At 36.0% G+C, this 72,089-nt stretch overlaps 1 protein-coding gene, 1 non-coding gene and 1 pseudogene across 2 annotated transcripts; all 3 read left to right on the top strand.

The window, feature by feature from the left end:
* Window positions 1-6,801: 6,801 nt before the first annotated feature.
* Window positions 6,802-8,343, top strand: LOC107605194 (protein FAR1-RELATED SEQUENCE 5-like; annotated as a pseudogene).
* A 12,412-nt stretch (window positions 8,344-20,755) lies between these two features.
* Window positions 20,756-31,249, top strand: LOC107617592 (aluminum-activated malate transporter 12-like). The gene is made up of 7 exons (XM_016319389.3): window positions 20,756-21,285; window positions 23,869-24,009; window positions 25,491-25,763; window positions 26,711-26,838; window positions 28,727-28,870; window positions 29,916-30,245; window positions 30,828-31,249. Exons 1-7 carry the CDS (start codon window positions 21,042-21,044, stop codon window positions 31,122-31,124), a joined length of 1,557 nt encoding a protein of 518 aa, XP_016174875.1. The 5' UTR covers window positions 20,756-21,041; the 3' UTR covers window positions 31,125-31,249.
* A 12,853-nt stretch (window positions 31,250-44,102) lies between these two features.
* LOC148576204 (small nucleolar RNA R71) lies at window positions 44,103-44,210 on the top strand. Its single transcript, XR_015904150.1, has one exon. It is a non-coding gene; the product is annotated as a small nucleolar RNA R71 (small nucleolar RNA).
* Window positions 44,211-72,089: the final 27,879 nt, after the last annotated feature.

Here is a 72,089-nt window from a genome sequence, read left to right on the forward strand (position 1 = left end):
CGCACAACTAACCAGCAAGTGCACTGGGTCGTCCAAGTAATAAACCTTACGTGAGTAAGGGTCGATCCCACGGAGATTGTCGGCTTGAAGCAAGCTATGGTCATCTTGTAAATCTCAGTCAGGCGGATTCAATTGATTATGGAGATTTAATAATTAAAATATAAATAAAACGTAAATTAAAGATAGAGATACTTATGTAATTCATTGGTGAGAATTTCAGATAAGCATATGAAGATGCTTGTTCCTCCTGAACCTCTACTTTCCTCTTGTCTTCATCCAGTCATTCATACTCCTTTCTATGGCAAGCTGTATGTTAGGCATCACCATTGTCAATGGCTACATCCTGTCCTCTCAGTGAAAATGGTCCAATGCACTGTCACTGCATGGCTAATCATCTGTCGGTTTTCGATCATACTGGAATAGGATCCATTGATCCTTTTGCGTCTGTCACTACGCCCAGCACTCGCGAGTTTGAAACTCGTCGTAGCCATCCCTTCCCAGATCCTACTCGGAATACCACAAACAAGGTTTAGACTTTCTGGATCTCAAGAATGGCCGTCCATGGATTCTAACTTATACCACGAAGACTCTGATTAAGGAATCCCAGAGATACTCATTCAATCTTAGGTAGAACGGAAGTAGTTGTCAGGCACGCGTTCATAGGTTGGGAATGATGATGACTGTCATGATCATCACATTCATATTGAGGTGTGAATGAATATCTTAGAATCGGAATAAGCTTGAATTGAATAGAAAAACAATAGTACTTTGTATTAATTCATGAGGAACAGCAGAGCTCCACACCTTAATCTATGGTGTGTAGAAACTCTACCGTTGAAAATACATAAGAACAAGGTCCAGGCATGGCCGAATGGCCAGCCCCCAAAAAGGTCTAAGATAGCATAAAACTGATCAAAGATGATCCGAAGATGTAAATACAATAGTAAAAAGTCCTATTTATATCAGACTAGTTACTAGGGTTTACAAAAATGAGTAAATGATGCAGAAATCCACTTCTGGGGCCCACTTGGTGTGTACTTGGACTGAGCATTGAGCTTTACACGTGTAGAGGCTTCTCTTGGAGTTGAACGCCAGTTTATAACCTGTTTCTGGCGTTTAACTCCACCTTGCAACCTGTTTCTGGCGTTTAACTCCAGAATGCAACATGGAACTGGCGTTGAACGCCAGTTTGCGTCATCTAAACTCGGGCAAAGTATATACTATTATATATTGCTGGAAAGCCCTAGATGTCTACTTTCCAACGCAATTAAGAGCACGCCATTTGGAGTTCTGTAGCTCCAGAAATATCACTTTGAGTGCAGGAAGGTCAGAATCCAACAGCATCTGCAGTCCTTCTTCAACCTCTGAATCTGATTTTTGCTCAAGTCCCTCAATTTCAGCCAGAAAATACCTGAAATCACAAAAAAACACACAAACTCATAGTAAAGTCCAGAAATGTGATTTTTATTTAAAAACTAATAAATATATACTAAAAACTAACTAAATCATACTAAAAACTATGTAAAAATAATGCCAAAAAGCATATAAATTATCCGCTCATCACATATGCATCTTCTCAGGTCAAACACTACTACAACAACACAAAACACAAGCTTCTTAAATTAAATATATATAAATAGAATCAATCACTGACATTCATTCGGTGCTATATGAATTGACATGTAACATAAATATATATATTTTTAAATATTAAAGGCACTATATTTGACATCGGATTAATGAGAAGGAAGATTCGTACAAGGAGAAAAGTTAGAAAATGCAACTATATATTGGCAATGAGTAATGCAATAGTCACATAAGAAAAAGAGAAAATGAGAAAAACAAACACACACAAGCAAAGGGTACAAAAAACAGAACAACAACTGAGATCCAAAAACACTAGAGATAATAAAGAATAAACTATATACAGAGCATTTCAAAAACACTGGAGATAATGAAGCCGGAATAGCTCCTCCTTTGACAATCACGTTCACCACTTCCTCTGCAAGACATAACCACTAAAGGATTTACACCTAGATACATGTATGGCCGAATTTGCCAAAAATCGAAACAAAGGGAGTAACACGCTAGGAGATCGAGGAAGAGGAACGGAGGATTTACCGTTTTTGGCAAGATCGGCGAGCGCGTGAGTGGCGCGCTTGGCGGCGGCTCGATCTGACTCCTTCCATGAGAAAGTGGAGTTGAGGATGGAAACCTGCTCCTGGACCTCGGCAAGGATGGTGTCACGGGTATTGCTGGTTACTCTCCCTCTGATCTCAGACGCTACGGCGAGCTTGATGGTGACAATGGCGAAGAGATGAATACGCGGCGGCGAGTAGATCTAGAGTTTCATTCTTCCTCTTCTTCCTCTTCGAATTTTGTTGGATAAGTTCTTGTTTAGAGTTAAATTGGTTTGGGTTTAATCCAGAGTAGGTTAGCAACTGGCTATTGGTTTAGAAAATTGGGCTTAAAAATTTAAACTAGCTTTAATCAATGGTGGTTTTAAATTTTGCCATAAATAAAATATATTATGGAGGTTTTTTAAAACTTCCACAAAAAAATTCCCATAAACAAGCATAAATCTTGTAGTGGCAGATCCAGGTACTCAGCAGTGAGCTGTGGTTTATCTGAAAGATGGCGGAGATCATTGGATTCTCGGCTTATTTTGTTTAGATTTTTTTCCATATTCATTTTGAAAAACTTATGCTATGTATCTATTTAATTCTTTTGAAAACTTGTCTATAGACGTCTTGATGTATATTTTGGGAGAAATAGAAAACTACTGTTGTCAATTGATTTTATTTCTATACCCTAGTCGACCTAAACTTCGCAGCTCACGACTAGTGGCTATTATACTTATGTCTTTATCATTATACCTTAACGTGATTTGCTATTTGAATACGTTTTATCTTATGTTTTAGCGATACGTGAGCGTTTCGATTTGCTTATTCTTTTTAGACTTTTTCTTAATACTTCATTTCAACTCATATATAATTATATATTATAATTTACTTTAAAGTTTAAAAGTCGTATCATCTTATTATTATTAACTTATGACTTGAGTATAAAGGTTTGAATATTAAGGTGGGCTCAGGATTCGGTGGTCCCAGAATGTTTCGACCATTAAATGGTCCCATAACAAAACATGTTTTTTAAGTTTTTTTAACAATTGCTACATAGTCCTTTAACTAATTTTAATTACAAATTAATCCCATATATTTTAGTTAATTATAAAAACAATTTTTTATTTTTTAAATAATTATTTTATCATAAATCTATCATGTTCATTAACAATCAAAAACAAAAACAATAATGAATTAGATCTTCCATTGATCCTAATAAATTTTTTCATTATTCCAATCGATTAAAAGAATTAATTTGATCCGCCACGAATCATAAAATCGTGTTTCATTGAAAATCAATTGATTGGAATGTCAAAACAATCGATTGAATTACAACTCAATCGATTGGATTATAGTTTATCACAAAACAATCGATTGAAAATTGCCAAAAGCATGATGTTCGCATAATCAATCGATTGGTCATATGACCCAATCGATTGAATGATGAATAAAAATTGGATTTTTGTAATTTAATCGATTGTTTATACCCTCCAATCGATTGAATAATTGAAAACAACCTGGGGTCTCACCAAAACAATCGATTGCTTTTGTGACTCAATCGATTGTTTTCACCCAAACAATATAGATTTGCCGATTTCAATCGATTGGTTGTGTATATGAATTCCAATTCAATCGATTGGCATGAAAATTCAATCGATTGGAAGGCGATGTATTACCCCTATTTCAATCTTATTTTCGATTTTAGAAACTATCTTATCTTTAAAATTCTATCTTCCTTTTTTAAGGTTTTATTTTGATTTAGATACTATAATCTTATCTTTTCCTTAATATTAACATTATAAATTGGTGAATAATCCATCACCAATTATTCAATTCCACCATTGAAATCGTGTATCATTCTCGTTGATGATAAAAAATTCCAGCCTTTTTTCTTTCGAACATCCATCTACTCAATATCTAATTTTTTTTCATTTTTTATCCGTCTATTTAATATCCACTTTTTGTTCATCGTTAATTGACAATCACTGTTGCAGCAATCAGCAAAGGTCCAATCAATTTTTTTCATTGTAGTGTTCAGAAAACAATCCATCATTTTGATTACAAAATCGAGGTCAGTATATAGAATCTCTAATTTTCCAATTATTCGTTTCGGTACTTTATTCGTAAAATTGATTGTGTAATGAGTAAATATTTTTTTATCTTTTTTTAATTCACAAGACATTTATAAAAATCATTTGTTTTTTTATATTAATATATTTAACCTTCATATTTTTATATTAATAATAACTTAAGTAGTTATATTTTGGTAATCACATTATGTACTGTAGATATTATTTTCTTGTAAAAAATATTAATTCTTCTTCTAAATTCACATTGGTAAAAGAAAAATTTTATAAACATATCGTATATCTTGTATTCTACAAGGGTACCGTGTCTTTCAAATAATTAATAATTTATAATTTATTATCAAATTTTTTAAAACTTTTGAAAGAATGAACTTTAATTAATAAGATATGGGATAATTTTTAGCAAATTCCGTTATAAATTATATGGTATTTTATAAATTTATAATGTACAATTGATATTGTTATATTTTATTTATGTAATTATCATATTACAAATAAAATTGTTGGAAAAAATTATAATTATATGTATCTTAATAAATCTGTTAAAAACAAGGTTGCGAGAATCGGACCGGTCATTGAACCGGTCAGGTGACAGGTTTAATGGTTCAATGGTTCAATCGGGGTCCAATCGAGGTAGAATCGGTTTCATTAAATATATAATATAATTATTAAAAATTCAATATACAATTTTAAATACACAAATTTAATAAAAATTTCAATCCATCATGATCCTGTTTAATTCTAGAAAAATAAAAAAACTTAATATTGAACAACACTCTCATTCCTGTTTAATACCAGGGTATACTCTCATCATGATCCTCTGCAATATTCAATTCACAATCAAAAGAGGAAAGACAAGCAAATGGCTAAAAACAAAAACAATGAATGAGAATCAAATCCGTAAACCACATTAAAATAAAGGAAATCTGTCATATGACTTGTAAATAATGGAAATCTGTCAATAATCAAATACCAAATAATCATTTACTAGCTTACTTCTTTATGGATGAGAAACTCACTTCTCCTTTCTATTCATTGATCCTATTCAAACCTTCAAAATGTTACTCCTTATTGTCACACCAGCCATTAAATCTATCTGTTACAAACAATGACAATACTACAATAAATTACATAACTTAGTTAAAGAAACGATTTATTCCCTAACCCAGCCACAACTATTAAAAATTCCAGCCAAAACTTGCCAGCTAGTTACTGAAAACTAACCATAGAAAGATACTGAGCAGGCACAGAGGGCGTGATCGCCTACAAAAACTGCTCCAGATTGCTCAATCATTTCTTAGCATTATCTTGTGGCTGTGGGTTACTTTGTGATTGTTCTATCTGTAACAATCAAAAAATCAAAGGCCAGAAAATAACTTCAGAAAACCATGAACAAATAAATAATTCAGCAACCAAAATCATGAAGCAGTAAACAAATTCAAATAACCTCAACAAATCAAAAACCAAAACCATGAAGCAGCAAACAAATTCAAATAACCTCAGCAAATCAAAAACCACAAAACCATGAAGCAGCAAACAAATTCAAATAACCTCAGCAAATCAAAACCCAAAACCATGAAGCAGCAAACGAATTCAAATAACCTCAGCAAATCAAAAACCACAAAACCATGAAGCAGCAAACAAATTCAAATAACCTCAGCAAATCAAAAACCACAAATCATGAAGCAGCAAGGAGGAATAATAGAATAAGTGAATAACAGAGTATTACCGGCGGCGAGTAACAGCGACGACGGAAGAGGAGGCGAGCTCGGCAACGACGCAACAGGAGGCGAGCTCGGTGACGACGCAACAGGAGGCGAGCTCGGCGACGACGCAACAGGGGGCGAGTTCGGTGATGAAACAGGACGCCGTGGTGGTTGCCGTGGTCAACGTCGTCGCTGCTGTGGCTGCGGGATGCGGTGGCGATGGCGGTGGAACTGTGGGTGGTGAACTGCTTTTTCAGTGATTCTTTTTCTCTTCTGGCTTCTGGAGTTCTGGGATCTGGGTGATTTCTGTGAACATTAAGGATTTAGGGCTTCATTTACTCGTTTAGGCGTTTAGCCCTTTTTTTTCTTTTTTTTTTTAAAAAAAAACTCCTGAAACGACGCCGTTTAGCATTTTTATTTTCAAACCAAAAACCGTTAAAAAACTGGACGGTTCAATTTGGTTCACCGGTTAACTGCCGGTTCGATTGGTTTTTTGACCGATTTTTCGCCAGACGGTTTCTGACCTTACCCGGACTGGCTAGGTGACCGATTTCCGGTTAATCCGGCTGAACCGGCCGGTCCGGTTCGATTTTCAGAACCATGGTTAAAAAACTAACTCCAATAACTATATGTTAATTATTTTTATAGATTAAAAAAATTATATAAAAATTGGCACTTCCATATTAAAATCTTTGGATCCATCCCTGCTAGCAATATTAGAATCTATCTATTTTATGTAATGTTATAAGACGGAGTGTACTGATTTTTTTTTCATTGGACATTTTTAAGATGTCAGGTATATTTAAGAACACTGAGATGAATGAGAAATACCAGGAGGACGATGACTTTAACCAACAAGAAGAGCTAGTAAGTGACCAATATATGATGGATGAACAGAATGAATTCGAACAAGATTTCAGAGATGAATTTACTGAGGGAGCGTATTTTTCTGAATCTAATCAGTCAGAAGATATCCTTGAAGCTGCTTATGCGGTTGACTCCGTGCAAGACATTACAACTTTGAATTTTAGTAAAAATTTTACGGATGAAATTAGCAAATATCACTTTTCTACTTTGCAGCTTGCATTTGATTTTTATCTGAAGTACTCAAAGTCTAAGGGCTTTAGTGCAAGGAAGAGCAAGACCTTCAAGAATAGTGTTGGCGAGATTTACAAACAAAAGTTTGTATGTCATAGGCAAGGATTCAGGGAGGAGAAATATTACACGATGGAAAAAAGGAAGAAGGAGCCTAGATTGGAAACAAGAACTAGATGTGAAGCTCGAATGGATGTTAAATTTGTACCAGAAACTGGAAGGTGGCATATCTTTTATTTCTCTGACGAACACAACCATGATCTATTGGATACACAATTCAGTGCTATGTTGCCTGCCCACAGAAAAATGTTAGAGGCAGATATTATGTAAATGATGAACATGCTAAAGTCAGGGATTAGCACTTCGCAGATATTTGGTCTTCTAGCTAGTCAAGCAGGCGGGTATGAATTTGTTGGCTATGGTCCCAGAGATATGTACAATGAGATTGCTCGGCAAAGGCGTCAAATTCCTAGTGATGCAGCACGAGTGTTGAAGAAGTTGGAGGCTATGCGGTTGAAGGATCCACAATTATATTTCAAGGCATGTCATGATTCAAGAGGTTTGTTATGTAACTTGTTCTGGTCTAATGGGATTAGCCAACTAGACTACCGACTGTTCGGGGATGTTATTGCTTTTGATGCTACGTACAAGAAGAACAAGTATAGTTGTCCATTAGTCATATTCAGCGGGGTTAACCACCACAACCAAACAATTGTTTTTGCTGCTGCGTTAGTTGTGGATGAAACTACTGATACATATATTTGGCTCCTGTGTCAGCTCATGTTTGCAATGAAGGGCAAGACCCTGACCTCAATAATAACAGATGGGGCCATGGCGATTAGGAATGCAGTGAGAGTTGTATTTTTCAAAGTTAGACATAGATTATGCGCTTGGCACCTTATTCGAAATGCAACTAGCAATGTTGGAAATCTATCGTTTACATCTAAATTCAGAAAAATCATGTTGGGAGACTACGAGATTCCCGTGTTTAAGCATAAGTGGGTTCATCTTATTGAAGAATTTGGCCTTGAGGATAAGCCGTGGGTGATCAACATGTACGAAGAGAAGCATATGTGGGCTACTGCATATATAAGAGGAAAATTCTTTGCTGGCTTTAGAACTACTTCAAGATGTGAAGGTTTACACTCAGTTGTCGCAAGGTATGTGGGGTCGCGGTATGATTTGATAAGTTTTGTAGAGCATTTTCAAAGGTGTGTTGCACACTTGCGCTTTAAAGAATTTAATGCTGATTATGAATCTACACGTGGGGTGCCCGTCATGCAGACTTGTATAGAGCTGCTAGAGAGATATGCTGCTGAGTTATACACTTGATGAGCGGATATTTTATACGCTTTTTGGGGATAATTTCATATAGTTTAGAGTATGTTTTAGTTAGTTTTTAGTCTATTTCTAGTAGTTTTTAGGAAAAATTCATATTTCTGGACTTTACTATGAGTTGTGTGTTTTTCTGTAATTTCAGGTATTTTTCTGGCTGAAATTGAAGGAGCTGAGCAAAAATCTGATTCAGGCTGAAAAAGGACTGCTGATGCTGTTGGATTCTGACCTCCCTGCACTCAAGGTGGATTTTCTGGAGCTACAGAACTCGAAATGGCATGCTTCCAATTGCATTGGAAAGTAGACATCCAGGGCTTTCCAGAAATATATAATAGTCCATACTTTGCACAAGGATAGATGACGTAAACTGGCGTTCAAAGCCAGTTCTCTGCCCAATTCTGGCGTCCAGCGCCAGAAAAGGATCAAAAGCTGGAGTTGAACGCCCAAACTGGCATAAAAACTGGCGTTCAACTCCACAAATGGCCTCTGCACGTGACTCACTTAATTCTCAGCCCCAGCACACACCAAGTGGGCCCCAGAAGTGGATCTCTGCATCATCCCTCATAGTCCACTCATATTTTGTAACCCTAGGCTACTAGTTTAATATTTAAACAACTTTTAGAGACTTATTTTATATATCATGACATTTTAGATCTAAACTTTGTATTCTCTGACGGCATGAGTCTCTAAACCCCATTGTTGGGGGTGAGGAGCTCTGCTGTGTCTCAATGAATTAATGCAAGTATTCCTGTTTTCCATTCAAACACGCTTGTTCCTATCTAAGATGTTCATTCGCGCTTAACTGTGATGAAGGTGATGATCTGTGACATTAATCACCTTCCTCAAACCATGAACGTGTGCCTGACAACCACCTCCGTTCTATATCCGATTGAATGAGTATCTCTTAGATTCTTTAATCAGAATCTCCGTGGTATAAGCTAGAACTGATGGCAGCATTCATGAGAATTCGGAAAGTCTAAACCTTGTCTGTGGTATTCCGAGTAGGATTCAAGGATTGAATGACTGTGACGAGCTTCAAACTCCTGAAGGCTGGGCGTTAGTGACAGATGCAAAAGGATAGTAAATCCTATTCCAACCGGATCGAGAACCAACCGGTGATTAGCCGTGCTGTGACAGAGCGCGTGAGCGTAGTTTTCACTGGAAGGATGGAAGGTAGCCATTGACAACGGTGATCCACCAACACACAGCTTGCCATAGGAGGACGTGCGTGCGTGAATCAGAAGACAGAGGAAAGCAGAGATTCAGAAGACAAAGCATCTCCAAAACTCCAACATATTCTCCATTACTACACAACAAGTAACTTTTAATTTATGCTCTACTGGTTATTCATAATTCAACTGATAAACATAATTGACTTCCTGACTAAGATTTACAAGATAACCATAGATTGCTTCAAACCAACAATCTCTGTGGGATTCGACCCTTACTCACGTAAGGTATTACTTGGACGACCCAGTGCACTTGCTGGTTAGTGGTACGAGTTGTGAAAGGTTTGATTCACAATTCGTGCACCAACACTCATGAGATATTTCTTTTCTTTCAGCCATTTCTCTTTAGAGCTGGATCAATGCGGGTGCTAAACATAGAGAATAACGATGATTGCATAAAGTACATTATGTGTAAGCATGGGAGGCCCGATTTTATGTGGACCGTTGATTTTTATCAAGAAGAAATGATCTTCATGTGTACCTATTTAAGAATGGAGTCATTTGGAATTCCATGCGAACATATTGTGAAAGTTCTGGTTGACAGAGACATTTGTGAGATTCCCCGGTCATTGGTATTGGATAGATGGACAAAAAAGGTTAAATCAGCACTCAATGATCCAAGTGGGTTCATGAGGGATGCTGTTGTTATTAGTCGTCAAAGTGCCTTGATGGAATTTTCTAAACAATTGGCTGCTGTTGCTGCTAAAGTACCAGAGAGATATGAAGAGACACGTGACCTAATTATGGGATTGTACTCATCTTACAAGGCTGCAGACGAAGGCACTAATCAACCCCAGTCAGGTGTAGCTAAAAGTAGCAATCCGTATGTGCATCAAAGCGGTGTAGGCTCAAGACAACCATCTAGGAAGAAGCGGCAACGTTGTAGTGTTTGTCAAATGGAAGGACATAAGAAGACAACATGTCCTTGGAAAAAGGACATTGACAACAACGTTATTGAAGATGAAGCTAATGGTTCGGATGATGGCAACGTATATCCAGAACCGACAGCTGAGTTAGATAGTGATAATTAGCCACCTCCATATATAGTAAATATTTTTGCGGAATGAATCAGTTCCATATTTGTGTTTATTTATTTTTTTGCACTATATTAATGAAATTATATATATTCTTCCAATAGTCATGCGTATGCTTTTTAGATGAAATAATTGTCAACTGAATATCGGTTTGCGAAAAAGTGTAAAAAAATCGCTCAAACCGGCAATATAAACAGTCTGGTCTAGTATTTAAAATCGTCAGATTGAAAACTGTTGAAAATCGTTGAACCGGCCGATTTCACTGGATCGTGCTATCCGACCGGTTCAATAAAAGGACGCCGGTCTGATTAAAAACAACACCAAACGCGTAACGTGTCAACCCCCATTTCCCTAACTCCCTCCCCCCCCCCCTTTGTTCCTCATTCAGAATCAGAATCAGAAAAATTAATCTTCAAAATATGTAAATTAGGGTTCTACCGGTAACGTCCATTGTTGATTGCGCCTCCACGACCTCTTCCTTCTTTCTGACTAAAAGTAATTTAAATAAGAAAAAAAAAGTGCTAGAGTGTTTTTTTTTTTTTTGCGGTTTGGTTCGATTTTCGGTTTTGCCACTAAAAACATGAACCGAACCGAACCGGTCAATAGAAAACCCAAATAAACTATTAGAAAGCTTAGTCGAAAAACTGGACCGGATCAGGCGGTCGAACGGTCTGACCGTAAACCGGAGCTTAGACGGTTCGGTTTACTAGTAGAAACTGTTGTTCTAACAACCGGACACAAATTATTATGAACCGGCCAAAAACTGGCCGATTAAACCGGACCGGAACCCGACCTGTTTATTATAAATGACGCCGTATAGAAGTTGAAAGGAAAAAAGGGGATCGCTCGCGTTTAGATCCCTTCTCCAACTCCTTCTTTACTCCTTACTCATCAACAAAATGCCCTAGCCTCCACCAAGGAAATCAACCCTTTTCGTTGCGAAGCCAGCCATGGAAATCGCACCCATCGCCACCACTCCTTGCCGTCACGTAGTGTCGTCCTAAGTGATGTGAAGCCCTTGCCCTCCTCTCGAGCCCCATTCCCGATTCCTCAGTCTCATACATACTCTCAATCATTTCTCTTTGGCACCAATTTTTCTGGCACAATTCCATCTGATTTTAATGGTAGGACAAGCTTAACTTTGGCCATGTTATTGGTTCTGCTTCTTATCTTTGGATTATTTGGTGTTTGAAAGAAAAGAAACCAGAAGAACAATTTGTTGTTGATTTACTGAACTTGCTCTGATTATTGTTCTGTTGTTAACTATTCATTATTCAATGTTCCGTGTTCAAGCTCAAAGGAAGTCCCTAACATAGAAAGTTCTTCCCTAAGCCTCAGGTTTTGTTTTTTTTTTTTTTTTTGTTCTGATTCTATTTTATTTAGTTATAGTTCAGTCTTATTGATTCTAATTAGTTGTTGATTCTGATTTTATTTTTTAATTAAGAACATTTTGTTCTGTTTTGATTTAGGGTAATTTTGATTTAGAGTTGATTCTGTACTTTTTGTTTACTTAATGATAACACAGGAAAGGATAATGTGAAAGAGGAAGAATTTGTGGAATTGGTGCACCGTATGAAAATTTTTTTAAATTAGTTTGTTTATATTTTACATTCATTTTGGTTCTATTTCTGATTCAGTTCCTTTTTGCTTTTCTTATTGCTTCTTGATTTTTCTGACTCAGGTTCATTATGTAATTTATATTTCTGGTTTGCTGTTCTAATTTATTTTGTTTTAATTTTTAAAAGACAGAGTTTTAAATCACCTGATATATATACATCGTAGCGAAGTTGTGATTGATTGATAATAGTTGGTGCTTTCCACCACCGTTATTCTTATTGCTATGACCTAGTCAATTTTTTTACAGTTGTAGTTTTTCATACAATGATTCATATGTTCGTATTATGGCTTAATTTTATTACGTAAGAATGTCGAGAATTTTACATTTTCCGAATGATTGAAAAATCGAACATAACCAAACCAACCCAATTTACTGCAGCGTGTACGTATTCATTATCATTAATGCAAACTAAAGGCTTATTAATTGGGTTATGAATTTTGACCTTCTATAAACATGATTATTTAAAATATATATTATTAATCATGTTTGTATCTTTTGATTGAAGATAATGCATGAGCCACGAATTACATACAAAATATAAATATATAGTAAATTACCTAAAAATGGCTACCTCACTTTTAGAAAAGTATCTCTTTCCAAATGCAATATATAGTAATCATGATTAATTATTTTTATGTTTATCGTTATCTAGATTTTTTTATTTATTAGCAATATATATAAATTTAATTAAAATAGAGAGGTCAAATCAATTGATAAAATGAAAATTACAAAATAGAATACAAACAAATAAAAAGAAATTAATTACATAAAATAAAATATAATTCACAAGACATAATATTTGCATGTCATTGTTGTTGAAATAATAAATAAAAATAACATTACTTCATCAAAATAATATGAGTTTTTAGAACTAAAATATCTATATATTGCGTAGAAATAGAGAAAAATTGTGAAAGCCACAAAACAATAAATATCTATTTAAGAAGTCTATGAAAAATAACTAAAGAAGTACATCCATCAAACATACCAAATAAATAGGCAATAACCAAAGTATTAAATTTTATCTAGATTACTACTATAATATTTACATCTCATGGTTTGCGTACAAATTCCAAAACTCATCGACCGACGTTATTATTTGTGACTTCTTATGGTTGATCCGACTTCGGAGTATATGAATAGCGGTTATCATGCGAATATCGTGATCCTCAAGCTGCAATTTATTCACTATAAATTAGTACAAAAAATGGTAAGTAAATATTAGAGAGTTGTTTTACAAATGCGCACCTTATTGTTACCATTTGGTTTAAACTCAAAAGTCATATCCATCCAATTCATCACCCAAGTTGCAGAGTTCAAGCTTAAACTATATTGAGGTAAATCATCTGGCCTTGTAATTTTGTAGTCATGAAATTGTTTATTATACTCTTGAATGCCATCATCTTTGTAAAAGTTTGACTTAATGACTTGCTCCAGTAGGTTTGCCTAATTTCATTTAACTAGTTAGATAATAAAAACAAAATATCAGCAAATAATCTTAGTAAAAAAATTTTTAAATCCTTACTAGTGCCTTGATAACACGTTCACGGTAGTGAATTCTGTCATCATTAAGATGGGTGTCCAAGTGATAGATTGTGCGATCACAAACCGAGATTACCATTAGATACCAGTGATTACCCTCTTGAATAGGAACATATATCTAGACAATAAAATTTACCCGTGAGATATGTTTGTTAATGATAAAAACTACATCCAGCCATGAATATCCAGAAAAATAAATCTTACAAATTTTAAATCAGGAGTATGTTGCATAAATTTATAAATATAATGTTCCATCTTCTTCTCTAAATTTTTCTTGCTGAAGGCATCCACCTAATTCATTAATGCAAAACGAATATAACTGTTAGTACATGATAAAGTATGATTCTATATCAGCATTACATTTATAACTTATAATAAGTAAAATTATCTTGTTAGGGGTTATATCCACATACCACAAATCTCGGTGGAAGTTGCCACGTTGTCTTGAAACTTACATCAGATTGGTCATCAGTGCATCTCAATGCCGCTAATTCAAGAATCTGAGAAATAATCCAAATATAGTACTCGTTCGTGCGAATAATCAGATGTTGTTTAATGAATAGATTATTTGTGTACCTTATCAATAATGGTTCTGTCAGGTATGAAATGTTCAAAGTCTGATCTAATTGCTCTGATTGTATCTGTTACAACAAGTTCTTCCCTGTATCAGTTAAAAACCAAAAACACATTAGATTGGTCCTCATTCACCTACAACAAATATAATATCATATTAACTTACGATGGATCTAGCGAGGCTGAAAATGCATATGCACATGCCTTTATCTGATCTTCCAAAAGACGCATGGTTGGAGTTGGCATAAATTTACACTGCATTGACTACGAATGTTTGACAGCAAAATATTAGCAATACACAACTATATGATTAATTAGCAGTACTCACAAGAGACTAGATATTTAAAGATGTGGTGTCTAAGTGGTAATTACGTCCATAATGGAAAAGAAATAAATAGGTCTTCTATAACCACTTGTGGATTGGCTCAGTGCATAAGATGCCTTTGATTTATTGGATGATTTGGACTCAATCTTTGGCTTTCTAATTCCGCCTAGGGATATGAAGGGTAATTTTTTCTGTATCCCCATAGTGGTATTTCCCTAAAAAGAAATAGATTCTGTAAATTCTTATTATCATTTAAAGAATATAATAGTAAAAATTATGAGTTGTTGTCCATTAATGAACATGCATTACCTTTGATATATTTTTCTTTTTTGTTGCGGCTCTTATAGTTGGGGATACTGGGTTGTCCATATTGATATCAATTTTGAACGCATCATCGTGAAGAAAAGACCTCTTGTCCAGTTCGATAAGATCATCCTCATCGTCTGATATAGCAGTATGAATATCGATAGGCGAACTCTTAGCCTTCAATCTATTTGAGAATGAACGTGTATTTTGTACAGAAAGCTTGGTCGGAGTCTCGAAATCATTGTTCAGACTGAGTTGTGAAATCATTGTCTCAATGCGGCTTACAGATTCAAGAATTTTATCAATCTGTTCGTCCCGAACCATGTTTACAACTCTCATTATCTGCAAAGATTTTAGGTAAAATAATGACATATAAATGTGAAAATACAAAAAGAGCGAGAAAAAATATTTATACTATATAGATTGTATGACATAATATCAATTGCATTACTGGTTGTCAAATTAAATTACCTCCATGCTACGGAGGACCTCTTCTACTTTACTAAACAATTCTTCACTTTTGTTTAGATTCTTGCTTTGAATAACACCGTCATTGATAACTAGGTCATCCTGTAGAAAGAAAACATAAAAGATTAAATTACTCATAATACATTCTACTAAAATTTAAAAATCGATTACGTCTTACCTTAGCACTAGGAATTGTAGTTCCAATTTGATCACCAAAATTAACTGTGATAAGATCGCAGTCTGTAGCCAGTGACATATTCTGTGTATTACATGCATCATTAAGGACTGAATCTTCTTTAGGAGGGATATCCATGATTATAGACAACTGAAGAATATTGTATGAGTAATACTTAAAAGAATTTGTCAACGTATACAAAAATTATTCGGATTGAACACATATATATACACCCGAAAAAGATAACCAAATTTTAATTCTATCTTTTATAAAAAAATTTAAATTAAGTGAATAATCTTAAATGATTAAGATATCTTATCTTTTGGTTAAAATCAAATACAAATCAAATTTTATCTTGATTTTTATTTACAATTTAACAAAGTAAATTTAATTTATTCATATGATTATATCTTATCTATAATTATTTTTAAGTAGATAAATACTCAAATAACAATATTAATACTTCAAGACGCATTAATAATTAAATAAAAATAGCTTCAAAACTCGTTTGATAGTTACTAACTTACTATACGTACTCAAGCCCCCACCAATCAATTGAAATAATAATTTTTGATACTTCAATCGATTGAACTTAGAAAACAATCGATTGAATCAGTAATTAAGTGTACTTCAATCGATTACAATAACAATACAATCGATTGCTTTTGAAATTGAGGATAATTCAATCGATTGAATTTACAAAACAATCGATTGAACCAATTAAGTGTAGGTCAATCGATTACAATAACAATACAATCAATTGTTTTTGAAATTGAAGATAATTCAATCGATTGAATTTAGAAAACAATCGATTGAACCAGTAATTAAGTGTAGGTCAATCGATTACAATAACAATACAATCGATTGAAAATGAAATTGAGACAAATCCAATTGATTGAATTAAAAACCAAATTGATTGAAAATGAAATTGAGGCAAATTCAATCGATTGAATAAAAAACCAATCGATTGATACAGTAATTAAGTTCACTCTAATCGATTACATTATCAAAACAATCGATTGGAACAGTGTTGAGTTATAGAGTCCTTAAAATGCATGATAAAGGATTGAAAAAAATTCTACAAATCAACAGAACCAAGAGAGAAAAAGTCATGTATAGTAAACACCCCTGCAAACTAAAAATCATGCTAAGATGAGATATTACGATTTTGAGACAGAAAACAATAACAATACAATCAAAACGTCAATTTCAAACCACAAAACCTGCCAACTGATAGTAAAAAATACAGTAAATTTAGATCCTTCATACAATGATTTTAATAAGCCAACTTCATCAAATTTCCAAACATAAGTCTCAAACAAAAACAACCCAAATATCATATACACAATGACACATTCATAACTGATATAAGAATTTCTTCATTCTTCGACAAAATTTCTTTATGGTCCAGGCCTTGGGATGATGCCCCTTGGATTTGTGATGCCTAGATTTGTGTATAGAAGATCAATTTCTTCTCCTTGACGATTGATAGCTTCAGTTTGCCTGTCTTGACGCTGCCTCATATCAACAAATTGCTCCTCCATATATACTCTCATGCTTCGCAATTCATCCATCAAATCTCGTATTGTTGGTGAAGGAGGGGGTGGTGGGGGGGTTCCTGTGATTGTGCTTGCACCTCAGGGTCTTGTGGTTGTCCTTGGACCTAAGGTTCTTGGGCATTCGGATCTCTTCCCATCTGTCTTAGAGTGCTGTCATCAATCTTGGCTACATTACTCAAGACGACACTCTTCTCTTCTCTCAAGTCAATTCCAAGCCAGTTGAAAATCTTGGTCCAATGGCAAGCATATCCTAAACCAACACTTGATTTTCCTTTCTTCATTTCAAGCATATGATGAACCATAAAATAAGGCCAATTTATCTCCTTTCCAGTCACCATAGCTCAAAGCACTAGAATATCTTTGTTAAACAAGATTCCATGATTATGTTTTCTTAGAATCAACATGTATGAAAACAAATACATCAATATACGCTGCTCATTACCCAACCCACTGCAACTTATATTATCTCTAGCATCCATTTGTGGATTCTCATACTGTAGACTCTGCAAACCAACCAACCTATTATATTCACCCCATTCCTCATCTGTCCCAATACCTCCAGTAAATTTTTCCCCATGATAAACTAAATTCTATTGTTCAGCTAGTTCTTGCAAAGTAACTCTATAATGACTTGACCCTAAATCAAACTCAATCAGCGGCATTACCTCCTCACCCTCTTCATTAGGTTGAGGAACAACATAATTTAAAGTATTATAAACAGCCCTAACCAAGTTCGGGTAATAATCATCCTTAATTTGTACAAAATCAGTTAAGTGTTGTGTTTGCAAAGCATTCCAAACCAAGTTATAATGTCTACCTTGAATGAACTCGGCTGTTATGTACCTGGGAGGAACAATTGCCCTTGACTCGAACTTCTCCACATAGTTGTTCAGTGTCCTTGGAGACGGCAGCCACCTTGCCATGTAATGTGATGAAGGAACCAGTCTAGCGGAAGCAGAGCTTTCTCCCTCAACCCTGGCTCTTTTCGTGTTCTTGGTTCTGGCCATTTTGGGGATATTGATTTGGTGGATTTTGTAAGGAATTGGAGAAGAAGAAGAGAGAAGAAGAAGACGCTTTCTGGATTCGATAAGAGAGGAGAGAGGTGCAGAAATGGGGCACCGTGTTATTTTAAAACGTTACAGAAGAATGAATACCCATGGTTTGGGTTTAATATATATCGAATTTGAAATTTCAATCGATTGGATTACAATATCAATCGATTGAATGCCGAAAAAAACACATTTACATCACTTTCCAATCAATTGAATTCTCAAACCAATCGATTGAATTGGAAGTCACGTGCAAAGTTCAATCGATTGGGTAACATAACCAATCGATTGAATAGTGAGACCTCTAGGCTCTAGTTGCAAACACACATTTCAATCGATTGGATAGCACAAACCAATCGATTGAAATTGGCAAATTTATATTGTTTGGGTGAAAACAATCGATTGAGTCACAAAAGCAATCGATTGTTTTGGTGAGACCCTAGGTTGTTTTCAATTATTCAATCGATTGGAAGGTATAAACAATCGATTGGGTCTTACGACCAATCGATTGATTTATGCTAAAATCATGCTTTTGGCAATTTTCAATCGATTGTTTTGTGATAAACTGTAATCCAATCGATTGAGTTGTAATTCAATCGATTGTTTTGAAATTCCAATCGATTGGTTTCCAATGAAACACGATTTTATGATTCGTGACGAACGTGACAGATCAAATTAATTCTTTTAATCGATTAGAATAATGAAAAAATTTATTAAGATCAATGGAAGATCTAATTCGCTATTGTTTTTGTTTTTGATTGTTAATGAACATGATAGATTTATGATAAAATAATTATTTAAAAAATAAAAAAATCGTTTTTATAATTAAATAAAATATATGGAATTAATTTGTAATTAAAATTAGTTAAAGGACTATGTAGCAGTTGTTAAAAAAACTTAAAAAATATGTTTTGTTATGGGACCATTTAATGGTCCAAACATTTTGAGACCATCGAATCCTGTGCCTTTAAGGTGTTACAAAAACTTTTTATGGGTCACTTTGAATTGAAAAAAGGGAAAGTGAAAAAAAAAAAGCAAAGAACGGCAAGAAAGAGATTTTCTTAGAAAAAATTGAAGAGAAAATGGGTTGTGGAGTGTGACGTTCGTTGCAGAAGGAAAATTAGAGAGAGATAATTCCATCAGATGTCATACTAAACTTGACTTGGGAAAAGAAAAATGAATGGCTTACTTTTTATTGAATCTGATGTTGGCTTATATTTACAACTGGATGCACAAGTAGTTCTAACTAATCTAAAAGAATCTAGCAAAACTAACAAACTTATTTTAACATCTAACTGATCTATTAATAGTATATTTGGCATAATTTAGTAAATAAATATCTTTCTAATACTAATTATTGATTTTAATATATATTTATATATAAATATATGAATAATTTAATTTATTTTTAATATATATTTTATATTTTAATTGGTATTTTATTTATAGTAATAGTTAATTATAGTAACTATAGTGTACATTTAGCATAATTGTTAAGGATATAAACTAGTAATAATAATTTGAATAAAATGATAATTAAGTCTCTGAAAATTTATTTTTTAGACTAAATAGTTCCTAAAAAAATATCAATTTAATCCTTAATAATAACAAAGCGTGGACAACGAAAGAAAAAAAAAGGTACTAATTAAACAGTTTTTATTTATGAAAAATCATCATATAAATAATAATTTTGAAGTAAAATTTTATCTATTTTAATATGATTCGTGGTAAATAGAGAGCAGCTGATAAATGTTATATAAAAATTTAAAAGACAATAAATATTTTGTTGTCCAAAATTATACCGTTTTTATATTTATGTAACAACGACGAAATACATACCACTATAGATAATAAAATACATAATCATCTCCATTTCGTTTTACATTATTCATATTCTATTGATGAAAGAATATATATATCCACTATTCATTATCGTAAATGACATAATTAATATATTTTTTTTTAAATTAATTAGTCCAAAATCAAAATTTTTAAAAAACAGATTATGAATATACTCTAAAAATTTAAAAACCGTGAGAAAGTAATCGATGTAATGCATGTAAACGTAGAAATTAGATGATGGCATCGCCATTGAGAGAAAATCAAAATTGTTAGAGTATAATTAAAATCAATTAGGATCAATTAGTATTATTTAGTATATCTGAATATTTATTATAAGAGATTACATCTTTATTATTACGATTTTTTTAGTACCTATAAATACACTTTTATATTATATTATTTAAAACAACTTAAATATACTTAATAATATACAAATCCTTTCTCTAATTTAGTCTCTTATTTCTAACAAAAATCATTAGCATATATCTACCACATACATCGTATATGAGAGTTAGGTTTCCGCCCTTTACTAACTTAAAGTAGTTGACTTATGACAACTACACTCACCCTATAAAAAGAGCCTTCTATCTCCACACTTTAACGGAATGCATGTGATAATTACAGTAGAAATAATAACACCGCCACTAATTTTCTTCCTATAATTTCATATAAAGTTTCCCGCTTCTTGTAGAACAAACTTGAGCTTCCTCAATTCTCATCACAAATCTGGAATCCCCACTATATCTCATAAAAAAAAATATATATATATATATCAAATATCACTTACCTTATTAGCTTTGATTTGCCAATTTTTGTTAAATAATTTCCCCTCCTATGATAGGTTCAATTTCGGTGAAACTAACAAAATATCAAGCCAATTAAGCAGTTAAAAAAACCTTAAATCCTAAACTCTAATTTAATCCGATTTGGTTGAAGTCCCAAACATAATTATATAATTTGACGCGTTTGTTGGAAATGGTGAAGAATAATGGGAATGGGAATTACTTGAAGAAAGTGAAGAAGTTTCCAAGGGTGGCATGGAGAAGCATATGGAAGGTTGGGCGTGATGATCCAAGAAGGTTGATCCATGCATTCAAAGTTGGGTTGGCTCTCACCATTGTTTCGTTGCTGTATCTGTTGGAGCCACTCTTCAAAGGAATTGGCCAGAACTCTATCTGGGCTGTCATGACTGTCGTCGTCGTCTTCGAGTTCACCGCCGGTTAGTTTTCTCTATTCCCAACTTCAGTACCCTGCGTAGTGCGTACTACTAAGGCTATTTTATTTTCTATTTAGGAGAAAACTCAAGTGAAGTTTACTTCACGCGAAGTTGATATCTGAGAATCGTTAGATGAAAATTTAGTCAAATCAGTCAAATCATCTAACGGCTTTCAGATACCAACTTCACGTGAAGTCGACTGCACTTGAGTTTCCACCTTCTATTTATGCACACATCAAAATTTTAGCGTAAATTTTATCCAATTTTCTTTAAAATAATATGTATTTTATCATGTGATGTATCAACTTTTAATAACTTGACTTGTTTAAATTATTTAACTAGAATTAATATTTTAAATTTTAATAAAATTAGTTGTAATTAACTTATTATAATGGATCATTCTATAATTTTTAAAAGTATTAATAAAATACCCTTCTCTTCCAAATATCTTTTTCTTGTCAAACAAACAAAAAGAGTAGCCACAATAGATATTCAATTAATTGCAGCAGTAAAAAAGATTGAATAAAACATCAAGCTTCAAACATAAATTTCAATAATAAAAAAAGATGAAAAAAAGTAACTTATTCTTTTATGGTTTACATTATAATATTTTGTGTGGATGTTACTCTTTTAAAAATGAAATAGGTTGTTTGTGAAAATAAATAAATAAATAAATGAAAAAGAATGCAAAAAGAATGAAAAACTGATGAAAGATTTTTTTATTTTGATATTAAGAAAATAACAAACATGAAAACATTAGAAGGTTTAGTCTGTAAAAGACATGCATATTGGGTAATGATCATGCTAGTGAAAATGAGAAATCCAATCCAAGTCGAATGATAAACGCTATGTTGAGAGGGAGAGAGAAGAACACTATGAGCTTTTTTTTTTTTTTAAATTGTTGAACAAAGAAGAAGATTTGGGAGAAACTAAGAGATTGTTTGTTAATATTTTTAAAATATTAATCAATCAAAAATTAACAAGTCATAGAGTATAAATTATATGTTATATTAGAAAAGATTTGGTAAAATTCACCAATTTTAGTTACAACTTTGGTAAGCAGGGTATAGAAACTAACACAGATTGTGAGTACCAAACACATACACACAACATTTTATTTACACAGATCCTCTAAAGTTTGAATTCCACTTTAGAGAGTGAAGTGTGATCTCTCACTATTGATTTTATAGATGGGACCAAAAATAAATATAAAAGAGAAACTATTTAAAGGTAAAAGATCACACTTTACTCTTTAAAGTAAAATTCAAACTTTAGAGGATCCAAATCCAAATAGTTTAACTGTGATTATTTGGAGTAGAAATAATGACTTTGTGTAGGAAAGAATGTATTCATTTTTTTTCTTTAAGTAATAGTATGTGAAATTTATTATGAAAAAAATGTTAGATGACCAATTTTTTTTTTTTTTATCTTACATTTGAACCATCACCAGATAAGTCTTCACCTTTTATCACTAATAGTATTTGACTAGCATAAAAAATTAGACTTACTTATTCGACTTGGTTGGAATATAATATGGTACAAGGGGTATAATTCTCCAAGCGGGAATCCTTTTATTATCAAGATTCAAATTCGAAACACTAATTAAATGATTAAAGCACTTAGCTTACCACGTTAATTAATCTTACACTTCATTGATTTAGTGATTTTGCTGGTTTCTGTATGTAGCTAGGGAGGGTGAGAGTCGGTGTCAAGGCATAGACTTTAAGATTTTGATCATTTTATTTAGTCAATGATTTTTTTACCTTTAATCAGCTTTTAAATCCAAAAAACATTAATTATAATAATTTTTATATATTTACTTTCCAATTTTTTTATGAAATTAAACTGCAAGACTTCAACTCAAATAAAATTTGATTTTCATTCTAAAAACTTTTTCAATCACCAAACCTCCTAAAACTAGTATTGTTAAAATGTTTCATATATCATTAATATAACTATTATTGTTGTAAACTAATTAAAAAAATATAAAATATAAAATTTAAAGTTTAGAATTTAGAATATGGGATTTTAGATTTATGATTTTAAATTTTGTGTTTTGGATTTAAGGCTTAGGTTTAATGTTTGCTATTTTTGTTTGAATTGTGTATTCTAGATTTAGGTATACTCATTTTTAAAAAGACTGATTTTGTATTTTAAATATAAGAGAAAAAAATATAAGATATTAAACGATAATATTAAAAAATAATAAAAAATCAGCATAAACAATCTAAATATGCTTTATTTATCACACCTTATTTGCCACTATAATAGTGTGACACACTTAATAAAATTAACACAGACCCACACGTAAATAGTGTAATATTAGAGTTGCATTTATAATTTTATATGATGAAAATTCTCAAAAGAAAATTATTTTGGTACAAACACAATCTCGGCGAAATTGTTTAAGAATGAAGAAGTTCAACCATGACGAATAACATTAAATGTTTCAAGACTTTTTAATGTAAGATTCACGTGCATGAAGATGAAAGTGATAGAGCTGCATACTAATGTTGTGAGTAGGTGGTAAAGGTAAACATTTTAATTAATTTCTAACTATATTTTATGTTAATTGCTTGGTTGAAGGGGCAACTTTATGCAAAGGGCTAAACAGAGGATTGGGGACACTGTTAGCAGGATTACTCGCATTTCTTATTGAGTATGTTGCAGATGCATCTGGTCATATCCTTCGAGCTATTTTCATTGGGGCTGCAGTTTTTTTAATCGGTATTTCTTTCATTCATAAATTACTTTAATAATCCATTTAATGTACCACAAACAAGTATCTCACTGTATCATTGTACTACCCTATATCTACCTAATAATTAAGTCTCATTAGCCATTAACTCTCCTTAATTAGCAACTAGTGTATTAACATACATGTTAAAAGAAAAGGGAAAGTAAGAGTAACCAATAGAATACTTGGACAATGTGTACAATGGAAGTTTATGGAGTATTAGAGATATAACCATTAGTGTTACCTTTTTCTATTAGCTGAAGCTTTTGAGATGAGTGGTATCATGATATGGTATTAGAGTGCTAGATCCGAAAGGTCAAGAGTTCGATCCTTAGTGAACCCCAAAAAATAAAAAAAGATAGATTTTATAAAAAAATTTAGATTATTATCCCACTTACATTATTATAAAAAAAAAGATAGATTTTATATTTTCACTTGTCACTTAACCTTTTAGATAATTAAGTACAAATTTCTTAGATACCACAAAATTTTTCAAAAGAAAAACGATATTTGATTTACCTTTTCTATACCTTCTTTTAATGACATAAAAGACTTTTATTATTTTTTATAAGGATTAAGTATAATTTTGGTCTCTAATAAGATATAGGCCGAAAATTTTTTCGTCCCAAATCTTTTTTTGTGTATAAAATTGTCCAAATTTTAATTTGGTTTTAAAATCGTCCTTACCTTAAAGACAAAAATCGTATAGAAGTGGTGGCAGAAGTGAATCGTGTACAGTTTTTTCTTCTTTCCTTCTCCCTTCTTCTTCTTCCTTTTCCCTTTCACAGGAGCAGAAATATTCTGTTTCTCTTTTTTTTTTCTTTTTTTATTTTACAAGTTTTTTTTATTATGGATAATTTAGTTCAAAATTTTAATATTTAAATAAAAAAGACAATTTTAAAACTTGTTTTTTAATTATAGAGACGATTTTGTATATAAAAAAAGACTGAGAATAAAAAAATTTTCGACCTATACTTAACTATTTTTATAACTACTTAACAATAACTTTTGATTAATATTAAAGAAAATTTATACGAGACTGGGGAGTAATGTTGCATGTTCTCTTTTCTCAAGTAAGCGGAGATAATAAATTTGTCATTTATAACATAAAAGAAATATATATATATATATATATATATATATATATATATATATAAGAGATAGAAATTCGCGTTTCCAGTTTTATTTATATAAAATTAATAGTTAAAAATTAAAAATAATTTAATTAAATATATTAAATTATTTAATAATTTTTAATTATTAATTTAATATAAAACAGTTATATGTGAATTTTTATTTAATTTATGAAGAGGGATAGCCTCCAAATTAATAAATAATAAATTTTTTATTTTATAATTTGGCCTCCGTAAACTTTTTTTTCTCTCCACCGACAAGGAGTGGTTGAAATATTGTTTCTCTAACTAAAAATATTTGAAATTAATAATATATCATTCTACTGTACTGCATGCAGGAGCTGCAGCAACATATGTGAGGTTCTTTCCGTATATAAAGAAAAACTATGACTATGGTGTGGTTATATTTATGCTGACCTTCAACTTGATAACGTTGTCGAGTTTCCGAGTTGAGAATGTGTTGAAGATTGCACATGAACGGTTCTATACCATAGCCATAGGCTGCGCCGTATGCCTTTTTATGAGTCTCTTGGTGTTTCCAAACTGGTCCGGCGAAGACCTCCATAGTTCCACTGCTTTCAAGCTTGAAGGCCTTGCCGATTCTATACAAGGTACTTACTATATATGTGTAAATTTCTCATTCTCTTATCACAACTTCACAACTCTCTTTAGTCTTTTATGTAATTCAGAACGTTTCGTGCTTTAATTCTTTCATTATTTAATGAGTGGAATACTTAATTCGGCCCCGAATAATTATTTTGAAGAGACTACAAGGTCTTTAAATAAAAAAAAATATTTAATTTAGTCTCTAAAATTTTACTTTTATAGAACTGATCTCTGTAAAAAAAAAATTTAGAGGCTAGGAAGGATATTTTTTTATTAAGAATTTCTTTATCTTTCGGTATAATTATTAGGAATTATTTAAAATTTTTCTCTTATTTAATCCTACTAAGATGCATATTTGAAAAGTTTTTTTTATCGCAAAAAAAGAATTTTATTTTATTGATAAAATTGTTTTTATTTAAAATTTAATTTTATGATTTAAAATAATTTTAATATATTTGTAGAAAATTGAAATGAATTTTTTTTATTTGGAATGATTTTTAAACAATAAAATTACCTTCTTTTATAATTTTATTTTTAAAAAATTATTTTTAGTAGACACTCACTTATAAATAAAAATATTTTTGACATATCAAATATTAAATTTGAATGTTATGAAAATTAATTTAAAAATCAAACCACTTTCAATTTAATTTATGAATATTAAAAACATGAGAATTAAAATTCTCAAATAAATTAAAATAATTTATTTTTATATATTTTAAAATAAGTAAAAGAATTTTCTATTCTTATTAAATGAATTTTAATTCTTGACATTCTAAAATAACTTCAAAGGAAATAAGAAAAGTCATGTACTGTTTTTAATTTGCTATTGTATTAGTAGGCATCAATTATAATTTATCTCTATAATTAGTGATAAGTATGTGAAACAGTAATAAATATGACCTTATTGTCTGATTAACACTCACATTAGTCAAGGTATAAAATCTCGCAGCTTGTGTTGATGAATATTTTTATGGAGATACGGCGGAAGCTTCATCAGAAAATATAAAATCATCTGAGGATCCCATATACAGAGGTTATAAGGCTGTTTTGGATTCAAAATCTACGGATGAAACACTGGTAATTAATAAATCATCTATCTTTTGCTTCCTTCTAAACTTTTAATGCATGCATTCCAAATAAGAGAAATATTAATTGATTGATATTTTTCAATGTATTTATTTTATATTGAATTAATGTTAATTAATTTTTTTATTTTTTAATTAAAAATATTGACATTCTAATAATATTCCTCATGCCAATGAGTTATAGCTCAAATGGCATAGTCTCCCCATACTCAATTAAGAGGTTGCGGGTTCGAGTCTTCTATTTTTGGTAAAAAAAAAAAAAATAATATTCCTCATAAATAATTAAGTACAAATTATTTACATTCAATACAGAAACATTCAACAAAAATTCAATTTTTTTGTTGTATGCTTTTTCTTTTATATATTTTGACATAATAAGACATTTGTATTTTGAACACAAATATATCTATTATGTATGTTAAAAAAGTATGTTATTTTAAACATAAAAGTAATTGTACTTGTTTAAAAGTCTGTATTTTTTCTACGCAAATGTATGTGTATATAAAAATATTAATGTGCTTTTTTTTAATAGCTATCTATTTAGTATACACAAGTTCTCCATTTTCATTTGTATAACATAGAGAAACCTGGGTGAGTGAATGAAAGCATCATATCAAATATATGAGATTGCAGAGAAATTGAAGTATGAATGGAACAAAAGGGTAAAACCCAAATCACAGTTTTTGAGTCTCCAAAATCACCTAGAGCACTGCTAGCAATAGGATACAATAATCTGAGCTTGTGAGGCTTTCCATTCTTGTCGCCATCTGGAATCACCCCGATTGTAAGGAACCTCTCCTGAAACAATAATTACAATCAAATATTTGTTGAATTGTAAAAGGGATGAGAGCATGCGTAGTTATATAAATAAATAAATACCCTCTTTGCTGAAGACCTTGTGCCAAGTTTCACCAGGTGCATCATCCCCAGTGATCTTAGTGTTGTGACCTGAGCTCTGATGGGAACCACTCTTCCACTGATACAAACATCTCTATACTGCAATGTAACCTGGCAATTCACAAACACCACCACAGATGACCATGAATAAGTGAATGAATGTTTTGTCATTTGGAGACCACATCGGAGAAATTGCTTATGGTTCCGACACGACAACTAATATAAAGCTAGAGCATGTTATGTCTCCAAACCACGCAGCCACGCTTTGTGTATAGTGTCAACTATTCTTTCGTCGCCAATTTTTTTAAGAGCCTTCCCTAAAAGGGGTGGCTCAATAATAAAAGTTGAAAATCTTGTTCCTAAAATTTGGCTCAATAATATAAGTTGAAAATCTTGTTCCTAAAATTTGGTTTGTTTTATATTTTTATTTTTTGATTAAAATTTCGTTAATCTGTTCGTGTTGAAATGTTTTAAAAAGTTATTATTATTGATCAAAGATATTGTCCTTTTTATTTCCCATTTCCTTCTCATTGTTCGGGTATTTATTTTATGTTTAAAACTTCATATGATAACAACAAATGATTTCAAAGTTAACTGCACCATGAAGTTTGGGTGTTTACTCTTTGAAATTAATCAAAAAAGGACTTCATCAACTTTAAAATATTAAGAATTTAAGACTAATATAGCCTTACTCAATATAATAATATAAAATATAATATGACACCTACTCAAATAAAAATGACAAATATTTTTTTATAAATATACTTGTTAAATTATGTTTTTTTTTTTTGTTTACTTGCACTTTAAATAAAAATAACATTTTTATAAGATATTAAAATTAAATTCTACAATTTATTATCTGATGATAAAAAAAATATTTTTATATAAAGATAATTATAAAATTTTTATTATAATATCCAACCGTATAATAAAGCTACATATTCATAACATGCTTTCAAATTGTTGTGTTTTGAATTGGGTAGGCATTACATGCTAGTTGGGAGCCAAGGCATTCAAGGTACTGTCATAGATTTCCATGGCAGCAGTATGTGAAAGTTGGGAATGTTCTTCGTCAGTTTGGGTATACCGTTGTGGCCCTTCACGGCTGTTTGAGATCAGAAATTCAGGTACTTATACTTAAATAAATTTGACTGTTTAGAAAAATTTTGCTCTCAAGTTTATTTGTGTGATTAGGATTATAATTTGATAAACAGTAGTACACTGTAAATGATTTTGACAAACGAGAATACGTTGTTAGAGACTACTGTTTATTTTGGCATTAAGAAATGTCTAAAATAAATACATTTTAAGAAAGAGTTGAAAACTAGAACTATTATAACTATGCTTACAGTTTAACCATTATTTTAACGAACGAAAATAAGACTTTACTATTTTACTTAAAAGTTTCATAAAATTCTAATACATAATAAAACCAATTAGGAAAGAAGTGTTAATAAATGATAAAAATCTTATTTTTAAATTTGGATGAAAAAAATACGGATTAATCAAAACACTATTTGTTATTGGATTTGTGGGTGTTTACAACCTAAAGTAAATAACTAAATAAACAATTATGTTACATAATCAACACCTCTCAACCACCATCATAGCCAGCAATAGCTAAAAAAAAATCCCAATAAAACAAAATAAAAATCATATTTTCTTGAAATTATTTTTTTTATCCTTTTTACGTTTTTTCCTTCGTTCCAACATATAATTTTTTTCACCCACCAGTCCACCACTAGTCACACAAGCCACCACTTGGTCTTATTGCAAATTCAAAATTATAATTCTTAAACTATAAAAAAATTTTAAATTTTAAATTTTATGTCTTAAATTGGTTTTATATTGTTTCACTTTTAAATTTTCATCTTCATTTAAGTTTTAAATGTTTTGATTATTTTTAATTTTGGATTTATTTTTTACAAAAATATTATTTATATACTAAAATCAATTATTAAAATGAGCCACTGATATATTTATATATAAATATATATATAATTTAATTTATTTTTAATGTGTATTTGTATTCCTTTTAACGTTCAATTGTTGGCACATTTCTAGATTGATTGCCGTCGAAAAACAAACTAGAAATGTAAAAGCATTCGAATCCTCTCGAGTTCACCGTAATTCACCACTATCTCATGTTTTTTGTGTTGGAATTTTATTCAGACACCGAGATCTGTTAGAGTTCTTTTCAAGGACCCATGCATAAGAGTAGCAGGAGAGGTAACAAAGGCACTGATAGAACTGGGAAACAGCATAAGGAACCGCCGCCATTGCTCCCCAGAAATACTATCAGACCATCTCCATGAAGCCTTGCAGGACCTGAATACCGCCATAAGGTCGCAGCCTCGACTCTTCCTGGGCGCTAATGACACCCAAGCCAAGAACATGCTTGCCATGGCCGCCGCCCAAGCGGGCGAAACTAAGCCTTCCAAGTCATCGCTACCAACTGTTAAAACTGATTCTTCCGCCTTGTCCAACTGGAAATCCAAAAGGGTATACCATTATTTTTTAGAATAGAATAATAATGTAAATAATTATGATAGATATATACTAAAATCAGTTACCAAAAAAATATTAAAAATGTTATTTGTACACTAAAATCAGTCACTAAAATTAGCTACCAATGTATTTGTATATAAATACATGTGTAGTTTAATTTATTTTTAATGTGTATTTGTATTTCAATATGTATTTTATATTGGTGGCTGACTTTGGTAACTGATTTTGGTGTACATGTAACATAACTCAAAAAATATATATTAGAATACAAAGCATGCATAAAAAATGAGTTAAATAACACATATATTCATACACAAATGTATCATAGCTAATTTTAGTGTATACATAATATTTTTGTATAAATTAATATTTGTTGGCCAAACACTTTTTTTTAATGAATTTCAAATCGAAATAATAGAGGAGAATTGTGTTAGATTTCAATGTGGAATCATTATATGATCCATGCATATTGCATACATAAATACTATTGTCATATTTAAACTTCTTTAGTAATTTTTATTTGATTAAATAAAATAATGATATTTGCATATTATAATTCAATACGTGTTGTAACAGGCATGCAATGAACAAGCGGGAAACAAGGAACCAGAGAGAAAGGTGTTGAGACACCAATTAAGCAAAATTGCGATTACCAGCCTTGAATTCTCAGAGGCATTGCCTTTTGCTGCTTTTGCATCTTTACTTGTGGAGATAGTGGCCAAACTAGACCTTGTTATAGGGGAGGTTGAAGAACTTGGAAGGCTTGCAAGTTTCAAAGAGTATAAAGCTGGTGATGAGAAGATTGATGTGAAATGTGAGAAACCAAGGCTTGATGTTCTTGAGAACCATTTGCCTTCTCTTGGAGCAGAATAATAGGATACTAGACTTATTCTTTCATGGACATGGATTATTATTTTGAGGAATAATGGTGATATATTATGTGTTTTATTATATTTAACTCTACGAAGTCTATAAAATGAATATTATCTCTTTAATAACGATATGTTAATTTTATGTCACAATAATATCCACTTTATTGTTCAATGAAAAAGTTTATGTGTCAGCACTTTTATTGAAATTTGGTTAGTACTTCATTTGTGTTACGGACCCGGATCCAACCCTTAACGGCCCTGTGAATAAATATAAGGGATTAATTAGTTTCTCCGGATCCAACTCTTAACGGCCCTTGTGAATGAATATAAGGGATTAATTAGTTTCTATTAGTAACTTCACTATATATATATATATATATATATATATATATATATATATATTACAATTTCAATGAATTAGTTTCAGTTTCACCTTTTCACTTCCACTTCCACTTCCACGTTTCACCCTTTCACTACTTCCACTTCCACGTTTCAAGTCTCCTTTTTAATTCTACTTCCTGCATCAATGCATGAGAACACTCTCATGCTTCTAATTTCTTACTCTATCTCAATTGCTTTTATGGTATCCAGAGCCTGAGATCCTGCTTCTCATGAAATTCTGATTCATCTTTTATTTTTTTTGCCAATTTTTTTTGTCTGAATTTTTGCTCCAATTTTGTTTTGCCCCTTCCTTGATTTCTTCAGTTTGGTGTTCCATAATGTCAATTACTCTATCAGAATCTTCAACCAAGAGATCGTTCTCTCCAATTTCTGAGAAGTTGGATCACAACAATTATAATACATAGAGACACCAAGCTTTGCTTACAATTCAGAGTTTAAGTCTTGAAGATCACTTGTACCAAAACAAGATTCCACAACAATATAAAGAAGATGCTATCAAGAAGACTAAAATAAAAACTGAAGCCTTCAAACAATGGAAATTAGATGATCTTACTCTATCAACGTGGATTCTTGCATCAGTCACAAAACCCTTCAAGAACAAGATCCTTCATTGTCATCAATTTTATGAAATTTGGAATGCACTCAATGACTATTTTGCTGAGACCTCTGCCACAAAAATTCAAAGCTTAAAAGCTCAACTGAAATCAGTAAAAAAAACTGAATCGATACCAGATTATCTCTTACAAATCCAGGATCTTGTTGATTCTCTACAATCCATTGGATATCAAATTCAACAAGATGACCATATCTCAGCAATTCTTGATGGTTTACCTGAGAAGTATACTGTCTTCATCACTTCTGTAATGTCAAAATTATCAACCTACAACGTGCCTGAAGTCGAGTCTTTCCTTCAAGCCTATGATGATATGTTGGAAAGATACAAGAAACCACAAGGTGGCATCCCCATGGCAAATCTGGCACAAGCACCATCACCGTATACCATTCAATCTCAGAGAGGTTCTATTCTTCGAAGAGGAAGAGGGGAAAGATTTGGAAAAGAAGGTCGTTTTTTAATCAAAGTAATCGACCTCAGTGTCAACTTTGTCGTCGCCAAGGCCATGTAGTTCAAACTTGCTTCCATAGATTCGATCCTAACTTTCAAACTTATGGAAATAGCTCACAATCACCACAATCTATATTTTCCTACTCTAACACACAACCACCACCACCATCATCACAGTTCCATCAACCAAGAGTTTATTTCTCAAATCCTCAGAATTATCTAGAATCTGTATGGTACCCAGATTCAGGAGCAAGCCACCATGTTACACCAGATTCACTCAACTTACTGAATTCCAACTCTTCAACTCCAGATTCTGATCAATTATTTGTAGGTAATGGTCAAGGTATGAAAATTCTAGCTCAAGAAATCTCAATTCTTTGTGATAAAGACAGTAAAATCAAGTTTCTTTTAAATAAATTACTTTATGTCCCTGAAATCACACAGAATTTATTAAGTATATCTCAATTTGTTTTAGATAACCATGTCTATTTTGAATTTTGGCCTTATGATTATATTGTGCATGATCAAGACTCTCAAGAAATACTTCTCCAAGGCAAAGCTAAAAATGGCATATACTCCTTTCAAAATTTGTTTGTTCCCGTGCCTAATAAATCCTTAATGCATAGTTCTTTGAATAATTCTACTTCTTGTAAGCATAGCATTACAGATTCTTCTATTAAGAAAGCATTTGTAGCTCAAAGCAACAAAAATGTAACCCTTGACCTTTGGCATAAACGCTTAGGTCACAGTTCAATAAAAACTGTACTTTCTGTCTTGAAAACATGTGGAGTTCCTGCCCAATTTGATTCTAATTTTGTTCAAATATGTGAATATTGTGCTATGGGAAAAATGCATCAGTTGCCTTTTGCAAAATCTGAATCAGTCTATACAGCACCATTAGACCTTGTTTTTGTTGATATTTGGAGTCCCACTTCTATGATGTCTAGAAATGGATATAGATACTACATCTCATTTGTAGATGCTCATACAAAATACATAACTATTTTTTTACTCACTCATAAATCTCAGTCCCTACAAGCATTGAAAAATTATAAAGTGTTTATGGAAACTCAAACAGGATTGAAGATTAAGGCTTTGCAAACTGATAGAGGTATGGAATTCATGTCACACTCCTTCACTCAATTTTTAATTGAACATGGTATTATGCATAGAATCTCATGCCCCTACACATATCAACAACAAGGTAGTGTAGAGAGAAGACATAGGCATATAACTGAAGTAGGATTGTCACTTTTGGCTACTACTGCATTACCAATGTTATTTTGGGAAGACTCATTTCTATCAGCAGTATATATCATCAATAGATTACCAAGTTCTGCATTAGAAAATAAATCACCTTTTGAAACTTTATTTGAAAAATTACCAGATTATAAGAACTTTAAAATATTTGGATGTGCTTGCTTTCCTTATTTGAGATCTTCTAACAAAGTAAAGTTTGCTTTCAAATTAGAAAAGTGCTTATTTCTTAGCTATGATAGTAACTACAGGGGTTATAAGTGCATGACTAAAGATGAAAAAATTCACTATTCAAGACATTTGATATTTGATGAAACTAAATTTCCTTACAATTCTCTATTTCATAATAAAAATTTAGTAGTGAACCATGATACAGTTAAAGATCTGTCAGCTTTTACATTCAACACTTCATCCAAGACTTCTAACCCTTTCCAAACTCTACCTCTTCCAGATATCTCAGATTCTACCTCATCGACTACCTGTCCTGACACTCAAATTACTAAGCATACCTCTACTAGTACTAGCCTCGATCAGAATTCTTCCATCCCAATTTCAGGTCTTGAAATCTGTCTACCTTTTGAAAATCCTACAAAGACTAGTTCTACTACATCTTCTAATACTCACAATATGCTCACAAGATCAAAAACCAGAAATAATAGACCTCAAGCATTAGTTATAACTTCAGTAGAACCTTATGATTTGATTAACAATACCCCAAAGAATGTTAAACAAGCTCTTCAGTGTTTATATTTGAAAAATACAATGGATGCTGAAATCCAAGCTTTAGTAAGATGTAACACCTGGGATTTAGTTAAACCACCAAAGTATAAAACTGTTATTGATTCTAAATGGGTATTTTCTATAAAAGAGATCTATTAGGAAACATCATCAGGTACAAAACCAGGTTAGTTGCGAAGGGTTTTTTGCAGGTTGAAGGCATAGATTACAGCCAAATATACAGTCTAGTTGTGAGACCTACTACTGTGAGAATTGTAATTACTATAGCTCTATCACGTGGATAGACACTAAGGCAATTTGATTTTGATAATGCCTTTCTGAATGGTATTCTTGAAGAAGAGGTATACATGTCTCCACCAGCGGGTTACCAATTTGGAAATGCATCACAGGTTTGTAAGTTGAACAAAGCAATCTATGGATTGAAGCAAGCTCCAAGAGCTTGGTTCAATACATTGACTGCTACATTATTACAATTTGGTTTCACTAGAACCAAAAGTGATATTTCATTGTTTGTTAAACACACTAATACATCTACCACCTTTCCCTTAGCCTATGTAGATGATATTGTTGTCACTGGAAGTGTCCCTGGTGAAATTGACAAACTTATTTCTGATCTTAATAAAATCTTTCCGCTTAAAGATCTTGGAAAACTCAGTTATTTTCTTGGGTTAGAATTCTCCTATTTAACAGATGGATCCATTCTAGTTTCCCAACAAAAGGATGCTCGAGATCTGTTACAAAAAGCCAAAATGGACACTGCAAAATCAATGCTACCCCTATGGTCTCAGCCTTGAAGCTTACATCAAATGGTGCTGAGCATTTTCAGGATCCAAAACTATATAGAGAGATTGTTGGATCACTTTAGTATTTGACTATTTCAAGACCAGATCTTGCTTTCTCTGTGAACAAGGTCTCTCAATACTTGCACTCTCCAACAATTGAGCACTGGAAAGCTGTGAAATGCATCCTCAGATATATTGCAGGTACAGTATCAGCAGGTATTAAATTTCAAAAATGTGCTGACTCGAGACTACTTGCATTCGCAGATGCAGACTGTGCAGGGGATTTGGAGGACAGGAAATCGATTACTGGCTATTGTGTATACTTAGGAAGCAATTTGGTATCATGGAGGAGCAATAAGCAAGCCAAATTAGTCATAGTAGCACTGAGGCAGAGTATAGGAGCATGGCAACATCTCATTCAGAACTAGTGTATATACAGTATCTTCTAAAGGAGCTTCGAATTCCACAATCAATAGCACATACTATTTATTGTGATAATCAAAGTGCTTGCTCATTAGCGGCTAACCTGGTCCTTCATACTAGGTGCAAACACATGGAAATCGACCTTCACTGCCTAAGAGAGATGGTGAATCAAAAACAACTCTATGTCATCCATATAGCCTCTATAGATCAGATTGGGGATATTTTCACCAAACCCCTCTCATCGTCTCTATTTCACAAATTTCGAGACAAACTTAGAGTGGTTCTTCAACCCACTACTAAGTTTGAGGGGGCTATGAACGAATATAAGGGATTAATTAGTTTCTATTGGTAATATATATATATATATATATATATATATATATATATATATATATATATATATATATATATTGTATTACTTTATTATTCAATACTATAGTTACAATTTCAATGAATTAGTTTCAGTTTCATCCTTTCACTTTCACTTCCACTTCCACGTTTCACCCTTTCACTACTTCCACTTCCACGTTTCAAGTCTCCTTTTTCTTTTTAATTCTACTTCCTGCATCAATGCATGAGAACACTCTCATGCTTCCAATTTTTTACTCTATCTCAATTGCTTTTAGGCCCAAAATGACTTAGCTTCCAAGTCTAAATCATCTTTATGTCCTAATTGTAACACCCTAATTACCCTAAGCCTTACCTTTAGCCGTAAATCAGAGGTTAATCAGAGGTTACGACAACTCTAAGGCTTATACATATTTATATAGAAGGAAATAATATATTCTAGAAGGCTGATGAAGGATTAAGCTCAAAAATAGGATTACAAAAGCGCGAAATGTTCACACGAAGCTAACGTACAAGACACAAGGTAGAAATGCAAAAGAATAGAACATATATATATATATATACAAGAGTACAATATTCACAGAGAACTAGCCGCAGCTTACGGAGTTTAAGCCGACTAGTTACAAATAGACAGATACAGAGTTTTAGAATTAAAACAGCTTATACAACCTATCTCTCAAATAAGCCTCTAAGGCCATAAAGATAAATATACAAAAGGTGAGAGAATACTATGACGAAAGTAAAACAGAAATAAACAAGGAACGAACCATACTCCGCTCTGTCACCATATCCGCAATCTCACCGAAGTAGATTACAACCTGTATCTGAAAAACAACAACAAAGTATGGAATGAGAACCGGAGGTTCTGGTTCTCAGTATGGTAACAGTGCCCAATGATGTAAGATGTAAGGCTCCGGGACATCAAAAACAATCCTAGAACTTCACATCACATACAGATATTCAAGCTTAACGAAATAAAATAAATAGATAAGAAACTTAAACCATAAACCAGGTTATCTAAACTTAGGAAAATTCTAACTAATACTAATCACACCGCTGTATCCCACAGCCTTCACCACCCTAACCTTCGTGCGATCCCATCGCCACCGCCTACCTAACCTCCTCAACACCAGACAAACACAATTAATGCAAGCAAGTAATACATAGGTAATATTCATATATAACAAGTAATTCAAGAAGTAAGTAGGCATATTATACAATTAGTCAAACCCAAGTAATCAAAGCAAACAAGCACATACGAAATGCATATGATGAATGTCTATCCTATTGGCTCGTGATATCACCTGTCGGTCCATAAATGCTAACCCGATACATCCTCCCGGATGTAGCCTTTTCTGCCATGCCAGGGATATAGTGTCCTGTACACTCATGCAGCAACTCTTCTGCTACGCCAGGGATATAGTGCCCTGCACACTCATGCAGCAGCTCTTCTGCTACGCCAGGGATATAGTGCCCTGCACACTGGTGCACGAAATTGTGATGTCCAGGCTCGAACAATCCCTGGTAATGGCTCCAAAGCTTGGTGCTTTGATCTTAATTCATAATTGTCACAACTTCGATACAACTAACCAGCAAGTGCACTGGGTCGTCCAAGTAATACCTTACGTGAGTAAGGGTCGAATCCCACGGAGATTGTTGGTATGAAGCAAGCTATGGTCACCTTGTAAATCTCAGTCAGGCAGATATAAATTGATAATGGTGTTTTCGAATAATGAATAATAAAATAGGGATAGAGATACTTATGTAAATCATAGGAAGGAATTTCAGATAAGCGAATGGAGAGGCTTTTCGTTCCTCTGAACCTCTGCTTTCCTGCTATCTTCATCCAATCAGTCTTACTCCTTTCCATGGCTGGCTTTATGCAAGGGCATCACCGTTGTCAGTGGCTACATCCCCTCCTCTCAGTGAATAATATGCTCACGCACCCTGTCACGGCACGGCTATTCATCTGTCGGTTTTCGATCATGCTGGAATAGGATTCACCCTCCTTTTGCGTCTGTCACTAACGCCCAACAATCGCGAGTTTGAAGCTCGTCACAGTCATTCAACCATTGAATCCTACTCAGAATACCACAGACAAGGTTTATACCTTCCGGATTCTCTTGAATGCCGCCATCATTCTAGCTTACGCCACGAAGATTCTGGTTAGGAGATCTAAGAGATATTCATTCTAGCTTTATTTCATATGGAACGGAGGTGTTTGTCAGACACGTGTTCGTAGGGGAGATGGTGATGAGCGTCACACATAATCATCACCTTCATCACGTTCTTGGGTGTGAATGGATATCTTAGAAACGAAATAAGAAGAATTGAATAGAAAACAGTAGTACTTTGCATTAATCTTTGAAGAACAGCAGAGCTCCACACTTTAATCTATGGAGTGTAGAAACTCTACGTATGAAAATACATAAGTGAAGGTCTAGGCATGGCCGAGATGGCCAGCCCCCTAAGACGTGATCAATAGTCTCCTAAGATGAACAATGAATTAAAACTGAGACCAAAGATGGTCAAAAAAAGACTAGTAAAAGGTCCTATTTATAATAAACTAGTCACTAGGGTTTACATGAGTAAGTAATTGATGCATAAATCCACTTCCGCGGCCCACTTGGTGTGTGTTTGGGCTGAGCTTAAGTGTAGCACGTGCAGAGGCCATTTGTGGAGTTGAACGCCAGTTTCTGTGCCAGTTTGGGCGTTCAACTCTGGCTTTGGATCCTTTTCTGGCGCTTGACGCCAGATTTGGGTAGAAGGCTGGCGTTGAACACCAGTTTACGTCATCTATTCTTGGCCAAAGTATGGACTATTATATATTGCTGGAAAGCCCTGGATGTCTACTTTCCAACGCAATTAGAAGCGCGCCATTCCGAGTTCTGTAGCTCCAGAAAATCTACTTTGAGTGCAGGGAGGTCAGAATCCAACAGCATCAGCAGTCCTTCTTCAACCTCTGAATCTGATTTCTGCTCAAGTCCCTCAATTTCAGCCAGAAAATACCTGAAATCACAGAAAAACACACAAACTCATAGTAAAGTCCAGAAATGTGAATTTAACATAAAAACTAATGAAAACATCCCTAAAAGTAACTAGATCCTACTAAAAACATACTAAAATTAATGCCAAAAAGCGTATAAATTATCCGCTCATCACAACACCAAACTTAAATTGTTGCTTGTCCCCAAGCAACTGAAAATCAAGTAGGATAAAAAGAAGAGAATATACTATAAATTCCAAACTATCAATGAAACATAGCTTCAATCATATGAGCGGGACTTATAGCTTTTTGCCTCTTGAATAGTTTTGGCATCTCACTTTATCCATTGAGGTTCAGAATGATTGGCATCTATAGGAACTTCAGATTTCGAATAGTGTTATTGATTCTCCTAGTTCAGTATGATGATTATTGAACACAGCTTCTTTATGAGTCTTGGCCGTGGCCCTAAGCACTTTGTTTTCCAGTATTACTACCGGATACATAAATGCCACAGACACATAATTGGGTGAACCTTTTCAGATTGTGACTCAGCTTTGCTAAAGTCCCTAATTAGAGGTGTCTAGGGTTCTTAAGCACACTCTTTGTTTGCTTTGGACCTTGACTTTAACCGCTCAGTCTCAAGTTTTCACTTGACACCTACACGCCACAAGCACATGGTTAGGGACAGCTTGGTTTAGCCGCTTAGACCAGGATTTTATTCCTTTAGGCCCTCCTATCCACTGATGCTCAAAGCCTTGGGATCCTTTTTATTTGCCCTTGCCTTTTGGTTTTAAGGGTTATTGGCTTTTTCTGCTTGCTTTTTCTTTTTCTTTCTATATTTTTTTTTCTATTTTTTTTTCGCCTCTTCTTTTTTTTTTTTTTCTGCAAGCTTTGTTCTTTGCTGCTTTTTCTTGCTTCAAGAATCATTTTTATGATTTTTCAGATTATCAAATAACATGTCTCCTAGTCATCATTCTTTCAAGAGCCAACATATTTAACATTCTTAAACAACAACTTCAAAAGACATATGCACTATTCAAGCATACATTCAGAAAACAAGAAGCATTGTCACCACATCAATATAATTAAGCTAAGTTCAAGGATAAATTCAAAACTCATGTACTTCTTGTTCTTTTGAATTAAAACATTTTTCATTTAAGAGAGGTGATGGATTCATAGGACATTCATAACTTTAAGACATAGTTACTAACTACTAATGATCATGTAATGAAGACACAAACATAGATAAGCACATAACATAGAAAACGAAAAAAACAGAAGAAAGAAGAACAAGGAATGAATCCACCTTAGTGATGGTGGCGTTTCCTTCTTGAGGAACCAATGATGTCCTTGAGCTCTTCTATGTCTCTTCCTTGTCTTTGTTGCTCCTCCCTCATTGCTTTTTGATCTTCTCTTATTTCATGCAGCATGATGGAGTGCTCTTGATGTTCCACCCTTAGTTGTCCCATATTGGAACTCAATTCTTCTAGGGAGGTGTTGATGTGCTCCCAATAGTTTTGTGGAGGAAAGTGCATTTGAGGCATTTCCGGAATCTCATGGTGATGAGCTTCATACGCCTCTTGAGCTCCATGAGTGGGCTCTCTTGCTTGCTCCATCTTTTTCTTAGTGATGGGCTTGTCCTCTTTAATGAGGATATCTCCCTCTATGTCAATCCCAGCTGAATTGCATAGGTGGCAAATGAGGTGAGGGAAGGCTAACCTTGCCATAGTGGAGGACTTGTCAGCCACCTTGTAGAGTTCTTGAGGTATAATCTCATGAACTTCCACCTCTTCTCCAATCATGATGCTATGGATCATGATGGCCCGGTCTATAGTAACTTCAGACCGGTTGCTAGTGGGGATGATTGAGCATTGAATAAACTCCAACCATCCTCTAGCTATAGGCTTGAGGTCCAATCTTCTTAGTTGAACCGGCTTGCCTTTGGAGTCAATCTTCCATTGAGCTCCTTCTACACATATGTCCATAAGGACTTGGTCCAACCTTTGATCAAAGTTGACTCTCCTTGTGTAGGGGCGTGCGTTCTCTTCCATGTATGGCAAGTTGAACGCCAACCTCACATTCTCCGGACTAAAATCTAAGTATTTCCCCCGAACCATTGTAACATAGTTCTTTGGATCCGGGTTCTTACTTTGATCATGGTTCTTGGTGATCCATGCATTGGCATAGAACTCTTGAACCATTAGGATGCCGACTTGTTGGATGGGATTTGTTAGAACTTCCCAACCTCTTCTTTGAATTTCATGTCGGATCTCCGGATACTCATTTCTTTTGAGTTTAAAAGGGACCTCAGGGATCACCTTCTTCTTGGCCACAACATCATAGAAGTGGTCTTGATGGGCTTTGGAGATGAACCTTTCCATCTCCCATGACTCGGATGTGGAAGCTTTTATCTTCCCTTTCCCTCTTTTAGAGGATTCTCCGGTCTTAGGTGCCATCAATGGTAATGGAAAAACAAAAAAGCTATGCTTTTACCACACCAAACTTAGAATATTGCTCGCCCTCGAGCAATAGACAAAAGAATAGAAGAAGAAGAAGAAGAAATATGGAGAGGGAGAGGGAGATGTGGTTTCGGCCAAGGAGAGTGTAGAGGGGTGTGTTGTGTGAATTTGGTGAAGAATGGAGGTCTTTATATAGGGAACGGAGGGGGGGTTAAGGTTCGGCCATATGGGTGGGTTTGGGTGGGAAATTGGTTTTGAATTTTGAAGGTAGGTGGAGTTTATGAGGTAGGTTTATGGGGAAGAGTTGATGGATGTGAGTGGTGATAAGAAGTGAGTGGAGGTAGGTGGGGATCCTGTGGGGTCCACAGATCCTGAGTGGATCCTGTGGGGTCCACAGATCCTGAGGTGTCAAGGCATTTACATCCCTGCACCCATTAGGCATGTAAGAATGCCTTTGTTCCCAACTCTGGGCGTTCAGCGCCAGGTTGGTGGCCATTTTGGGCGTTCAACGCCCATTTGTGTGCCATTTCTGGCGTTGAACGCCAGAACCATGCCTGTTCTGGCGTTCAGCGCCCAGAAGCTGCCCATTTTGGGCGTTCAGCGCCAGAACCATGCTCTGTTCTGGCGCTGAACGCCAGACAGATGCTCCTCCAGGGTGTGATTTTTCTTCTGCTGTTTTTGATTCCGTTTTCAATTTTTATATTTATTTTGTGACTCCACATGATCATGAACCTAATAAAACATGAAAAACAATAAAAATAAGAATTAGATAAACATTGGGTCCAACAAGCGCTTCTTTAATGTCAGTAGCTTGACAGTGAGCTCTCATGGAGCCTCACAGATGTGCAGAGCTTTGTTGAGACTCTCCAACACCAAACTTAGAGTTTGGATATGGGAGTTCAACACCAAACTTAGAGTTTGGTTGTGGCCTCCCAACACCAAACTTAGAGTTTGACTGTGGGGGCTCTGGTTGACTCTGCTTGGAGAGAAGCTTTTTCTGCTTCCTCTCCATGGTTGCAGAGGGAGATCCTTGAGTTTTAAACACAAGGGAGTAATCATTCCATTGAAGGAATATTTCACCTCTGTCAACATCAATCACAGCTCTTGCTGTGGCCAGGAAAGGTCTTCCTAGGATGATGGATTCATCCTCTTCCTTTCCAGTATCCAGGACTATGAAATCAGTAGGGATGTAAAGGCCTTCAACCTTTACTAACACGTCCTCTACTTGTCCATAAGCCTGTTTTCTTGAGCTGTCTACCATCTCTAATGAGATTTTAGCAGCTTGCACCCCATAGATTCCCAGTTTCTCTATTACAGAGAGGGGCATGAGGTTTATACCTGAACCAAGGTCACACAGAGCTTTAAAGATCATGGTGCCTATGGTACAAGGTAATATGAACTTTCCAGGATCCTGTCTCTTCTGAGGCAATGTCAGTTGATCCAGATCACTTAGTTCATTGATGAACAAGGGAGGTTCAACTTCCCAAGCATCAATGCCAAACAATTTGGCATTCAGCTTCATGATTGCACCAAGAAACTTGGCAGTTTGCTCTTCAGTAACATCCTCATTCTCTTCAGAAGAGGAATAATCATCAGAGCTCATGAAGGGCATAAAGAGGTTCAATGGAATCTCTATGGTCTCTTGATGAGCCTCAGAGTCCTTTGGTTCCTCAGAGGGAAGCTCCTTATTGGTCACTGGACGTCCCGGGAGGTCTTCCTCCTTGGGATTCACGTCCTCTCCTCTCCTCACAGGTTCGGCCAGGGCACTTATGTCAATGGCCTTGCACTCTCCTTTTGGGTTCTCTTCTGTATTACTTGGGAGAGTACTAGGAGGGATTTCAGTGATCCTTTTACTCAGCTGGCCCACTTGTGCTTCCAAATTTCTAATGGAAGACCTTGTTTCATTCATGAAACTTACAGTGGCCTTAGATAGATCAGAGATTAGATTTGCTAAATTAGAAGCATTTTGTTCAGAGTTCTCTGTCTGTTGCTGAGTGGATGATGGAAAAGGTCTGCTATTGCTAAACCTGTTTCTTCCACCATTATTAAAGCCTTGTTGGGGCTTTTGATCCTTCCATGAGAAATTTGGATGATTTCTCCATGTTGAGTTATAGGTGTTTCCATAAGGTTCACCTAAGTAATTTACCTCTGCTATTGCAGGGTTCTTAGGATCATAAGCTTCTTCTTCATGAGAAGCCTCTTGAGTACTGTTGGATGCAGCTTGCATTCCATGCAGACTCTGAGAGATCATATTGACTTGTTGAGTCAATATTTTATTCTGAGCCAATATGGCATTCAGAGTATCAACCTCAAGAACTCCCTTCTTCATAGGCATCCCATTACTCACAGGATTCCTTTCAGAAGTGTACATGAACTGGTTATTAGCAACCATGTCAATGAGTTCTTGAGCTTCTGCAGGCGTTTTCTTTAGGTGAATGGATCCACCTGCAGAAGTATCCAATGACATCTTAGATAACTCAGACAGACCATCATAGAATATATCCAGGATGGTCCATTCTGAAAGCATGTCAGAAGGACACTTTTTGGTCAACTGTTTGTATCTTTCCCAAGCTTCATAGAGAGATTCACCTTCTTTCTGTCTGAAGGTTTGAACATCAGCTCTAAGCTTGCTCAGCTTTTGAGGAGGAAAGTACTTGGCTAAGAAAGCCGTGACCAGCTTATCCCAAGAGTTCAGGCTGTCTTTGGGTTGAGAATCCAACCATAATCTAGCTCTGTCTCTTACAGCAAAAGGGAAAAGCATGAGCCTGTAGACTTCAGGATTTACTCCATTAGTCTTAACAGTATCACATATCTGCAAGAATTCAGTTAAGAACTGAAAAGGATCTTCAGATGGAAGTCCATGAAACTTGCAGTTCTGCTGCATCAGAGAAACTAATTGAGGTTTCAGCTCAAAATTGTTTGCTCCAATGGCAGGAATGGAGATGCTTCTTCCATGTAAATTGGAATTAGGTGCAGTAAAGTCACCAAGCATCTTCCTTACATTATTATTATTTTCGGCTGCCATCTCCTTTTCCTGTTCGAAAATTTCTGAAAGGTTATCTCTGGATTGTTGTATTTTAGCTTCTCTTAATTTTCTCTTCAGAGTCCTTTCAGGTTCTGGATCTACTTCCACAAGAATGTTCTTATCCTTGCTCCTGCTCATATGACAAAGAAGAAGGCACAGAATAATAATAATAATAATAATAATGGAGATCCTTTATACCACAGTATAGGGATTCCTGTGTGAGTGGAAGAAAAGGGGGAGATAAAGAATGTGATGTAAAGGAAGAAACACAACTGTACTAATGGAAGAGATGTGAGATGAGATGTTAGGATATGAATGAATAAATAGAATGAGATGGGGGAGGGAATTTTCGAAAATTTTTGAAAAGGAGTTAGTGATTTTTGAAAATGGTCTTTGAAAATTGTTAGTATTTTTTTTTCGAAAATTTTTGAAATTAAAAATAAAAAATAAAAATAATTAGTTAATTAAAAAGAAATTTTTGAAAAAGAGGGGAGATATTTTCGAAAATTAGAGAGAGAGAGTTAGTTAGGTGGTTTTGAAAAAGTTAAGAAACAAACAAAAAGTTAGTTAGTTAGTTGAAACAAATTTTGAAAAGATAAGAAGTTAGGAAGTTAGAAAAGATATTTTGAAAAGATATTATAAGAAGATATTTTTGAAAAGATATGATAGAAATTAGTTTTTGAAAAAGATTTGATTTTTAAAATCTCAATTAATGACTTGATTCATAAGAAATTACAAGATATGATTCTAGAACTTAAAGTTTGAATCTTTCTTAACAAGCAAGTAACAAACTTCAAATTTTTGAATCAAAACATTAATTGATTATGTGATTTTCGAAAATTTGGTATAAAAATAAGAAAAAGATTTTTGAAAAATATTTTTGAAATTTTCGAAAATAACTAAGAATTTTGAAAAAGATTTGATTTTTGAAAAAGATTTTGAAAAAGATAAGATTTTCAAATTGAAAATTTGATTTGACTCATTGGCAACAACTTGATTTTTAAAAATTTTTGAAAAAGTCAATCCAAATTTTTGAATTTGATGAGAGAAAAAAAAGGGAAAGATATTTTTTTGAATTTTTATGATGAGAGAGAATAACAAGAAAAATATGCAATGCATGAAATTTTTAGATCAAAACAATGAATGCATGCAAGAATGCTATGAATGTCAAGATGAACACCAAGAAAACTATGAATGTCAAGATGAACATCATAGACACAATTTAAAAATTTTTAATGCAAAGAAAAACATGTAAGACACCAAACTTAGAATTCTTTAATGCTTAGACACTAAGAATTCAAGAATGCATATGATAAACATGAAAAGACACAAAACAAAAAATCATCAAGATCAAACAAGAAGACTTACCAAGAACAACTTGAAGATCATGAAGAACACTATGAATGCATGAAATTTTCGAAAAATGCAAGATGCATATACAATTGACACCAAACTTATGATATGACTCAAGACTCAAACAAGAAACAGAAAATATTTTTGACTTTTATGATTTTCAGATTTTTTTGGATTTTTATTTTATATTTTTCGAAAATTAAAAGGAAAAATAAGGATTCCAAAATTTTTAATATGAATTCCAGGAATCTTGCCATGTTAGTCTAAAGCTTCAGTCCAGGAATTAGACATGGCTCACTAGCCAGCCAAGCTTTCAAAGAAAGCTCCAGTCCAAAACACTAGACATGGCCAATGGCCAGCCAAGCTTCAGCAGGTGATCATGGATCAACAGCAGGTAGATGAGCAACAACTAAATTGCTCTTGATAACAAATTGCAAGCCTCAGTCCAAATGAATTTAGACATGGCTTTACAGCCAGCAAGGTTTCAACATGCTTCATGAAACACTAGAATTCATTCTTAAAAATTTTGAAGCCATAGAATAATTTATTTTTGAAAACATTTTTAATTAAATTTTTTTTTTCGAAAACAAAGGAGAAAATTTTGAAAGATTTTTGAAAAATTTTTGAAAACAAAACAAAAAGAAAATTACCTAATCTGAGCAACAAGATGAACCGTCAGTTGTCCAAACTCGAACAATCCCCGGCAACGGCGCCAAAAACTTGGTGCACGAAATTGTGATGTCCAGGCTCGAACAATCCCTGGTAATGGCTCCAAAGCTTGGTGCTTTGATCTTAATTCATAATTGTCACAACTTCGATACAACTAACCAGCAAGTGCACTGGGTCGTCCAAGTAATACCTTACGTGAGTAAGGGTCGAATCCCACGGAGATTGTTGGTATGAAGCAAGCTATGGTCACCTTGTAAATCTCAGTCAGGCAGATATAAATTGATAATGGTGTTTTCGAATAATGAATAATAAAATAGGGATAGAGATACTTATGTAAATCATAAGAAGGAATTTCAGATAAGCGAATGGAGATGCTTTTCGTTCCTCTGAACCTCTGCTTTCCTGCTATCTTCATCCAATCAGTCTTACTCCTTTCCATGGCTGGCTTTATGCAAGGGCATCACCGTTGTCAGTGGCTACATCCCCTCCTCTCAGTGAATAATATGCTCACGCACCCTGTCACGGCACGGCTATTCATCTGTCGGTTCTCGATCATGCTGGAATAGGATTCACCCTCCTTTTGCGTCTGTCACTAACGCCCAACAATCGCGAGTTTGAAGCTCGTCACAGTCATTCAATCATTGAATCCTACTCAGAATACTACAGACAAGGTTTAGACCTTCCGGATTCTCTTGAATGCCGCCATCATTCTAGCTTACGCCACGAAGATTCTGGTTAGGAGATCTAAGAGATATTCATTCTAGCTTTATTTCATATGGAACGGAGGTGTTTGTCAGACACGTGTTCGTAGGGGAGATGGTGATGAGCGTCACAGATAATCATCACCTTCATCACGTTCTTGGGTGCGAATGGATATCTTAGAAATGAAATAAGAAGAATTGAATAGAAAACAGTAGTATTTTGCATTAATCTTTGAAGAACAGCAGAGCTCCACACCTTAATCTATGGAGTGTAGAAACTCTACTGTATGAAAATACATAAGTGAAGGTCTAGGCATGGCCGAGATGCCCAGCCCCCTAAGACGTGATCAATAGTCTCCTAAGATGAACAATGAATTAAAACTGAGACCAAAGATGGTCAAAAAAAGACTAGTAAAAGGTCCTATTTATAATAAACTAGTCACTAGGGTTTACATGAGTAAGTAATTGATGCATAAATCCACTTCCGGGGCCCACTTGGTGTCTGTTTGGGCTGAGCTTAAGTGTAGCACGTGCAGAGGACATTTGTGGAGTTGAACGCCAGTTTCTGTGCCAGTTTGGGCGTTCAACTCTGGCTTTGGATGCTTTTCTGGCGCTGGACGCCAGATTTGGGTAGAAGGCTGGCGTTGAACGCCAGTTTACGTCATCTATTCTTGGCCAAAGTATGGACTATTATATATTGCTGGAAATCCCTGGATGTCTACTTTCCAACGCAATTGGAAGCGCGCCATTCAGAGTTCTGTAGCTCCAGAAAATCTACTTTGAGTGCAGGGAGGTCAGAATCCAACAGCATCAGCAGTCCTTCTTCAACCTCTGAATCTGATTTCTGCTCAAGTCCCTCAATTTCAGCCAGAAAATACCTGAAATCACAGAAAAACACACAAACTCATAGTAAAGTCCAGAAATGTGAATTTAACATAAAAACTAATGAAAACATCCCTAAAAGTAACTAGATCCTACTAAAAACATACTAAAATTAATGCCAAAAAGCGTATAAATTATCCGCTCATCACACACTCATGTAGTAGGGAGTCTACTACACCAGGGATATAGGCTCCGCACACTTCATGTAGCAGAGAAGGAAAATAACCATAACAAATCATGCAGCAGAATAATCTGTCACGCCGGGGATATAGGCCCGCACACTCTCAACATTACTAGTCATGCGATAGAAACATCTACCACGCCGGAGATATAGGCTCCGCACACTTTCAACAACAACTGGTCATGCAGCAGAACAATCTACCACGTCGGAGATATAGGCTCCGCAAACTATCAACAATCCAATAACTTCATCCTCAAATCATCACCAGACATCACCATTTCTCATCTCAAATCACTTTCAACGACATCTACTCATGCAGCAGAGAAACCTGCTACGCCAGGGATATAGGCCCTGCACACTTTCCTTCCATACTCATCAAGCTCATAATAACCATCATCAATTATTAATTCCTTTCCGAATTCATTAGTCCGTCACTTTTTCAATTTCACTGTCAGTACTCACCAAGTTCACTACTCTTCCTTCTCCCTCAACCAAACTCATCCTCAATACACCAGAAACCTAAGCCTCCTTTTTCTAACTTTTCATAATAAAACCCAAATAAAACCTACTAGAACATTTCCCATGTTTTGATACCCAGAAACAATCCAAAGAGTCTTAAATTAGGTGTCGCAGAAGTTCACAAGCCTAATTCTCCGTCTCTAGACTCAAAACGGAAGTATTCTATAGATTCAAATCCAGTTGAAATAGTTTAGTTGAATAAAAATAAAAAGGAAAACTATTTCTCTTGCAAAAACTGATTTTAAGTTTGAAATCTCTGCACCAAGACATCAAGCTACCCTGTTCTTAGAAAATCCACCAAAAATCATATTTTCATTTGATGAATCTTAAATTTTCCAGAAATAAACTAGACTCAAAGGGATTTAAATCAGTCAAAGTCTCATAGATAGATCATTTTTCTGGAAAGAGTTATACTGATTACAATTTTACTTTCAAAAACTAGTTTTGCTGTCAAAATAGCTAAGAGTTCTATTTTTAAAACGAGCACAACTCCTTCTACAAAATTTATAATAGTATAAAATTTTGACACAAACAAGAAAACAGTCCAAGTCTCAATGTCTTTTTTTTCCCACTCAAAATTATGGTCAGGATTAGGAGATATAGGCTTGGAAAGTTGTTGGTTTGATTATGTAGCAGCAGAAAATCAATTTTAAAGTAAAAAACTTCAAAAATTTATATCTCCTAATCCAACAGTTAAAATTTAACAAAATTTTCCAGGATTTTTCTACACATCACAAGGATTCGAGAAAAATTAATCCCATGTAATCGTGATGGTTAGATCATTCCCAAAAAGCGTCCGAAGCTGCTGCCAGAAAATAGATTATGCAGAATTTTGCCAAAGCTCAACTTTCAAAATATTTCAACCAAAAATCAAACCAAAACCATACCAACTCCAAGTTACCTCATAATTCACCCTTCAATATCCTCAACCTCAGATATCAAATATATAACACTATAATCATGCTTCCACCAATTTCCATTATCAAACCATATCCATCATTGACCAAATCCATCATAAAACTCATCAATTCCAATACTACTCAACAATCCTCAACAACCACAATAACCAACAATAAAAAATCATTATCAATATATGTCATCAAATATTATAATCATCCATACCCTTCATTCGAAACCACCATAAATATTTTACATTAACTCATCACCTTACATTCTCAAAAATTCTCATTATTCATCAATATAAATAATCATCATCAATATTCACCTCCCAATCTCAACACCCACCAACATAACTCATCAATAATCATCATCAAATAATAAATGTATCATCATATTCAAATCCATTCATACAACACCCAAATCATCATCAAGCATACATTTATGAACCATTAGCCATACAATCACACCATTCAACCTATCTTAGGGTCAACTAGCCTAAGTGTCCAGAAACATTACATATTACATAAAGGAAACCGAAATCATACCTTGGCCGGTTTCCAAATGCACCAAACACCAAAACGGAGCCACCAAGCTTGATCCAAAGCCTCAACCAACTCCAACAAACACCCAAAACTCAATCTAACATCATATATATATATATACCAAATCAAAACCTAAGATACACAAAACAACTTAACACAAAGATTTAGTAGAACCTTACCTTATCCAATGAGAGTAGGAGTAAAATCCAACAATTATCCGCTACTAGAGGTCACCTAAACAAACAAAACCACAAAATCTACTCAAAACCACAACCTCAAAAATACAGAAATCTAGGGTACAAAACTGGGATGTGAAGAGAGGGATCTTACCAGATTTTCTTAGATAAAAACGTAGAGCTCGACAACAGCTTCGCGTGGCCACAAATGGCTCGTCAATCAGAGCTCCGGATCAAAAGTTATGGCTTCCGTAAGGTGGAGGTGAATAGTAACCACTCCCTTCTTCCTGTCTTCTCTCAAAACCGCGCCCCTCTTTTTTTGGGGAAGAAATGGGATGAAAAGCTCATTAAGTGAGCTTATATATGTTGGATCTTGGGTCCCGTCCAATCCGTTAGCGTTTTTAGCCCGTTTGGCCCACTTTGGGCCAAAACCTTTAAGATTAATGCTCGATTTTCAATTCTAAATTATTTTTGTCCTTTCCAAAACGATAAATGATTTTTCAAAATCTTATTTTTCCAAAACACGCAGTACTGGACCGACTAGAGCCGGTACTGCCAGCTTAAGTGCCAGTACGCATTTTTACAAAAACTTTTCGAAAAAGATACATTTTCCAACTCAGAAAAATTCACTAAGATCGAATTTCACATTTATATTTTCAAAATAAAACTTCTAAATTTTGAATCCATCTCGGGCACTTAAGATTATTATTTTTTTTAAAATAGTTTTGCGTGAAAAACCCCGGTTCTTACATCCTCGATCCCCTCCTTAAAAATATTTTCGCCCTCGAAAATTGAATCACACGATATATCCTCCTCGAAGCGCCCTACTGTGTCGATGTCCCTTCTCGCTTTCCGCTGCGTCACTCTGATTATCATCATTAAGAATACGAAATTTTCCTTAAAACAAATACCGATCTTTGTAACAATTTTCCAAAACATTCAAAACAAGATCAATATTAAACCCTTTTCAAAAGACTCAAAAATCATTTACTCTTAAATTAATTACTTGGAAGCATTATTTTCTTAAATTCATTTAAAATCCTTAAATCCTAATTTCAGTTGAATCCCTTGTTGATAAGATAAATTATAAACCAAAATCACAAATCAAGAAAATCTTAAAACTCACTTTTTCTTTTAAATCATATCATCAAATCAAAAATTCTGACTTACTTTCAAAACTAAATCATTTAAGCCAAGTTCCAAACCAAATTTTCAAAATCATTCTAAGCTTTAAAAATTTTTCAACAAGAATCTAAACCATACAGTTTAGAAATCAAAAATCTTAATTAAAACCCGCAAAAGCATCAATCGTTACTTCTGTTGCCACTAGTGTTAAGCCGCACCCATCAGCCGATATGCCGTAACTCCACGAACTGGTCTTCTGGAACATGTTGAGCTCGTAACGCATAAGATAGGTTAGCCATCCTCACTACCTCTCCGTTAACGTGATTGACCTCATCCGTGAGTTGCCATTCGTGTTTCCTTTCCACACCAAATAGTCGATATCAAGGTGATCAGTCTCAATATCAAAAGTCTAGCGCTTCAATTATCCCAAAAAGGCACTCACAAACAAGCATGCTATGCATAGATATCCTAAATAGCATGAAAAGAAAAGACAACCCAAAGTACGCAATGAAGCACAATCGGTCCATCCCTTAGGCTCACAAGGACGAACCGCTCTGATACCACTAAATGTAACACCCTAATTACCCTAAGCCTTACCTTTAGCCGTAAAGCAGTGGTTAATCAGAGGTTACGACAACTCTAAAGCTTATACATATTTATATAGAAGAAAATAATATATTCTAGAAGCTTGATGAAGGATTAAGCTCAAAAACACGATTACAAAAGCGCAAAACGTTCACACGAAGCTAACGTACAAGACACAAGGTAGAAATGCAAAAGAATAGAACATATATATATATATATATATATATATATATATATATATAAGAGTACAATATTCATAGAGAACTAGCCACAGCTTGCGGAGTTTAAGCCAACTAGTTACAAATAGACAGATATAGAGTTTTAGAATTAAAACAACTTATACAACCTATCTCTCAAATAAGCCTCTAAGGCCATAAAGATAAATATAAAAAAGGTGAGAGAATACTATGACGAAAGTAAAACAGAAATAAACAAGGAACGAACCATACTCTGCTCTGTCACCATATCCGCAATCTCACCGAAGTAGATTACAACCTGTATCTGAAAAACAACAACAAAGTATGGAATGAGAACCGGAGGTTCTGGTTCTTAGTATGGTAACAGTGTCCAATGATGTAAGATGTAAAGCTACGGGACGCCAAAGACAATCCTAGAACTTCACATCACATACAGATATTTAAGCTTAACGAAATAAAATAAATAGATAAAAAACTTAAATCATAAACCGGGTTATCTAAACTCAGAGAAATTCTAACTAATACTAACCACACCGCTGTATCCCATAGCCTTTACCACCCTAACCTCCGTGCGATCCCATCGCCACCGCCTACCTAACCTCCTCAACACCAGACAAACACAATTAATGCAAGCAAGTAATACATAGGTAATATTCATATATAGCAAGTAATTCAAGAAGCAAGTAGGCATATTATACAATTAGTCAAATCCAAGTAATCAAAGCAAACAAGCACATACGAAATGCATATGATGAATGTCTATCCTATTGGCTCGTGATATCACTTGTCGGTCCATAAATGCCAACCCGACACATCCTCCCGGATGTTGCCTCTTCAGCTACGCCAGGGATATAGTGCCCTGCACACTCATGCAGCAGCCCTTCTGCTACGCCAGGGATATAGTGCCCTGCACACTCATGTAGTAGGGAGTCTACTACGCCAGGGATATAGGCACCGCACACTTCATGCAGTAGAGAAGGAAAATAACCATAACAAATCATGCAGCAGAACAATCTGCCATGCTGGGGATATAGGCCCCGCACACTCTCAACATTACTAGTCATGCGACAGAAACATCTGCTACACCGGAGATATAGACCCCGCACACTTTCAAAAACAACTGGTCATGCAGCAGAACAATCTGCCACGTCGGAGATAAAGGCTCCGCTCACTATCAACAATCTAATAACTTCATCCTCAAATCATCACCAGACATCACCATTTCTCATCTCAAATCACTTTCAACGACATCTACTCATGCAGCAGAGAAACCTGCTACGCCAGGGATATAGGCCCTGCACACTTTCCTTCCATACTCATCAAGCTCATAATAACCATCATCAATTATTAATTCCTTTCCGAATTCATTAGTCCGTCACTTTTTCAATTTCACTGTCAGTACTTACCAAGTTCACTACTCTTCCTTCTCCCTCAACCAAACTCATCCTCAATACACCAGAAACCTAAGCCTCCATTTTCTAACTTTTCATAATAAAACCCAAATAAAACCTACTAGAACATTTCCCATGTTTTGATACCCAGAAACAATCCAAAGAGTCTTAAATTAGGTGTCACAGAAGTTTACAAGCCTAATTCTCCGTCTCTAGACTCAAAACGGAAGTATTCTATAGATTCAAACTCAGTTGAAATAGTTTAGTTGAATAAAAATAAAAAGAAAAACTATTTCTCTTGCAAAAACTGATTTTAAGTTTGAAATCTCTGCACCAAGACAGCAAGCTACCCTGTTCTTAGAAAATCCACCAAAAATCATATTTTCATTTTATGAATCTTAAATTTTCCAGAAATAAACTAGACTCAAAGGGATTTAAATCAGTCAACGTCTCATAGATAGATCATTTTTCTAGAAAGAGTTATACTGATTACAAGTTTACTTTCAAAAACTAGTTTTGCTGTCAAAATAGCTAAGAGCTCTATTTCTAAATCGAGCACAACTCCTTTTACAAAATTTATAATAGTCTAAAATTTTGACACAAACAAGGAAACAGTCCAAGTATCAATGTCCTTTTGGTCCCACTCAAAATTATGGTCAGGATTGGGAGATATAGGCTTGGAAAGTTGTTGGTTTGATTATGTAGCAACAGAAAATCAATTTCAAAGTAACAAACTTCAAAAATTTATATCTTCTAATCCGACCGTTAAACTTTAACAAAATTTTTCAGGATTTTTCTACACATCCCAAAGATTCGAGAAAAATTAATCCCATACAATTGTAATGGTTAGATCATTCCCAAAAAGCGTCCGAAGCGGCTGCCAAAAAAGAGATTATGCAGAATTTTGCCAAACCTCAATTTTCAAAATATTTCAACCAAAAATCAAACCAAAACCATACCAACTCCAAGTTACCTCATAACTCACCCTTAAATATCCTCAACCTCAGATATCAAATATATAACACTATAATCATGCTTCCACCAACCACATTCATCAATTTCCATTATCAAACCATATCCATCATTGACCAAATCCATCATAAAACTCATCAATTCAAATTCATCATAAAACTCATCAATTCCAATACTACTCAACAATCCTCAACAACCACAATAACCAACAATAAAAAATCATTATCAATATATGTCATCAAATATTATAATCATCAATACCCTTCATTGCAAACCACCATAAATATTTTATATTAACTCATCACCTTACATTCTCAAAAATTCTTATTATTCATCAATATAAATAATCATCATCAATATTCACCTCCCAATCTCAACACCCACAAACATAACTCATCAATAATTATCATTAAACAATAAATATATCATCATATTTGTTCTGGGGGTTACCTGAAACTGGAGGTTGATCTCGGATGAGATCTTCTGTACTGGTCGGAGATGGCGTGTCCGGCTGGCTGGTGGCGGCCGGAGCTGTTGTGCCCGACTTGTTGGACTTGCTGCACTGCTGATCCTTGGCCACCGGAGGGTGGGGGGGATACCTGCAAGAGACTCCAATGCTTAAGTTAGCACGGGTATTAAGCAGGTTTTTAGTAGAATCAGAGTATGAGTTATACCTGGGTGCTCCAGTGTATTTATAGTAGTTGTAGAGTGACCATTTTAGATAAGATAAGTTAGTTATCTTATCTTATCTTATCTTTTGGCGAGGTCAGCTTATCTTCAATGGAACCGCCCTTATCTCTATAGGCTTGGACTGCCTTTGGATCTGGGTCGTATTCCTTGAGTTGGGCCCATTTTTCGGGCTTTTCTGTCGATTTGGCCAAGCTCTTTTGGGAAGAGGTCGGATAGTCTGACCTGAAGAGGTCGGTCGTTTTGTCGCCGATCATCGCGGGTCAGATAGCTCGACCCAGGGTATGAACAGTGCCCCTGCTCGAGCTCGGTCTTTCTTTTGGAAGTCGAGTCTTGGTTTTAGGACTTCGATCCTTCTCGGGTGAAGCCGAACTCGAGCATTTTGTCGACTTCCTCTTTTGTAGAACCTTTTTGAATGTAGAACGTTTTCCTCTAAAAGCGCGCGCTTTTGTATTTAGCGCCTTGTTATGGGGAACGTGCGAGGGTTTAATGCCCCAATTAATTTGGCATTAATTGCCCCGTTTCCCTTAACTTCTTTATTTTTGAACTTTACACTCAGGAAACGGTTTCTCTTCTTCACTCTTTCTTCGTAACTTCTCCCTTTACTCTCTCGCTTTATGTTTCTGGCTTTGAGTCCATAGCTCCTTCCTACGACGCTTGCTTTGTTGCTGTTTTCATGGAAGATGGGTGATTCTGGATTTCGCCTTCCATTCTTCTGCTTTCTTTTGCAGCTTTTCTCCCATTTTCCAGGTTTGGTTCTTCTTCCTTCCTTCCTTTACGCCATTTATTTTGAGAAAGTTTTGATTTTGACTGGAGAAAGGTTGGATCTTTCTGCCTTTGCTTATGCCTGATCGTGGTGTGTTCTGTAGTTTCTTTGCCTCTTTGCATGATTTTTCGCTTTTCCTGTTGCTTGCTGTTTTTAGGGCTTCTGCCTATTGTTAGTGCTTTTGGTTTCGAAGCTTTGAGTGATAATTTTGTTTGATCCTAAAAAAGGAAGTATCTTTGACGCTTTCTACTTGTCGTGCTTCGATGTTTGGGGATGCATGCTTGTTCTTTACTGATAGACTGTAGGAAGATAGTGGTTTTGATGACTTTCTGTGCTTTTTGCGTTTTGTCTTTCTCCTATGAAAATGCTCACTGTTTGAGGTCTTCTATTCTTGTTTGAGAGATGCTGGAATGTAAGCGGTAGTTTTTTCCTGAAACGATGCTTTGTTACTGCCTCCAAAGGATGCCCCAGGACCTTGGTTTGAGTCTTGGGATTTTCCTTTCCTTTTTGTTCTTCTGTATCATATTAGTCAAGTTGTTTCACCCTTTGTCCGAGATGCTTTTTAGTAATCCATTCTTCTTTTCTTATTGTAGGATTAGTTGGTCTCATGTCTTCTCGCAATAACGTTGTAGAGATGTCTTCCCAGGTTCCTGAGGGCATGGCCGATTGGGTGGACTCAATGGTTCTTATGTGTGTCTCTTTGGTTGATTCTGAGTTTTGTGCGCAGCTTAGGCAGTTTCATAGGGTCTGTAGTAGTGCAGGTGATGAAAAGAATTATGAACTTGTCCCTCCCTCTTCTGAAGAGAGAGTTTGTTTCTCTACTCGGGTTGTTAGAGATCGCCCTTATTTCTATGCTTATGCTTCTTTGGTCAGCTGGGTATCACCCTCCCTTTTACTGAATTTGAGACCAACCTGTTATGGTCCTGTAATGTTGCTCCCTCTCAACTTCACCCTAATTCCTGGGGTTTCATGAAAATTTTTCAATTGTTGTGTGATGGTTTCGGTATTCCTGCTTCGCAATCTCTCTTCTTCTATCTATTTGTTTTGACGAAGCCTGGAGTAGTAAAAAAGAAGGCAGCTTGGGTCTCCTTTCAATCTTCCCAGGGGAAGAAGGTCTTCTCCATGTTTGACGAATCGTTTCACGATTTTAAAAATTACTTTTTTAAGGTCCGAGTTGTTGAAGGAGCTCGGCCCTTTTTTCTGGATGAAAATGATGAGCCCGCCTTTCCCTTGGAATGGCAAAAAGATGTGAGAGTGTCCAGATACACGTAGGAGATGTTGGATGAAACTGAGTGAGCTTTTGTGACCGTCTTGGAAGAACACTGGGGTCAACCTCCCCATCTTGATACAAAGAAATTTTTAACCAATCCTTCTTTTCTTCAAACCGAGCTGGGTATTTTGCGTTCCTGATTTTTCCTTTATTATCTGTTTATATTGCTTGTAAATGTCTTTTCGACTTGCAGCTTAATTTCTTACTATTGTGTTTTATTTGCAGAGGCAATGAAGAATAATGAATCCATGAAGGCTTTTAAAAGAGCACAGAAGGCGACTGCTGCTAAAAACATCTCGGCCAAGGCGGCCGGGGAGGGATCTTCCCAAGTGCGTGTGAAGCCGTCCATGCCGAGTTCTTCTGGGGCGAGGAAGGTGATCCCCACTCCCCGAGTTTGTCTGGCTGACCCTCCACCAACTTCTGCCGCTCCTTCTGGCGTTCCTCCCAATAAGAAACAAAAAACGATTGAGCCTTTCAACTTTGATGCTCCCGACTTCAATGCGATCAAATTCGTGGATCAGCAAATCGGTCCCTACGGTGCTCTTCCTATGGACAATGTGTCTATCCTTCACCATCTGGAATTTATGGCCCGAAACAGTGTAAAAATGGCGTATATGGGGGCTGCTTTGTACCGAACTGCTCAAAATATTCCTTTTCATGCCACCAAAGAGTTTATGGAGGAGGCGAAGTAGGAGTTCGACCGGATGAAGGGTTTTAAAGAGGAGCTTGAGGTAAAGGTTGCCAAGTTGGAGAAGGATTTGGAGAACGAGAAGGCGAATTCTCTTGCTTTGGCAGCTTCTGTGCGGCTGGCCGAGGACACGGCACTGATGCATAAGGATAGCTACGTTACGTCTTATCGAGAGGTGATGCGTCTGAGGGGGGAGCTGGAGAGTGCCCGGGAAGATTACTCTGAGCTTCAGGGTCATCTCGTTGGCAGTGTGACTGCTGCTTACGAGAACCTGAAGGAACAAGTTCGGGTTATTGCTCCCGAGGCCGACTTTACCCTCTTCAGCCTGGATAACGTTGTCAGGGATGGCAAGATTGTCCCTGATGACAAGGATGATGATGTTGAACCTCCCCCTGTATCTTCTGCCAAAGTGTCAACTTCTTCAGCTCCTCCGGTTGTAGCCGATCCGGATTGCCAGATTATGAACCAGGAGGATGGAACTGTGGATGCTGTGCCTATTCAGACTCGCCCTCCTTCTCCCCCTAATGATGCTGCCAAGAAGGCTCCCGATGTTTGCTGATTTCTCTTTGAACATTTGTGTAGCTGGCCCGGCTTGTGGGCTTTTAAACTCTATTGTTTTGTTAACTGCTGACACTTTCTAGTCGCTTGCCTAGCAACTTTTATTTTGAAAAACAAAGGTAGCTTTCTAGCTTTTTGAGGTAGATTTTGGTGGCCTCTGAAGTTTTCTAACTTTTGTAGATTATATCATGCTTTTTTGCATTTAACTTGTGGCTTGGCCTCTTTGGATTGCTTTGTACTTATTGTTTGTAGCTTGGATCCTTTGAGGTTGTGGCTGTGTGGGTCCAACTTGTTTTTCGGTTTTCTCACTTTTGCTTGTATCTTTAGCACTTTCATAACCGATTTCTTTATGTTAGTCCTCTTTCCAGTTATTTTTGTAATCCTCTTTTTTGAATCTTTGCCAAATCTCTTTTTAAGGACTACTTTTATAACTTGGTTTTTGTAGGAGGCCGACTTCTTTACGTCGTTCTCTTCTAAGTTATTTTTGTAATCATCTTTCTTAGACCTTTGTCAGGTCTCTTTTAGGGATTACTTTTATAACTTGTTTTGTAGGAGGCCGACTTCTTTACGTCGTCCTCTTCTAAGTTATTTTTGTAATCCTCTTTCTTGGACCTTTGTCAGGTCTCTTTCAGGGATTACTTTTATAACTTGTTTTGTAGGAGGCCGACTTCTTTACGTCGTCCTCTTCTAAGTTATTTTTTTAATCCTCTTTCTTGGACCTTTGTCAGGTCTCTTTCACAGATTACTTTTATAACTTGTTTTGTAGGAGGCCGACTTCTTTACGTCGTCCTCTTCTAAGTTATTTTTGTAATCCTCTTTCTTGGACCTTTGTCAGGTCTCTTTCAGGGATTACTTTTATAACTTGTTTTGTAGGAGGCCGACTTCTTTACGTCGTCCTCTTCTAAGTTATTTTTGTAATCCTCTTTCTTGGACCTTTGTCAGGTCTCTTTCAGGGATTACTTTTATAACTTTTTTATTTTGGGCTGACTTTGTTATGTCGAGCCCTTCTAAGTTAAAGTAATCCTCTTTAATAGGGTTGGCTAGACCTCTTTCCAGGGTTTACTTGTAACTTGGGTTGACTTGGTCCGACTTCTTTACGTCGGCCAGTCTTTAAGTTATTATTTAGCAATCCATAAGACCTCGTCAGGTTCTTTTTCGGATCACTTTCGATAACTTCTTAAATTATTCTATGTTCATCTTTGCCGATTTGTAGAAGGTGGTTGCTATCTTTAGATCGTCTTTTAGGTGAATCGTGTTTTCACCTTTATCGGACGATTGTCTTTATCGTGATCGTACAATGAAGTTGCTTTTCACTTTATGCCGATCTGTTGCTTTATAATCGGACGATGAATGCTTCAGATTAATGCGTCTTGAAAACTTGTAGAATATCTAAAATATATTTTATTTAAAGGAAAGTGCAAATATATACATGTGGGAATTTTTCATCCCTTTAAGTCGGATAGTGTCTGAGTCTCAACTTGGTGCCTCATTAAAAAACCTTTTCAGGAAAAAGAGTGCATCCAGTAATGAGATCTTTACTTTTTCTAGCTGTAGTACCTTCTTAGGTTGCAGGCGTGCCATGATCTGGGAAGCTCTCATCCATCGAGTTCGGACAGTCTGTAGTAGCCCTTCCCAAGTACTTCTACGACTCGGTAGGGTCCTTTCCAGCTTGCTGCCAACTTTCCTTCTCCTGGTCGAGTTGTTCCAATATCATTTCGGATTAGGATGAGATCATTTTCTGCGAAACTTCTCGGTACTACCCTTTGATTATATCTGGAAGCCATTCGACGCTTTAGTGCTTCTTCTCTGATTCGAGCTCTTTCTTGGATTTCAGGTAGTAGGTCGAGCTCTTCCCTTTGAAGTTGGGAATTCGCTCCCTCATTGTAATGAACCACTCTAGGCGATCCTTCCTCAATCTCTACTGGAATCATTGCCTCTATTCCGTATGCTAACCGGAAGGGAGATTCCTTTGTGGTGGAGTGTGGCGTCGTTCGATACGCCCATAGAACTTGTGGAAGCTCTTCTACCCAAGCTCTCTTTGTGTCTTGTAATCTCTGTTTTAACCCGGCCAATATGACTTTGTTGTCAGCTTCAGCCTGTCCATTGGCTTGCGGATGTTCCACGGAGGTGTACTGGTGCTTTATGTTTAAGTCGGCTACTAACTTTCTGAAGCCTGCATCTGTGAATTGAGTGCCATTGTCTGTGGTGATGGAGTGTGGAACTCCAAACCTTGTGACAATGTTTCTATATAGGAATTTTCGGCTTCTTTGAGCAGTGGCGTTGGCTAGGGGCTCTGCCTCGATCCACTTTGTGAAATAGTCTACCCCTACTATGAGGAATTTAACTTGTCCTGATCCCTGGGGGAAGGGTCCGAGAAGATCAAGTTCCAATTTTGCAAACGGCCAAGGCGAAGTTACACTGATGAGCTCTTCTGGCGGGGCGACGTGAAAGTTGGCATGTTTCTGACATGGTGGGAATGTCTTTACAAATTCTGTAGCTTCTTTCTGTAGAGTTGGCCAATAAAATCCCACCCGGAGTACTTTTTTGGTGAGAGCTCGTGCTCCGAGATGATTGCCGCAAATGCCGTCGTGTACTTCTTCTAGCACTTCCTTTGTATTATTGGTCGGCACACATTTTAGTAATGGTATTGAGATCCCTCTTTTGTACAGGATGTTGTTTATGATAGTGTAGTATTGTGCCTCCCTTTTTAACCTCTTTGCCTCCTTTTCTTCTGTGGGGAGTGTTTCTGTTTTGAGGTAGTTAATTATGGGGGTCATCCATCCTTGGTCCTGACTTGTTACGGCTAGGACTTTTTCCTCTTCCGAGATTGACGGGTTCTGTAGCATTTCCTGGATGAGGCTTCTATTGTTGCCTCCTGGTTTGGTGCTGGCTAGTTTCGAGAGTGTGTCAGCTCGGGTATTTTGTTCGCGGGTATGTGGCGGATCTTATATTCCTCGAGTTGTCTGAGCTGTTCTTTGGTTTTATCCAAATACTTTTTCATGGTGGGATCTTTGGCTTGGTAGCTCCCTGTTATCTGTGAGGTGACTACTTGTGAATCGCTGTAAATGTTGAGTTTTTGAGCTCCAACCTCTTTAGCCAGCTTCAAACCAGCTAATAATGCTTCATATTCCGCCTGATTATTTGAAGCCGGGAACCCGAATTTAAGGGAGAGCTCAACTTGGGTTCCTTGGTTGCTTTCTATTATCACACCTGTGCCGCTTCCAGTCTTATTTGAAGAACCGTCCACATAGAGATTCCATTCTGTGGGAATTTTTGGGGCATCTGTGAATTCTGCGATGAAGTTGGCCAGATACTGTGATTTGATGGCCGTCCGAGCTTCATATTGGAGGTCGAACTCGGATAACTCGACTGCCCATTGTAAAATTCTGCCTGCTAAATCTGTTTTCTACAATATTCCTTTTATGGGCTGGTTAGTTCGAACCTTAATTGTGTGAGCCTGGAAGTACGGGCGAAGTCGTCGAGATGTTAGAACGAGAGTATAGGCAAACTTTTCTATTTTCTGGTAGTTCAACTCGGATCCCTGTAGCGCTTTACTAATGAAGTAGACGGGTTGTTGCCCACTTTCGTCTTCTCTGACTAGTGCTGAGGCTATTGCCCGACTTTCTACTACGAGATATAATATGAGTGGTTCTCCTTTTCGTGGCCGAGATAGGATAGGTGGCTGTCCTAAGAAATCCTTGAAGTCTTGGAAGGCTTGTTCACATTCTGTTGTCCATTCGAACTGCTTTCCCTTTCTTAAAGTAGCATAGAAGGGGAGAGATCTTATCGCTGATCCTGCTAAGAACCTGGATAGGGCGGCCAATCTCCCGTTGAGTTGCTGTACTTCTTTGACACAGGTTGGGATTTTCATGTTGAGTATGGCTTGGTATTTATCCGGATTTTCTTCAATTCCTCTTTGTGTGAGCATGAAACCTAAAAATTTGCCCGCTTCTACTGCAAAGGTGCATTTTGCGGGATTGAGTCGCATGTCATGCTTCCTTATAGTGTCAAACACTTGAGCCAGATCGGATAACAATGTCTCTTAACTTTGTGTCTTTATCAACATGTCGTCCATATAGACTTCCATGATTTTCCCGATGTGATCTGAGAAGACTTTATTCATTAGCCTTTGATAAGTAGCTCCCGCATTCTTGAGACCGAAAGGCATCACAATGTAGCAGTAGTTTGCTTTTGGCATTAAAAACGAGGTCTTTTCTTGATCTGGTGGATACATGGGAATTTGGTTATATCCCGAATATGCGTCTATAAACGAGAGGTATCTATATCCGGAGGAAGCATCGACCAGAGCGTCGATACTTGGGAGTGGGTAAGGATCTTTTGGGCAGGCTTTATTGAGATCAGTGTAATTGGTGCACATTCGCCACTTCCCATTTGATTTTCTCACTAAGACGACGTTGGCTAGCCATAGTGGGTACTTGACCTCTCTTATGAATCCTGCCTCCAGTAATGCTTGTACCTGTTCTTCCACAGCTTGGGATCGCTCTGGCCCAAGTTTTCTTCGTCTTTGCTGTACCGGCCGAGATTCTGGATAGACCGCCAACTTGTGGCACATTAGCCTGGGGTCTATGCCTGGCATGTCTGCGGCTTTCCATGCGAAGAGATTGACATTATCTCGTAGGAATTGTACCAATAATTCTTTTGAGTCTCCTCTCAGGATCGTGCCGATATTAGTCGTTTTGTCCGAGGTGTCTCCGATCTGAACCTTCTCTATCTCACCTTCTGGCTGCGGACGGAGCTCTTCTCGTCTCTAAACTCCGCCAAGCTCAATTGTGTGGAATTCTTCTCCTCTGCCTCTGAGGTTTAGACTTTCATTATAACAGCGGCATGCCATCTTTTGATCTGCTTTTATTGTGGCTATCCCCTCTGTAGTTGGAAATTTCATGCATAGATGTGGAGTCGAGACTATTGCCCCGAGTTGATTTAGTGTGGTCCGACCTATTAGAGCATTGTAGGCTGAACTCACGTCGACCACAATGTAGTCTATTTTGAGTGTTCTGGATTGGTTCCCTTTTCCGAAGGTTGTATGTAGTGATACGTATCCTAATGGTTGTACCGGGGTATCTCCCAGTCCGAACAGACTGTTCGGGTATCCCTTAAGCTCCTTGTCTTCTAGGCCAACTTGTCGAAGGCAATTTTGAATAAGATGTCGGCAGAGCTCCCTTGGTCTATTAATGTGCGGTGCAGATTGGCGTTTTCCAGTATGATGGTGATGACCATGGGGTCGTCATGTCCCGAGATGATACCGGATGCGTCCTCTTTAGTGAATGTGATTGCAGGGATGTCGGGTGTTTCTTCCTTTCCCTCGACATGATATACTTCTTTGGGATATCTTTTGCGGGATGACTTGGAGATTCCTCCCCCTGCGAATCCGCCGTGTATCATGTGGACGTGTCTTTCCGGTGTACGAGGTGATCGCGCGGTTCGTCCGATATCTTCGTCCCTTCGTCTCTTTCTTTGGTCGTCATCTCGGGTGGCTAGAAACCGATCTAGTTTTTCTTCCCTCACCAATTTTTCTATGATGTTTTTTAGATCGAAGCACTCGTTGGTGGAGTGCCCTTGCACTCGATGATATTTGCAATATTCATTCCGGTTTCCTCCTCCTCTTTTGCCTTTGAGTGGTCGAGCTGGGGTATTTTCTCCGTATGGCAGACTTCTTTATATACGTCGACTAAGGGTGCCCTGAGAGGGGGTGTAATTGTGGTATTTTTTGATTTTCTCTCCTTGTTGATCTTCTTTCCTTTTGGATTCCTTATCTTTATCTCAGTAGGGGACCCCGGATTTTGAGGTTTCTCCTAACCGAGCGTTTTCTTCCATGTTGATGTATTTTTCTGCTCGCTTCTGCACTTCGTCTAAGGAGGTAGGGTACTTCTTTGATATGGATTGGCTAAAAGGTCCTTCTCGTAGACCATTGATGAGTCCCATGATGGCGGCCTCTGTTGGCAAGCTTTGTATGTCCATGCATGTTTTGTTGAATATTTTCATGTAGTTGCGGAGGCTCTCCCGATCTCCTTGCTTGATCCCTAGTAAACTGGGGGCGTGTTTGGTCTTATCTTTTTGGATGGAGAATCTGGCTAGGAATTTTTTGGCCAGGTCGTCAAAGTTTGAGATGGACTTTGGAGGTAGGTTGTCGAACCATCTAATTGCTGTCTTCGTGAGAGTTGTTGGAAAAGCTTTGCAACGAACGGCGTCTGAGGCGTCGGTGAGGTACATTCTGCTTCTGAAATTACTGAGATGATGGTTGGGATCTGTGGCACCATCATACAAAATCATATCCAGGAGTTTGAAGTCTTTGGGGATTTTGGTTTTCATGATTTCCCTAGTGAATGGATCTTGCTCTTTGTGTGAACTTTCCTCGGGAGTGGTCCGAGGGGTTTTTGATTTGAGATCGGCTTCTAATTGTAGGAGTTTATCTTCCAATTCTCGTCGCCACCGTACCTCTCTTTGTAGATCCTTTCCAACCTCTCGTTGTTGTTGGGTTTCTTTTTCAAGTTGCTTTAAGCGGTCTTGAAGTGCTTCTATTACCCCCGGATTTGATGAGTTTTTGTTCCCGTTGGATTCCGGAGTATTCTTTAGTGTAGTGTCCGGGTTCTTGTGCGGTGTTCTGTTTTCCAGATCTGAATCGTGGTCGTTGTCATGGCCGTCCGCCATGGTGTTGGGATGACTTCCAGGATCCCCGGCAATGGCACCAATGTTCCGGGGGTTACCTGAAACTGGAGGTCGATCTCGGATGAGATCTTCTGTACTGGTCGGAGATGGCGTGTCCGGCTGGCTGGTGGCGGCCGGAGCTGTTGTGCCCGACTTGTTGGACTTGCTGCACTACTGATCCTTGGCCACCGGAGGGTGGGGAGTACCTGCAAGAGACTCCAATGCTTAAGTTAGCACGGGTATTAAGCAGGTTTTTAGTAGAATCAGAGTATGAGTTATACCTGGGTGCTCCAGTGTATTTATAGTAGTTGTAGAGTGACCTTTTTAGATAAGATAAGTTAGTTATCTTATCTTATCTTATCTTTTGGCGAGGTCAGATTATCTTCAATGGAACTGCCCTTATCTCTATAGGCTTGGACTGCCTTTGGATCTGGGTCGTATTCCTTGAGTTGGGCCCATTTTTCGGGCTTTCCTGTCGATTTGGCCGAGCTCTTTTGGGAAGAGGTCGGATAGTCTGACCTGAAGAGGTCGGTCGCTTTGTCGCCGATCATCCCGGGTCGGATAGCTCGACCCAGGGTATGAACAATATTCAAACCCATTCATATTGATGATTTTTAGTGTCTAAGAGAAGGGGGGTTGACTCTTAGCCCTTTTTTACTTCAGTAACACTTGCTGGTCTTTGAAACAATTTCTAGAGACTTTTTGCCTTTTCGTCTCGTAACCAGCCACGAGACTTTTCTTTTTGTCTCGTCGATCAGCACGAGATATTTTTCAGTTTTATCTCCTGGGTAGCAGAAACAGAAATGGAGTAAAAGAGAGGGAGAATTACACCAAGATATATCCTGGTTCAGCTGCTAAGTGCAAGGTAGCCCACATCCAGTCTCCATCACAACAATGATTGAATTTCACTATAATAATTCTTGATTACAGACACCAATTTCCCTAGGAACTACCCTTCCTATCCGGGACAAATCCAGAATCTAAAGCCCAATCCTGAACTTGACTTGGTTACAGCCAAGCTTTCAACTGCCAAGTGCCAACCCAACTTACAAGGGGATTCCCACAGAATCATGAAACACAACACAGATGTACAAAGGACCTCCAAGGACATCTATGGCTTTTTCTTTTAATTTTGTATACTCTGCCTTTTTTCGCTCTATGGCTTTTTCTTACAAACCTCACTGTTTGCCTTTTTTCCATGAGACTCAAGACAGACAAAATTAAACAGAAAAATTACAAAATGAAGAACATTGAAGGAGAAGAACTTCTGTTAGCTTAGGTAGCTATGAGAACTCTGTGCCTTGCACTCTCAGTCCTTGCTTCAAGCCCTGGCTGTTCACCCTTACTTATAAGGAGAAGCCTCCACGGTTGAAACCAAAATAAAACCAAGCTAATCTTCTTCTTCTTCTTCGAGTAAGAACCGGTTCGGCCAGAAAGAGAGAAGAGATAACCCATGCAACACCCAACATGCAATTACCTCTAGTCCTTCCTTGGTCACCAACAATCATCAATCCGAGCCTTCCATCTTGCCTTACTCTCCAAGATGAACTCCTAGCCCTTGATGCATGCTTGATGATGACAGCTTCATCTGCTCCAATCTCTGCCTTTTCCATCACGTAGCCACTGTAACTACCTTCTGTGGTGGTTGAGCAGAATCAGAGACAAGCCATCCTTCCAAGGATCCTCTTCTCTGACCGAAATCTTCTCTTCCATTTTTGGTATGGAGAAGCCAAGATCTCTTCACCAAATCTTACCACAAGTGATGAGAATCTTAGCCACAGCATACTTTTAGTTTTCTTTTTCTTGCCATCATTGTGATGGTCTTGTTGCTTGCACTTTCTTCTTTTTGATGGCTCAATGTTTCTTCCATAGCTTGCTGTGTAATGACCGAAAACAAGAAGAAAAGGTGAGAAAGAGAGGAGAGAGAAATTTGAACACTAACTAATGGATTTTGATGAAGTAAATTAAATTTCTACTTCCCTTGCATTAGGTAGCGTGTAGCATGATGATGTCTATCAAATCAAGGAACAACTCTCTCTCATGTTTCCAATGCATGTATTAACTTCACTTTAATGAAATTTGAATTTCATATGATGAAAGAATGAGATCCGTTGGAAGCAATGAAATTTTGCTTTCTTTGCTTAATGGTTTCGGACCATGCAAGCTTGCCTTCAAGCAATTTTATTTTGGGCTTAGTTTACATGGTTCTGGCCCAATTAATCACAAATTGCTTCAGCCACTTAATATAACATATATTGAACAAAGCTAAAAAGCACTTTGGGGCTTGCAGTAATAAATCAAACTGACCCAATAAAATAATTCAGCCAACATAATTATATTTAACATCAAGGCTGAAGGTAAGATGCATATATGGGCTTGCAACATTTTTCCTATATTTTTGGCCCAATTAAAATCTGCATGAACAAAATTATCAATCAATACATATGAATTAAAAACAAATTGACAATTCTGTAATTTAATTAAATTAATAATGTTTGTTCATCATCAAAATAAATTTAGAGTTTTCCAAACTCATCAGTCTCCCCCTTGATTTCAAACATTTTTAAAATTGAAATGGAAAGAGACTAGAGATTAGAGTATTGAGTACTCCCTTTGAAGATTAGTATTCCTTCCCTTTTCCAATTGTCACAAGGCTCTCCCTTAATGTATGCTATTTTACCAAGGGAAGCTTTATACCTGTAACTTTAGAAATCAAGCTTAGGCAACTAATTCAACATATTAATTTTGAGATGTTGAATGCTTGATTTATGAGCAGAATTGGATGACAAACAAAACTCTTTTGTTATCATAAAAGTAATTTTTCTGCTCAAACACATACAAAACAATTGGGTACAAACAAAAATTGATGTTTCCTGAAGCTGCTTTTCAAGCTATTTTGAAAATATTTTCCAATTAATAAATCAGAGCAAATCAATCATAGCATGGAAAATATTTCTAATCAAGTATGATCATCTTAAATCATAGCATCTCTCAACTTTATGTTTATATCACAGCTTAAAGGAACTGCCAAAAATAAATCCAAAACAGCAAATATTTTATCAAGGTAAGTCAAATGCATTACAAACGCAGCAAACAAATATTTTACCAAGATAAGTCAAAATAAATTACAAACATCAAGCAGCAGCAATTAAGATAGAGCAGCTGCATCATCAACATATCATCACAAGCATATACCAACAAAACAGCAAACAATTTAATTTCTAACAAGGGTGATCATAAATCCTCAAGGATTTCATCCCCTGTTTTTCGATTTCAATTTTCAGAGCCATTTCTCCCCCTTTTGGCATTAAGAGGCACCTACAAAAGATGACATAGAGAACAAAATATCCAAAATATATCCAAAATATCAAGAGTGTTTCACAGTGACATATGTCTATAGTACCAAAATAAACTACTACAGTTCCAGATTGAGCCGTCATAAGCCAAATATCAATAAACAGAAAAGAAATAGGGATTAATCATCGGATAAGTGAAACTCAGATTCTTCAGCCTCTTCTTCACTAGCAGCACCTAACTCCTCCTCAAAGCTTTGTAACATCAGATTCACCCTATCCTTGCACCTCATCCAAGCCCTCTCATTTTCATAGGCTAGCTTGCGGGCCGCCTTATGGGATTGTACTATTGGCTCCGACATGTTTGAGAATTCAGTGAGGATTTCTTTGATTGATTCTGTTGCCTTGGAGGACTCAGGCCGACTCTCAAAGTTACTATCCGAGGCTACAGATTTCTTCCCCTTTGTTCCCTTCACAGCTCCTCCTCCTTTGATCATATATACCTTATTTTCTACAGCTTCATTTAGGAGATCAATTTTAAAATATTCAAAAATACTTGTTAAAAATATGCCATAAGGCAGATTCGCCTTTTTGGTGCTCTTAACTGATTTTCACATGTGTCTGGTCATAAGGTAACCAAATGATATAGGAGTAGATGTAAAAAGAGCAAAAAGTATGAGAGAGTCAGAAAATGTTACTCTGTTATGGGAACCACTTTGAGGGGTCAGGATGTGAGTGATGATCCTGTGAAGCAGAGAGTTTGTAGGGCCGAGGGCTTTGTGGGTTGTGCCGTCCAAGCCAGATAAATTTTCACAAATATGTTGCAGGACGATTTTGTACGTGACCCCAACCTGGGAGTCCCACTTCTCAGCCATATAAGCTCTTGGCCCTGCATCCGTATAGCCCAGGGCAGTTCCAATTGCCTCAGTGTTCAGAGTTATGTAAATCTTCTTGACATAGGAGTGGATGGTGCCATCAATCAGTCACATGTTGGCATAGAACTCACGTACCAAACCGGGGGTAGACTGGTTTCTGAATATGAAGCAGTGGTGTCCATTGAAGAAGTTCAAACAGAGGAGCAACGCTGATACCTTTGTTTGTGAGTGAGTCGAGATTGACTAGATAGGTGGCACAAAGATGGCATTTTTCCAAAACCTCCTTATGGAACTCATAAGAGGCACAAGAGTTAAACCTGGCCGAATCAAAATGAGAATGTGGTTTGTTAAATTTGTTTTTGAAATCTAATGACTCCAAATTTGTTGGCTCCCTGGTGTTATGCAATGCGAACCCTTTTGTCTTCTGGGTACTCCTTCCGAGTGTGGCCTTCTTTGGTGGTGATTGCGGCGGTGATGGAATGGGTGAAGTGTGTGATTCTTCTTCTTCTGCCACTGGAACCTTCTCCTTCTTTTTCCTTGAAGATGTCTTCGTGGCTATTACTTTCTTCCTCATGGTGTCTGTGTATTTGGATGGTGGTGAGGGAGAAGATGAAGAGGTAGAATGGATATGTATGTGGGTGTGAGTTTGAGGTGTGGAAGGTTTTTGAGAGAAAAGAATTCTTTCACTTTTTCTAGGGGCGATTTTCTTTTTCATGATAATGAAAATGTAGAAGTGGAATAGGGAGAGTTGAAGAGAACCGAATTGGGTGAGGGAGGAGGGAGGTTAGGGACGCATTAAATGTAGAGTGGAGAGAGAATTGAATGGAGTTTAATGACCATTAGTGGGCAGTTATTAACCAAAGGAGTTTCTTTTTATTTGAAATAAACTGAAAAGTGGTTTCCTAGAATCAAGGGATTAGAGGAGGGAAAAGATTTGATTTGACAACATCCTCTTCCAACAAGATTATTTGAGACAACAAAAGGAGATTGTGATTTACACAAAGAGAAACTAACAAAACGGTCAGAGTGGATTCAAAGAATTTTAGTGGGGCCCATATGAATTAATTTCTGCGCAGTCTCCCTCTTGTTTATAGCCTTTCCAACACACTCTGATTTTTATCTCCTGCTTTCCTACGATATAAAACTGAGTAGCATTAAAAATTTCACAAGTTATCAATAGAAATTAAATCAATCATTCCCAAACTTTTTCTCAAAGTGCAGAATTTGTCTTCACAGAGGGGTTTTGTAAAAATGTCAGCAAGTTGGTCTTCAGATTTTACAAATTGAATATCAATAGTACCCTTTTGCACATGTTCTCTAATGAAATGATATTTGATTTCAATGTGCTTAGTTCTTGAGTGCAAAACAGGATTTTTTGAGATGTTTATAGCACTCATATTATCACAAAATAAGGGTATACTATTGATTTTTAATTTGTAATCTTCCAACTACATTTTTAACCAAATTAATTGTGAACAACATGCAGATGCAGAAATATATTCAGCTTCAACTGTGGATAGAGCTACTGTGGCTTGCTTTTTGCTTGACCACATGTTGAGTGAGCTTCCAAAGAAGCAACACATGCCGGAGGTGCTCCTTCTATCCACTCTATCTCCCGCATAATCTGCATCACAAAACCCTACTGCAGAAAAGTCATCAGATTTAGGATACCACAAGCCATAATCACTAGTTCCCTTAATGTATCTAATGATGCGCTTAACGGCTAAAAGATGGGATTTTTTTGGGTGAGATTGAAATCTTGAGCATACACCCACACTTTGAACAATGTTCGGTCTAGAGGAAGTAAGGTACATGAGTGAACCTATCATTCCTCTATACCTTGTTTCATCCACATCTTCGCCATCAACATCCTTTTCAAGTTTTGTGTTTGGATGCATAGGTGTTCCCATTGGTTTGGAACTTTCTAGGCCAAATTTTTTGATAAGTTCCTTTGCATAATTTCCTTAGTGAATAAAGGTACCATTAGGAGTTTGTTTAATTTGGAGGCCAAGAAAGAAAGTTAGCTCTCCCATTAAACTCATCTCAAACTCACTAGTCATGAGTTTTCCAAACTCTTCACACAAGGACTCATTGGCCGATCCAAACACAATATCATCCACATAAACTTGAACTAGGAGAATATCACCATTAGATGCTTTAATGAATAAAGTTGTGTCGGTGGTTCCCCTTTGAAAATGATTTTCCAATAGGAAGGCACTAAGCCTTTCATACAAAACTCTTGGAGCTTGCCTAAGGCCATAAAGAGCCTTTGAGTGTTTAAAAACATGATTTGGAAAATCTTTATGTTCAAAGCCGGGGGGTTGAGCCACATACACTTCTCTATCAATAAAGCCATTAAGAAAAGCACATTTCACATCCATTTGGAACATTTTAAAACCCTTATAGGCAGCATAGGCAAGAAGCAACCTAATTGCTTCCATTCTTGCTACCGGAGCAAAAGACTCATCAAAATCTATACCCTCTTCT

The sequence above is a fragment of the Arachis ipaensis genome, chromosome B1 (assembly GCF_059453495.1).
Source record: "Arachis ipaensis isolate K30076 ecotype BB chromosome B1, ASM5945349v1, whole genome shotgun sequence".
In the NCBI taxonomy this organism is placed as follows: Eukaryota; Viridiplantae; Streptophyta; class Magnoliopsida; order Fabales; family Fabaceae; genus Arachis; species Arachis ipaensis.

Bases quoted from the DNA above. Each gene is read 5' to 3' on its own strand.
- LOC107617592 (XM_016319389.3), top strand. From the start codon at position 21,042: ATGGTGAAGAATAATGGGAATGGGAATTACTTGAAGAAAGTGAAGAAG. The intron at 24,010-25,490 runs GTATTTCTTTCA...TACTGCATGCAG, and splicing joins GGCTGCAGTTTTTTTAATCG to GAGCTGCAGCAACATATGTG. The intron at 26,839-28,726 runs GTAATTAATAAA...TGAATTGGGTAG, and splicing joins AATCTACGGATGAAACACTG to GCATTACATGCTAGTTGGGA.